Here is a 72,089-nt window from a genome sequence, read left to right on the forward strand (position 1 = left end):
AGCAATAAACTCTATGTTTTATAATTTTATAGGAAAGTTTATGCAGGTTTATATAGATGACATTGTTGTTAAATCATCTGTCGAGAAAGATCATTTAGATCACCTTCAACAATCATTCGAAAGGATGGGAAAATTTGGATTGAAAATGAATCCATTAAAATGTGCATTTGGTGTACGTGTAGGTGATTTTTTAGGTTTTGTTGTTCACAAAAAAGGCATTGAGATCAATCAAAACAAAATAAAAGCGATTTTGGAGACAAAACCGTCATCAACAAAGAAAGAGCTTCAATCTTTGTTGGGAAAAATCAACTTTCTCAGAAGATTTATTTCTAATCTAAATGGCAAAACTGAAGCGTTCTCACCATTACTTCGATTGAGGAAAGAAGATATATTCAAATGGGAACCAAAACATCAAAATGCTTTCGACGAAATTAAGGCTTATTTAATAAACCCACATGTTCTGTTACCTCCTCTTAGGGATAAGGTGATGAAATTGTATATAGCTGCTTCATATTGTACTATAGGAAGTATGCTAGCACAAGAAGATGAAAATGGCGTAGAAAGAGCCGTTTACTATCTTAGTATGGTTTCAAATGATGCTGAAACAAGATATCATCCAAGTGAAAAATTATGTCTTTGTTTGTATTTTTCTTGCATGAAGCTTAAGCAATATATAAAGTCTGTTGATGTTTATGTTTATTCTCATTTTGACATAATCAAACACATGTTGTCGAAACCAATACTACACAGTAGGGTTGGTAAATGGGCCTTGGCACTTACATAATATTCATTGACGTACCAGTCTTTAAAATCTGTAAACGGTCAAATTGTTGCTGATTTTATTGTCGATCACTCCATTGTTGAAGAAACTTTAGCTTTTGTAGATGTTCAGCCATGGAAACTGTATTTTGATGGTTCAAGCCACAAAAATGGTAGCGGAGTGGGATTTTTAATCATTTCACCTGAAAACATTCCCACTAAGTTCAAATTTTGACTAGATAAATTTTGCTCTAATAACGAGGCTGAATATGAAGCCTTAGTCGCAGGACTAGAAACTTTACTTGAACTGGGGGAAAAACATGTCAAAATAAATGGTGATTCATAATTAGTTGTAAAACAGTTGACGAAGGAATATAAATTTGTTAAGGAAAATTTAATCTTTTATTTTGTCACTGCCAATGCGTTATAGAAACGTTTCGAAATTAGTGTTGTACATCAACGTCTAAATTGTTTAAGACGGATCTGCAACAAAATTAGAATAGAGTTTACAAATTATTTAAAATTGCTATGCTATAAATTTATATATATTGTATATATTGCCCCCACTATTCATTTTTTTTTGGCTCCGCAACTGGTTATATTGTTGGTGTAACACCCCGTTTTCCCAACATGAATTTTTTTGGATAATAATCAGAGTATTCAACTTAAACAGTATGTCATACTTCTTTAAAAGATAAATAGAGTAAAATTATTATTTATTTAAAACATCTTTTATCAATAATTTAAATTACATCGCAGCGGAAAAACATTTCATTATTCAACATAATGACACTACAGCCTAAACATAAACAACTTTTTAAAAGTCCCATTTCAGATGGTTCATCAACATAATTCATAATAATACGTAACAAATGGAAAACAATACAAATATCCCCTTCCCGTTACGTATCAGAGCGATCCTAAGACGACGCGTGAGAGAGTCAACTCACTTCAACAACTAATCTTAGTTATCTGCACGTTACCCACGTAGAGGCAACATTCAAACAGAATGGGTGAGATTTCACATTCAATAATAATAAGCATATAATTCTTTAAAAGAATTTAACAACACATAACAACATCATATAACATCATAGTTATCAATAGATACATTCATATAAGAATTCGTCAATCATGAGCAACATCTTATAATATCATATGCATCAACTTATACATTCATATAATAATTCAACTTCATATAACATCATATTCATCAACATAATTTAACAACATAAAACAACATCAATTAATAATATTAATACTTCACATAGCTCTTCATTAACAACTCATTGATAAATGACAACTTAACAACAACGACAATGCGACAAAAACGACATCAACTCAACAATGCAACAACAACAACTTAAACATGCATGTGGTACCAATCAGGGCATCAAGCCCCCGACTTTAAGAGCGAATAAGGCTCACAGTGCATCAAGCCCCAAACTTATAGAGCGAAAAAGGCTCACAGGGCATCAAACCCCCAACTTTAAATGAATGATTATACATTCCAGAGCATAAAGTCCTCAACTTTAATGATTATGCATGGACTCAACAACCAACGACTTTAACAACTTAGACAGCTTCGACAATTTAGACAACTTCAACAACTTATACGACTTCAACCTCTTAGAACAATAACTTATAACTTAGCGACATTGACGATAACAGCGGCAACGACAACAACAATGACTTCACATAATAATATCATAATTCATCAATTATAAACAACATCATGTAACATCATAGTCATCAATATATACATTCATATAATAATACATCAATCATGAAAAACATCATGTAACATCATAACATAGGTTAAATACTCTTAAACACCTTAATTGAATTCATAGTACACAAGCTTTGAAGTTTGGAGACAATCCATAAGTTTTGGGTTGACCTAGAAATAGTTATGCCGAATTTTCATAAAATTTCACTAAGACCTCCTTGGAGTATTTTCATCATAACTCAAAAAACCAAAAATCATTTTCAAGTCAATTCAAAGCCACTGGAAAGCTAACACAATTATCTACAACTTTCATGTTTACACCAAAGGCCAATTCAAAACGGAAACGTGTGAAAAAGACGCAAGAACAAGAAACATGAGATGCTGTCACTGTGCAGCTCTCGGGAAAAACCCATTTTTCAACCCAAAATCCCAATTTTGACTTCCCAATGCCCAAATTTGATTCCAAAACTTGTCTAACCATTTCTATACATGATAAGGTACTCAAAACCATATAAAACTTGACCCAAAACATTATTTTAGAAATTAACCAATTATCAACCTAATTCATCGGATTATCTACTCTTTCTACGATCAATTTTAGTTTCAAACCCTAATTCTACAACATCAAAACCGATTAACATCTACAAGGTTAAACCCTTTTTCAGGATTACATACTTATGATTAAAGAAGGTTAGTCCCACCCTTACCTTAGGTTAGATGATCGCAAGGTTCTACCGCTTTCTCTTCTCTGACTCTTCTCTTATCTTGGTTTATCCCTTTTCTCACAAAAACTGTTTTCACGTATTATGTTTCTCTATTCCTAACCTCTCTTTTTATAAACCTCACATATTCTCCCTTATTCCAAATCTGCCCCTCACATCTCAATATTCTATTTTAATATATATATATATATATATATATATATATATATATATATATATAATATTTCTATAACAAATAACAAATATATCTCTATAACAAATATATTTCTACACCAGATAACTGTTATCACGATTTTTCGGGTGTCAAATCATTAATTAGGCTTGAACCTTTCAATCTTTGATATTCTCTATTTTTTCTTGGGAAGGGCAAAATTGAGAAAAAACCCTTAGAGTCTAAGTTCGGAGGTCGTTTTCGCTACGGGAAGGTGTTAGGCACCCGGAACGATTATGGTATTCCATAAGAACCGTTCTCCTAAGTTTCTTTCTACGCTTTACTTTTATTGCCTACTTATTGAAAAAGAAGTTTTATTTGAGTGAAGAATGGGGGGAGAGAAGATGATTGAGATTTTATTTTACTTGGCATGGAGGAGTTTTGACTCATTGCCTACGTACCCTTTTAAGGGATCAAAACCAAACGTAGTTCATTCTCGAAAATTGTTTTTTCGTTTTTATTGGTTGATTTTAAGTTTGAAAAAGAAAAAGAGGAATTTTGAAGAATGGAGATGAGAGACCTCAAGGGCATGAGATTTAGAAAATGTGAGGTGGAATTAGTTATTTTGCAAAATAAAGTCTAAGTATGATTAAAATTCATTAAGATCTTTACTTAAGAAAATAAAAGGAAAATGAGGAGTTTTGACTCCTATTTTGGAAAAAAGGTTTTCAAGTGAGGTTATTCACATTTTTTGGAAAAAATGATTTTTGTCTAAGTGTTATAAAACCTAAGCATACATCTAAACATACATTCCCTAATCATGCATCTAGAATATCCATGTGGGGTGTGTGCATGTGTCGGTGCTTGTGTCGGTGTACATCACTTATAGTGTCCATAATCCTTTACATCGAGTCCTAAATACATGCTATGGTCTTGCAAGGATTTAAAAGATGAATTTAAACTAGCCTAAAATATTACATAACCATTGGAAATACAAAAAAGGAAAAATTGCAAGAAATAAAACCTAATCTAATAGAAATGAGAACGATGTGGTAAGATGCTATGAGATGAGTGAAACATGAGTCAACAATGTTAGCAAAACAAGATGAAAAAATATAACATGAGTGATAGGAAAAAGCAATCAATTGAATATGAAATGAAATGGTAAAGAAATGATGAGAATAACCAAGACATAATGAGAAGAAAACAGTAGCACAATCATAAAATCAACATCACATTTATCATAAAATTGCACACTAATTGTCCATAACATGTACCAAAATTTATGAAGAAAAAATATGGCAAGAAATTCACAAAATTAGGTCAAAAGAACAAATTAATCAAGAAAATAACACCCATATTTTTATCATTTTTTTTAACCAGTAAAAACGTCACAAAAAATATTAAAATGCATCAAGAAACACGTAGGAATTTTTTAGGAATTTTTAGGAGAAAAATTGAACAAAAAGAGGTTCAAATAGCGAAACAGCAAGGTGCAAGTAGCAAGAAATAAAAAAAAAACGAAAAGATAGGCCCAAACCAAAACCAAGGGATCCGGATCACACAGGAAAGCACAGGGATCGTTGGATTGATCCAGGAGATGGAAACCTAGATCCAACGGTCTAGATTGAGGGGGAAACGAACCAGAATTGGACCGGTCCGGTTCAGTTGGTTATAAAAAGGTTTGGGGACCGGTTCAATTCATTCTTCTTTCTCCTCTCTCTCTCTAACCTAAACCTAGTGAGAGAAGCTCTCACCTCTCTCCTCTCTCCCTCCGCCGGTTTCTGAAAGGAACGGCCGGAGAAGATGAAGACTGGCCGGAACCTTCATAGGTCCGCCGGAAACTTCATCTTCTCCGGCGAGATCTCCAGGTTCCGGTAACCTAAAATCTCACCAGAAATTCAATTTTTTTGCATCGTTCTCCTCGTCTCTAAACCCTAAACACGAATCTAACACTGATTTTCACAATCAAGGCTTGAAACAACGTAGATCTGAATTTTGTGTTACGGTTTTGAAAATTACTTTTTAGATTTTGTAGTTTTTTGAATGTAACCGTTCAAACTCTTATGGATCTGCACTGTTTCGTCCTTGTTGATACTTTTTGAGAAAGAAAAATGAGATTTAGGTTTTACCTGAGTTTTTCGATTCAAAGGTTCTTGATGAAGATTTTTCTGGAAATTTGATTTGGCTTTTGTTGTTGATTTGGCTTGAGAACCGAAAATAAATCGGTTGTTTCATTGGTTTTCTTTCTTCATCTTCTTCGCCGGTTCGAATCTGCTTCTTTTCCTCTTCTTTTCTTCTCACGGATTCTCTGCGATCGTGCTTGGATTTGTCGCCAAACGGTGACGGATTCGCACTTGAATTGTAGAGATTTCAGTTCAATGATGATGATTCTTTGAAGAATCACTGAGAACTGAACAAATTTAGTGGAAATTGTTGATGAATTGTGATTCTGGAATTCTAGGGTTCATGAATGTTCTTGGTGATTTTCTGAGTTTTGATCTAACTGACAAGAGAGAGAAAAACTGATTCTGTTTTTGGTGATGTGGCGTGGAATGAATGGATCTTATTCTGACTTGAACAGTGATTGCACCTTTTATAGGCTGCCAAGTGTGCTTGAGAGCCAATGAAAGAGGGACACCTGTAATTGGACCTTTCTGCAAAAAAAGGATTTAAAGGACTGGGCAGCAAATAATAATAATAAAAAAAAAGGACTAAAAAGTGCAATTTAAAAAAGTTTTGGACCAAAAATGTTTTTTTTTTTTTTTTAAACTAGAAGAGAAGCATGTAGCTTACTCTCCTAAAATATATTAGCCAAAAAAAGATTGGTACAAAAGGAAAGGGGGACTATACCAAAAACCCTTTCAAGAGTGATTAAACCTAAAACTAGGCCACCCAAGCCTATTTTTAACATAATCACTCCTTACTTGCAAAGGTAAAGAGTAATAATATACATATGTATCCAATGTTAAACCTATATTGGCTAAAACATCAGCACATGAGTTCCCTTCTCTGTATATATGTGAAGCAAGGAAATTCATGTTGGAAATAATAATTTGACAGTTGTTCCACCTGTTTCGAAGCTGCCAAGGCACAATTGCAGAATTCTTGAAAGCTTGCACCACTAGCATAGAATCTGTTTCCAGCCAGAAATTGTTCCAACCCTTAGATTGAGCAAACTCTATAGATCTCATGGCACCACAAAGCTCAGCAAAAAGAGAGTTTCCATAAGACAAACCTTCAGCAAAACAACCCAAAAATTGACCAAGCCTATTTCTAAAGATACCACCACAGGCAGCTTTCCCAGAGGCAAAGGCACCATCACAATTCCCTTTAATCCAAGAATGAATTGGAGGACTCCAGAGGACATCTTTGACCAGCATGCTTCTAGGGGGTTGGATTGAAACATTAAAAGCTTTAAGAATGGTAAATTCTGTTATAGAAGAGCTAGCTGACAACTTTGAGTTGTTAGCTGACATGGATACATTAGCGATTATTCCGGAAATGGAACTTTTCCAGTGCACTTTTCTGTCCTTGAACCTAGCCAAATTTCGAGCAGACCATATAGCAGATAAGATATTAATAATTGCGGATGCTATAGATAGCTTACATTGAGGGGACCAACCCCTATCACAAAGGTCCCAAATATCCTACAGAGCTTGAAAATGCAGGGACTGGTTTAGAGAAGCAGCAAGCCAGCACCATAAGTGAACTGCATATGCACAATCAAAGAAAAGATGGAAGGAGGATTCTTCAGCACGTAAGCAAAGGCTGCAGACAGAAGGCAACACACAACCTCTTTGCTTCAGACTCTCATCCACCGGCATTTTATCATTCATTATTCTCCAAGCCAGAAGTGACTTTGAAGGAGGAATATAAGGAGACCAAATACAATTGGCCCAAGGAATAAGTGGAGAGGTAGCATCCATGAAGGCATAAGCATCTTTGAAAGATAAGCTTCCATTAGTAGTAGCCATCCAAATCAGTTCACCCTCTTTCTGATTTAAAGGAATTGTGATTTGATTTACAAGATTCCATATGTCAGGGAACCTTATGAACAAATCAGGAGGCAGATTCCAATGACCATCAAAAATGTAGTCACTAACCAAAATATTGTCATCAACAATCTCATCAACATTGAGACTTTGGTTTAAAGGCTCTCCACACCATTTATCAGACCAAAAATGAATATTGTGACCATCACCAAGAAGCCAGCAAGCATGCTCCATCATGACACTATACTCACTTTTGATGCTAGACCAAATTGATGAAGATATGTGGTGGATGATTGTTCTTTTGTTTCTTCTGATCCTGCTTAATAACAAATCAATCCAATCTTCTTTTTTATGAAACAAATCCCAACAAAGTTTTAAGTTAGCAGCTCTATTGATTTTCTTCAAAGATCTGATGCCAAGCCCTCCTTGTTCAGTAGGTTTACACAGTTTCTTCCAAGCAACAGTAACTAGTTTCCTCTTTTTAGTGTCACCACTCCACACAAAATTCCTCATTGCAGCTTCTAGGTGTTTTAAGAGAGAGACTGGCCAGTCATAAACCGACATTGTGTGAATAAGCATACTTTGAATAATTGACTTGATCAGTTGAACCCTGCCTGCAATGGACAACAATGATGCTTTCCAAGCTGACATTTTAGAAATGACTTTGTCAGCAATTGGTTGAAGATATTTGGCCTTAGGTTTCCCTTTGAAGATAGGGACCCCTAAGTAAGTGAAAGGCAGCTCTCCAACCTTGAAACCAACGAGGTTAACAATATTAGCCAATCTAGCATTAGTTATGGATCCTGAGAAAATTGTTGATTTGCTATTGCTGATAATTTGACCAGAAGCCTGTGCATATCTTGTAAACAGCTTAATCAAGGAATGGATGCAAGATAATTTCCCTTTACAGAAAATCATAATGTCATCAGCATACAAGGTATGAGATGGAACACTACAATGTCTAGTGCCTGTCATCAGCTCTAACTCTCCATTGTCCACCAATTGAGAGATGCCTCTACTTAACACTTCCTCTGCTAGACAAAAAAGAAGAGGGGACAGGGGGACCCCTTGCCTGACACCTCTAGAACATTTAAAATAGCCATGCTAAATTGGACTAAAATTGGTAATTTTGAAAAAACGTAAAGTGAAACCAAAAATAAAATCAATCAAAGGACTAAAACGAACCAATTACTGACATGAGGTATTTTAAAATACCTCCCTGTCGAAATTTTGACAGGAAAAGACCAAAATGCCCCTAGGGACTAAACTGACTCAAACTGACTCAGATGCAATTTTTGAAATGATTTTTAAACAAAGACTCAACAATGATTTGTACAGACAGGTTGAAAAGAATCAGAGGCAAACACAGGGACTAAAATGGGTTCCACTGCAAGAAATGACCAAAATACCCTTTTGTATGATTTTTTGAAATAAAATGCAAGAAAAAGTAATGCGATGTTTCAGAGAGTTCTTAAATGACTTATAATGCAAGAAAAGACACTCTGAATAGTTTTATGCAAGAAAATCGAGCTTGAACGTACTTTGAGACAGAGACAGTAAAATATGCAGATGAAAAGAGAGTAAAGATTCAGAGTAAAACAACAGCGAATTGACAAATATCAGTGTTAAAAAAAGAAATTTGAATGAGTATTTTTAGGTCCAAAATCAGGGTATAACAGCTGCCCCTATTTAAGTTTCTTTGTCCGGAGGGTCAAGAGACGGAGTCTTTGGCTTGACGGGACGAAGATACTTAAATATTAACATTTGCACTGTGTTTGGACGTAAAAATACGCTTGTACATTTTCAAATATCATGAATGCCATGCAACATTTGGATTATGAATGCGAGACAAACGAGAGTTGGAACTAACAAAAGATGTCGTATCCATTGCGGGATTGGTAGACATTGGCAAGATAACAGAATAGGTAGGGGACTAGGAACAAATTGACGGGTGCAAGCTGCTCTTGGATTGAGCTGGGCACTTGGCCGGGGATAAAAACAGAGAAACAGGTGCGAGTTGTTCTTGGATTCGAACTGGTCACTCGACCGGAGACATGGAAAAGGTGGACAGGTACGAGTTGTTCTTGATTCGAACTGGTCACTCGACTGAAAGCAAAGGCAAATAGACAGGTGCGAGCTTGTTCTTGGATGCGAACTGGTTACTCCACCGGAGACAAAGACAAATAGACAGGTGCAAGCTGCTCTTGGATTGAGCTAGCCACTTGACCGAACAGAAACAGATGGACAGGTACAAGCTGTTCTTGGACTTGAACTAGCCACTTGACCAAAATCATAGACACATAGACAGGTGCAAGCCGTTCTTGGATTCGAACTGGTAACTCGACCGATAACATTGAAAAGTAAACGGGTACAAGTTGTTCTTGGATGCGAACTGGTTACTTGACCAAATAGAAACATATTGATAGGTACAAGCTGCTCTTGGATTGAGTTGGGCGCTCGTCCGGGAATAAAGGTAGACAGACAGGTGCGAGTTGTTCTTGGATGCGAACTGGTTACTCCACCGGAAACATAAACAAACAGACAGGTGCAAGCTGCTCTTGGATTGAGCTAGCCACTTGACCAAACGAAAATAGATTCACTAGGGATTGGTTTTTTTGACAAAATATAGATTGAGATTGACTTGACGTCGATTTGATTTGAAAGGTAGAAATTGACCAATATTATTGGCTCACAAGGTTTTGTCAGAGAACCTGACATGAGTATTGAATTGAGACTGATGTTGACATTGGAAATGCAATATGCATGGATGATATAACAGTTTCATTAAATGCATGGGCACGTAATATGCATGATTATGCGTGTATGAATGCTTGTAATGCATGACTGTTGGCAGTTTGTAGACACAGTTCCGCAGAGACAGACAAGACACTGGAGTATTGGGCACATAGTGGCTCGTGCTATATTACACATTCCTGGAAATCCTCTTTGGAGATAACGTCGTTGGGAGACTTATCGGAACCATGACTGAGGGTAGGTAGCTATGCAACTTGCTGGGGATAGAATCTCGGAAGACTCTACTGGGGATAATGCCGTCATTGCCGGGCATTTCAGTGCCGGGTGTACCGTGGATGTCGCATCTGTGGTCAATGCTTTTTGCATGTTATTTTCTCCATTTTTCATTCATTTTTTGCATCTCATTTTTGCCTGGATCGCCCTTTCGGGTTTTCAATCCACCGGGGAAATAAATTCTTTTCATTGCTCCATTTTTGCCTGAACTGCCCTTTCGGGTTGTCAATCCAGCGGGGTGCTCATTTTTGCCTAAGCCGCCCTTCCGGGTTTTCAACTTAGCGAGCCTATTCATTTTCATGCATTTTCATTCTGTTTTTTCATTCTTGCCATTGATCACAGACTATCTTGGAGGAGAACCTGCTTGTAACATATATTGAAATAGACACCAACATACACTCGCTCATGCATGTTTCGTTTGAATGTACCCTGTTGCTCAGGTTTGCTTTCAAAAACTTTTTCAATTTTCAAGATGTTTGTTTCAAGCATTTGTCATTATTAAAAATAGAAGGAAAATGTTTTTGTACATAACTTTGAAAGTAAAAAGAAAATAGAGTTTCAAACAAAAGCACAGGCTCAAATTGATGTATAAGAGTGGTGGTCAGCCGAAGGCGTGACTCCACGGATTTACAAAGCTTGGAAAATGGTAATTTTTATTGGTTGGTGGTAAATTGAACACAGCAATCATTACATTTCCTAGAAACTTTGAATTCGCAAGCATAGGAGCTTTTGATGAAGATGGTCATTAACAGCTGCAGATGCCCCAAGGGAACGGTGGTTGGCCAGATATAGTTACTTGCCTCTTGTTTCAATCTCATTTTTGCATGAACCGCCCTTCCGGGTTTTCGGCTCATCGAGACGCTCATTCTTGCCTGAGTTGCGTACAATCTCAGCGAGCTTTTTCATATTATTATTTTTTTTGTCCCTTATTTTTGCCTGGACCGCCCTTTCGGGTTTTCGATCCACCGGGAAGCGCATTTTTGCCTAGGCCGCCCTTTCGGGTTTTCGACCTACCACGCTGTTCTTTTCATATTTCTAGGCAAAGTATTTCTTGACTATATCAGCATTCACAGGATTTGGAAGTTCTACACCATCCATGTGTGTAAGAATTAAAGCACCACCGGAGAAGGCCTTCTTGACAACATAAGGACCTTCATAGTTAGGCGTCCACTTGCCCCTTGGGTCGGGTTGCTGGCTTATCCTCCTTTTCAATACAAGTTCCCCTATCTTGAATTCTCGAGGATGGACTTTCTTGTCAAAGGCAGTCTTCATTCTTGCTTGATATGACTGTCCACGAGCCATGGCATCCATACGTTTTTCCTCAACCAAATTCAACTGATCATACCGGCTTTGGCACCGTTCAGCCTCGGATAACTTCGCTTCCATGATCACACGGAGAGATGGGATCTCCACTTCCAAAGGAAGAACTGCTTCCATGCCATATACAAGAGAGAAAGGGGTTGCCCCGGTTGAACTGCGCACGGTAGTACGGTAGCCATGCAGAGCATAGGGTAACATCTCATGCTAGTCCTTGTAAGTGGTTACCATTTTCTGGACAATCCTCTTGATATTCTTGTTGGCGGCCTCAACAGCACCATTCATCTGAGGTCTATAGGGAGAAGAGTTATGATGCTCAATTTTGAATTCTTCACAAAGAGCTTGCACCACATTGTTGTTCAGGTTGGTACCATTGTCGGTAATGATCTTGCTGGGAACACCATATCGACAGATGATGTTGTTCTTGATGAACTTAGCTACCACTTGCTTGGTCACATTGGTATAAGATGCTGCTTCAACCCACTTGGTGAAGTAGTCAATTGCCACTAAGATGAAACGATGACCATTTGAAGCCTTCGGTTCAATTCTTCCAATCATGTCGATGCCCCACATTGAGAACGACCATGGGGATGAAATAACATTGAGAGCGTGCGGAGGCACATGAATCTTATCAGCATAGATTTGACATTTGTGGCACTTTCTGGCGTGCTGGTAGCAATCATGCTCCATGGTCATCCAGTAGTAACCTGCTCGTAATAACTTCCTTGACATAGTATGCCCTGTAGCATGGGTCCCTAAGGTACCGTCATGTACATCATGCATTAACTGCTCCGCTTCGTGTTCATCAACACATCTTAACAATATCATGTCATAGTTTCTTTTGTACAGAATATCTCCATCTAACAGGAATCTACTGGCCAATCTTCTCAGGGTCTTCTTGTCTTTGTTGGAAGCACCCGGCGGATACTCACGGCTCAGCAAGAATTGTTTGATGTCGTAGTACCAGGGTTTATTGTCAACCATATTTTCACCAGTCTGATCGATCACATCCCCAATAGCGAACACATGCGAAGGTCTTTCAAGACGTTGCACTTTGATTATTGGCACATCATTCCAATGGTTTACTCGAAACATGGAGGATAGTGTAGCAAGAGCATCAGCCATTTGGTTCTCATCACGAGGGATATGGTGCAGCTCAACCTTTGTAAAATATGTCAGCAAACGCCTCGCGTAATCACGATAAGGAATCAACTTGGCATGGTGGGTCTCCCATTCACCTTTTATTTGGTGATGACGAGTGCAGAATCTCCATAGATGTCGAGGTGTTAGATTCTCATGTCAATTGCTTCCTCGATCCCAAAGATACATGCTTCATATTCAGCCATATTGTTTGTACATTCGAACAGAATTCGGGCGGTAAAAGGAATGTGATACCCCTGCGGGGATACAATGACTGCCCCGATTCCTTTACCATAAGCATTGACAGCACCATCAAAGACTAAACTCCACTTGCTATTGGGATCTGGACCTTCACCAATCAACGGTTCTTCGCAGTCTTTTGATTTCAAATACATGATCTCTTCATCGGGGAAATCGAACTCAATTGGTTGATAATCATCAAGAGGTTGGTAGGCAAGATGATCGGCAAGGATGCTACCTTTGATTGCCTTTTGAGTTCTGAACACAATATCATATTCAGACAAGAGCATCTGCCAGCGTGCAATCTTCCCAGTAACAGCAGCTTTCTCAAAGATATACTTTATCGGATCCATTCTGGATATCAACCAAGTTGTATGATTCACCAAATAATGACGCAGGCGCTTAGCGGCCCAGGCCAGAGCACAACAAGTCTTCTCAAGCATTGTATACCAAGTTTCACAATTGGTGAACTTCTTGCTTAGATAGTAGATAGCATGTTCTTTCTTTCCAGTCTCATCTTGTTGACCAAGTACGCATCCCATGGATTCATCAAATACTGCCAAATACATAATCAAAGGCCTTCCTTCCACGGGTGGGACAAGGATAGGTGGTTCCAGCAGGTAATTCTTGATGCTATCAAAAGCTTCTTGGCATTCATCATTCCATACAATAGGTTGATTCTTCCTGAGTAGCTTGAAGATCGGCCCGCAGGTTGCGGTCATGTGAGATATAAATCGGGAGATGTAATTCAATCGTCCGAGGAAACCTCTGACTTGCTTCTCGGTTTGTGGAGCTGGCATTTCTCGGATGGCCCGGACTTTATCAGGATCGACTTCAATGCCCTTTTGGCTGACAATGAAGCCTAGTAACTTTCCGGATCTGACGCCGAACGTACATTTGTTAGGGTTCAATCGAAGCTTGTACTTTCTCAACCTTTCGAACATCTTCGTCAAGTATTCAACATGTTGCTCCTCATCTGTTGACTTTACAATCATGTCGTCCACATATACTTCGACTTCTTTGTGAATCATGTCATGAAACAGAGTAGTCATCCCTCTTTGGTAGGTAGCACCAGCATTTATTAGGCCGAACGGCATCACTTTGTAGCAGAAAGTACCCCATGGAGTGATAAAAGACGTCTTTTCTCTATCTTCAGGGGACATTTTGATCTGATTGTAACTGGAGAAACCATCCATGAAGGAGAACACCTTGGACTGAGCAGTATTGTCAACAAGCACATCAATATGAGGTAATGGGAAGTTGTCTTTTGGACTGGCTTTGTTCAGGTCTCTGAAGTCAACACACATCCGGACTTTACCATCCTTCTTTGGCACAGGTACAATATTGGCAACCCATTCAGGATACTCAATCGTCATGAGGAAACCCGCATCAATCTGCTTTTGAACCTCACTCTTAATCTTGAGAGCCATATCTGGATGAGTCCTTCTCAATTTCTGCCTGACGGGGGGACATTTAGGCTTTGTGGGGATCCGATGTTCCACAATCTTAGGATCTAGACCTGGCATATCTTCATACGACCATGCAAAAATATCCGGGTATTCTTGGAGGAGCTGGATGATCTTCTTTTTAACCCCTTCCTCTAGAGAAGCATCGATCTTGATTTCTCGCTTGTTCTCCTCGGTACCTATGTTGATGAGCTCAATCTCTTCCTGGTGAGGCTGAATGGCTTTCTTTTCTTGCTCAAGTAGCCGAGTGATCTCATACGGTATGTCAACACCTTCCTCATCTTCGGCTTCGTACACCGGGAATTCAAAATTCGGAGGGAATGTAGGGTTACTGTGCCCAACGGGTTTATTATAGTTCAATCTGCGTAAAATGGTTGGATGATTTTAGAAAGAGGTTTTTTATGCAGATTTTTGAAATTAATAAGAAAATACAGATATTTTGGTTTTTTCTGGCATTACCATTATTTCCAAGGAAAAAAGCACTAAAAAAAAAAAAAATAACAGTCGTGAAAGAAACGACAATTTTTATTAACAACGGCGATGCCGAAACAAACATGCCCTTACAGAAAATATTACTCTCGCTTCGGGCAGAGCGAGAGGATTGTTATTTTGAAAAACAAAACACTTAAGCAACAAGACATATTACTCAGAAACATGCATGATTGAGGGAATGTCGATGACATCCCAATCTCTCGCAATGCCTCCTGGTATAACAAATACAGGCCTAGGGCCAAATCTAGTTGCTTCTTCAGTGATTGCATTGACAAACCCAGCACTGTAGAATGTTCCTGTGGAGACTCCTGAAGTTGGGGAAAAGCCAAGACCTTCCTTATGCTTGTTCTCACGGAGTTGTATTAACCTGCCCCAGCCGGCAGCTTGACCTTCTTGGACGGCTCTCTATGCATCCTTCAAAGAAGCCATAGCAGCTCCATCCCTTTTGGGCTCCGTACCTTCGACAGTTAAACCTTGAAAAGCGGTTCCCTCTGCAGACCCTGCTTCTATGCAAGAGAAAGATGATAGCTGGCTAACCAGGTATGCTTCCTCTCCATGAATTGTAACGAGCTTTCCACTCTTTGCAAACTTTAACTTCTGGTGCAGGGTAGATGTCACCGCCCCAGCGTCATGTATCCACGGTCTTCCCAAGAGACAGCTATAAGAGGCATTGATATCCATGACCTGGAACGTGATTAGAAAGGTTTCAGGACCAATAGTTATTGGCAAGTCTATCTCCCCGAGAACGCTCTTACGGGTTCCATCGAAGGCTTTAACCAGAAAAGTGCTCCTCCTCAAGGGAGTTCCGCGATAGCTCAGCTGATCCAGCGTTGACTTAGGCATCACGTTCAAAGATGAGCCAGTGTCCACTAACACATTTGATAGCATGTCAGACTTGCAATTCACGGAGATATGCAAGGCCAGATTATGATGCTTTCCTGCTTTGGGCAATTCATCTTCACTGAATCACAGATTGCTGCAGGCGGTAATATTCCCCACTATGCTACCAAAGTGATCCACAGTGACCTCGTGATCCACATAGGCTTGCTCCAATACTTTCAAAAGGGTATCTCTGTGAGCAGCGGAACTCAGGAGTAGAGACAAAATGGATATCTTCGACGGAGTTTGCAACAGCTGATCCACAATCTTGTAATCACTTCTTTTGATCAACCTCAAAATCTCGTCCAGATTAGAATCCTCTATAGACTGGCTTGGTTTGCTCGCGTCTCTAGTAACAGGAGAAACATCAGTCGGGGTTTGTCATACCCCAATTTTTGACCTAAGGCCCCACTGACACATGTCACTCGACTCTGATCGATCTCTGATTTTTCAGTAAAAAAATTCGGCAGGGAGGTATTTTAAAATACCTCATTTTTTGATTTCGAGTCGGACCCTCTTTTCTCTTTTTTATTTTCTTTCCATCTTTTATTAATTTTAATTTTAAGATAAGTTAATTTTTTTATATTTAATAATTTTTATTTTCCATCTTTTAATTTTATTTTTCTTTACATAATTTAGTTTAATTTGTTTTTATTTTTATTTTGTATTAGATTTATTTTATTTTTATTTTATTTCTTTTTAATTAATTAGTGTCCAAAAAAAAAAATAAAGTGTCAATAGGTCCAAAAATAAAATGCCCAAGGTCTAAAAAAAAATTTCAAATCAAAGTGTCAACTTTAACATTCCTTTTTCAAAATTCACATAATTGTCCATCATTTCCATTAAACCAATTTTCCTTTTTTCATCAAACTCCTCACCTATAAATAGAGCCCTCATTCCATACAATTTCACACACCAAAAGTTCTCTTGAGTTGTCAAAGAACTTTTCTCTCTTCTCCCTCTTTAGCTTGTGTTGACGAGCTATTCTTTTCTTCTCCCTCTTTTTTCTGTCCCTTCGGAATAAGTCCCTTCGGATAAGTCCCTTCGGAAAAGTCCCTTCGGAATTTTGTCCCTTCGGTTGTCCATTTCTTTTATTTTCTTGCATTTTATTTCTTTTTAGCATTTTAATTATTGTTATTTATTTTCCAGCAATTAGAATGTATTTAGGTCCAATGTAAATATAAATGAGAAAAGTGTATGGGTGTGTGTGTCCTTTTGTTTCTTTACCGCCTTATATATCCAAAAATGCAAAAAAAATTAGATTAGGGATTTTGTGATGATCCAATGTCACTACAAAAATCCACGCGCTTTTATTTTATTGCTCCGTTAGTTTAATTTTCATTTAATATTCCAAAAAAACAAAAAAACATGCAAATAATCAAGAATCACAAAAATATTTTCATAAATAAACCTTGATTCCAAAATCAAGTGATCCTTTTTTATTTTATTTTTCTTAATCAAACTTTCAATCAATTTAATCATACCTTGAGTTCATTTTCTTTTAAATTAAAAAATACAAACCAAATCTTATTTGCCACTTGGCTTTTCTCTTTAAAACTTTTTCAAAACTTATAAAAAAAACACAAAACAAATCAAACGTCAATTTCTACCCCGAACTACGAGGTTTTGATCCCTCACGGGTACGTAGGCAGAGGACCATGTCCTTCCAAATCAATAAAAAATGTAGATAAATTAGGCCTCACTTTCTTTTTTCTTTTAATCACTACTTTTTAATTCCTTCTTTTAAACAAAAAAGCAAGCAAGTTATAGCACGAAAAATAAATAAAATCAAGAGGTTCTCGTAGAGTACTACGAATATTTAGGGTGCTAATACCTTCCCTAAATATAACCAACCCCCGAACCCTAAATCTCTTAATATAGGGTGTTTTGAACTTTTTCCCCTTAAAAAAAAATGTGTTCAGTCGTGAAATAATTAGTGAGTCAAAAGCTAATCAAATAGCCTTGATCTCCAAAAATGACGCGACAGAAATGGCGACTTCACTGGGGACCTCCTAAGAGGGTTGAGCCTAACTTGGCTTTATTTAATTTTTTGTGCTATAACTTGCTTAAAACAAAAACAAAAATAAAGGATGGAAATACTTGTATATATGTTCTTCCTTCTTCTTTCTCCTTTCTAAACGTGAGTGGTGAGATAAGTCCATTACCTAGACTTGAGGGAACATTAAGATAGGACGGTGGTATAATCATAGTGCTACGCCAAGAGTGAATTTTGGTGTTGGCACATGTGATAACCCCACTCAAGTAAGGAATCTTGGAAATATACTATGTTGGCATGAGTTTTCGTGTTTGGCATGTTATTTTCAAGTGACCGCTAAAAGTTGAGAACCTTTAGTAACCCTTAACTCATCTTGGCCTTTTAGGGCGTAGTGCGGTGGCTAGCCTTGAGTAATCTTGGTTTAGTTGATACGCGATACTACACTCAGACGAGACTTTCTTACGAACATCATTGGAACGGAAGTATTTCCGTAACCCAACAGTGTTCGCCAGTGGTTGATGACTCTGGGAACTTGGTAGAACCCGTGATACAGGTACATGTGAAACCATAGTCCCTACCAAATGGCGTTGTTACCCTTAAACTCCAACATTATGGACTTAACCTCACCATGAATTCGATGCATAATCATGCATACATGCATTCATTCATAAAACCTTTTTCTCACTAATATCGAAGGACTTAGATAAGTTCTTGTAAACATCAAAGATATAAGAAGGAACACCAAGAAATACAACTTCAAAAATCTTAACTAGGCTTTAGCTTTTGTTAAGAACTTTTTTTCCTTGGTTTCATTCTTACTTTTGAAAAGGGAACCAATTGCAACATCTTCTCAATTTTCAAATAAAACAATGTTCCTTATCAAGTTTACAATTACTTTGACAAGTCCTTAAAAAAAAATAATAATAATAATAATTTTGCATCATTTTGCATTCATAATTTCAAGTTTGAGTCTCACACCGTGTCTTTTCTACTAAAGGTCAATCCGTTTCAAAAGTGGTTCAACTATCCTCATCCAAAGCCAACTCGCACTTACAACACTCGTGCAAACAAAAAGAAAGAACATATCAGTTTGAACAAAGACATCCATGAGCATTCGTGAAGAGGTAACAACATTATTGACGTTCCTCCCGCTACTTTTTGTTCAAAAATGTTTGTTTGTTGCTTTTCGCTTTTCAAAAGAACATCATTTCGTCCCGCCCGAGATGAAAGTGAACTTTTCTAGGGCTTTTTGCTTTAAGAATTGTCATCATTAATAAAAAGGTCGTTTTGATCCCGACTTTGTTTTCATTTTGTGCTTTTTTTGAAAAATGGTAATACAAAAAACCCAAAAAATAATAATCATTCTCATATATCTGCATAATCATAGCTTGTACTTCCTTGTCAAAATCAATAATCAAATCATGTATTAATAAACCCGTTGAACATAATAACTATGTACTCTCTCCCAACTTTGAGTTCTCTGTGACCGAAAATATGGAAGAGGAGAAGAAAGAGACTCCCAGCAAGATCTCTCGCCCACTGGGGCATCTTAGCGGTCATAGCTGCGAACAAAATATCAAAGAAGATTACCCAGAAGATGGCTTTCATTTACAAAACTTAGCACGAGATGCTACCATTTGCACTTCATCAGTATTGTCCGGTAGTACACATTTCAACAGGGGCAACCCCCTCTTTCATTAACATACATCATGAAGGCCATACTTCCCGTGGAGGTCGAAGTCCCGACAATAGGAGTTTCGCCGAAGTCCAAGCTTGATTGAACTTAAATTGCATGACGACCTTGTACAAACATGTCAAAAGAGGTTGAAATAAACTTCCAACAAGAAGGTTCGTCCTCGCAAAATTCAAGAAAGAGACTTTGGACGCCTAACTATGAAGGTTCATGTGCAATCACTTTTACAACTATGGATGGTGACAAACTTGCACTTCCTATGAATGTCGGTGCAGTCAAGAAATACTCTGTCAAAAAAATAAAAGCTCGTTTAGTCGCAAACCTGAAAAGGCGGCTTAGGCAAAAATGAGCGTCTCGGTGGACTGAAAACCCGAAAGGGCAGTCCAGGCAAAAATTAGAGACATGAACAAAAAGATTATCCTGATAGATTGAACACCTGAAAGGGCGATCTATGCAAAAGTTAAGGATCAAAAGACAAAGTAACTGCATCCGGTCAGACACAGTCCACTTGGGGCATCTAACTATCAAAAGACCTCCGATTCGAAGCATCTGCAGATCAAAGATTCGGAACAGGGGCATTCAAAGTTGTTAGGGAGAATAGCAGTTATTGTTTTCAATGTACCATCCCATACATTTACCATTTTTCAAAGATCCGTGGAGCCATGCCATTGGTAGGTCACCACTCAATTCATCAAATTTGAGCCTATGCCTATTTGTTTGGAACTCTCATTTATTCTATTTGCAAAATTTCTTCTACTTTTTGATGGCAATACTTAAAGCAAAAAATTTCAAAATACAAATTTTTTTTTACATCTTTTGAAAAGTGTGAACAACAAACACACTCTCTTTGAACTCGTGAGTAGGTGAAGTGTACATCAGCATCCGCCTCGAGAGCAGTTACATTCCGAAAGAGGAACATGGCTAAGCAGTATGGAGAGGACCTCTACTTTGAGCAAGATGTTGTCACAGTCGAAAAATACAAAAAAAAGAAATGCAAAAAATCAAAGCTCGCTAAGTTGAAAACCTGAAAAAGGCGGCTTAGGCAATAGAGAGCGTCCCGGTGGACTGAAGACCCGAGAGGGCGGTCCAGGCAAAAATTAGGGGCAGAAAAAAAAGAATATATTCCCGGTGAACTGAAAACCCGAAAGGGCGGTCCAGGCAAAAGTTAGGGATTTTCAAAAAAATAAAACAAAAAAATATGACTGTTGAAGCATACCAATGGAAGAACACTCTGTGCTGGTTTACAAATGGCGACTTCTTCCAAACTTTTTATCAACAATGGGCCTACCCCAAGGTGGCACCAATTGCTGCCTTGTGCCAGGTTCTTACACCGTCAACGGCTCAATTTGTTCACAATAGTATCATCTTCAAGGAAGGTTGCCGAGTGTTTGTACTGCGATGTCAGTCCATCTTACTTGTCTTGTCTCGTTTCATCGAGTCACATGTCATATACAGTCATGCAGTCATGCATTCACACAACCATACATTCTCACATTCATATAATCATGCGTTCATCAATATTTTCACATATTCGTACGTTTATACGTACACATCATATGCACAACATCAATTAACACATAATTGCATCAGTCGTCCAGAATCTCGATTCGGTCGTGTCTCTTCGGTTCAGTCTTAACTTACCATTGTGTCAAGCCACAAGTTTCTACAAATAAGCCTCTTCCATTCACCTTCTTTTGTCAAAGTGTCATCCCCGGCGTGAAGCCGTGCTAGTCATGACACTAATCAAACCTCAATTTCAATCTCAAAAAGTGTCATCCCCAGCGGTAGCTGTACAAGTGGTGTCACCAATCAATTTCAATTCTCAATAGTGTCATCCTTAGTGTGACTGACCAAATTGTCCTTTCATTCTTACCTTTGTTAAGCTATCTCATCGATAGTTAGGTAAAAGTATCATTTGTCTTTGTTAAGCTATCATTTCAACGGTAGTTAGACGATGGTTTTTCTCTTATTCTTACCTTTGTTAAGCTATCTCATCGATAGTTAGGTAAAAGTATCATTTGTCTTTGTTAAGCTATCATTTCAACGGTAGTTAGACGATGGTTTTTCTCTCATTCTTACCTTTGTTAAGCTATCTCATCGATAGTTAGGTAAAAGTATCATTTGTCTTTGTTAAGCTATCATTTCAACGGTAGTTAGACGATGGTTTTTCTCTCATTCTTGCCTTTGTTAAGCTATCTCATCGATAGTTAGGTAAAAATTTCATTTGTCTTTGTTAAGCTATCATTTCAACGGTAGTTAGACGATGGTTTTTCTCTCATTCTTGCCTTTGTTAAGCTATCTCATCGATAGTTTGGTAAAAGTATCATTTGTCTTTGTTAAGCTATCATTTCAACGATAGTTAGACGATGGTTTTTCTTTCATTCTTACCTTTGTTAAGCTATCTCATCGATAGTTAGGTAAAAATATCAATCGTCTCTGTTAAACTATCAATACGATAGTAGACAATCATTTTCCCCGGTGAAACTACATTCCCCTAGCGGAGTCGGACCCCTTTTTCTTCAACGAATTAGGGTATCCCGTTATTGTTTCTCATTCCAGTCAAATCACATTTGTCGTCCTGCATTCATACTTGCATCACATGCATTCATAGCATCTTAGGTCAAAAATGGTGTACTTTGTATTTAAGTCTCTTCGACTCGTCAAATCAAAGATTTCATCTTCAAATCTCCGGACGAAGAAACTTAAATAGGGGCATCTGTCATACCCCAATTTTTGACCTAAGGCCCCACTGACACATGTCACTCGACTCTGATCGATCTCTGATTTTTCAGTAAAAAAATTCGGCAGGGAGGTATTTTAAAATACCTCATTTTTTGATTTCGAGTCGGACCCTCTTTTCTCTTTTTTATTTTCTTTCCATCTTTTATTAATTTTAATTTTAAGATAAGTTAATTTTTTTATATTTAATAATTTTTATTTTCCATCTTTTAATTTTATTTTTCTTTACATAATTTAGTTTAATTTGTTTTTATTTTTATTTTGTATTAGATTTATTTTATTTTTATTTTATTTCTTTTTAATTAATTAGTGTCCAAAAAAAAAAAACAAAGTGTCAGTAGGTCCAAAAATAAAATGCCCAAGGTCTAAAAAAAAATTTCAAATCAAAGTGTCAACTTTAACATTCCTTTTTCAAAATTCACATAATTGTCCATCATTTCCATTAAACCAATTTTCCTTTTTTCATCAAACTCCTCACCTATAAATAGAGCCCTCATTCCATACAATTTCACACACCAAAAGTTCTCTTGAGTTGTCAAAGAACTTTTCTCTCTTCTCCCTCTTTAGCTTGTGTTGACGAGCTATTCTTTTCTTCTCCCTCTTTTTTCTGTCCCTTCGGAATAAGTCCCTTCGGATAAGTCCCTTCGGAAAAGTCCCTTCGGAATTTTGTCCCTTCGGTAATTTTTGTCCCTTCGGTTGTCCATTTCTTTTATTTTCTTGCATTTTATTCTTTTTAGCATTTTAATTATTGTTATTTATTTTCCAGCAATTAGAATGTATTTAGGTCCAATGTAAATATAAATGAGAAAAGTGTATGGGTGTGTGTGTCCTTTTGTTTCTTTACCGCCTTATATATCCAAAAATGCAAAAAAAATTAGATTAGGGATTTTGTGATGATCCAATGTCACTACAAAAATCCACGCGCTTTTATTTTATTGCTCCGTTAGTTTAATTTTCATTTAATATTCCAAAAAAACAAAAAAACATGCAAATAATCAAGAATCACAAAAATATTTTCATAAATAAACCTTGATTCCAAAATCAAGTGATCCTTTTTTATTTTATTTTTCTTAATCAAACTTTCAATCAATTTAATCATACCTTGAGTTCATTTTCTTTTAAATTAAAAAATACAAACCAAATCTTATTTGCCACTTGGCTTTTCTCTTTAAAACTTTTTCAAAACTTATAAAAAAAACACAAAACAAATCAAACGTCAATTTCTACCCCGAACTACGAGGTTTTGATCCCTCACGGGTACGTAGGCAGAGGACCATGTCCTTCCAAATCAATAAAAAATGTAGATAAATTAGGCCTCACTTTCTTTTTTCTTTTAATCACTACTTTTTAATTCCTTCTTTTAAACAAAAAAGCAAGCAAGTTATAGCACGAAAAATAAATAAAATCAAGAGGTTCTCGTAGAGTACTACGAATATTTAGGGTGCTAATACCTTCCCTAAATATAACCAACCCCCGAACCCTAAATCTCTTAATATAGGGTGTTTTGAACTTTTTCCCCTTAAAAAAAAATGTGTTCAGTCGTGAAATAATTAGTGAGTCAAAAGCTAATCAAATAGCCTTGATCTCCAAAAATGACGCGACAGGGTTGCTTTGTCAATGGGTGGTATGGTAGGCGTAGCCGCTTTCTTTTGAAACAACGGTGGACGGACCCTTCCGCTCCTCAGGGCTGCTGAAGTTCCTTCGGCGATGTTGCTCATCATGGCCAAGGACACTAGAGGCACTTCTACTCCGTTTTCAATCATGGTAGCATTGTACTTGTAAGGGATAGCCTTATCTGAAGTATAAGGTACCGGTCCGGGCAACCTTATCACTAGAGGCTCAGCATTCTCCTTCAAAGGCATACTCTTGACAGGCGGATCATGAAAAACTGGCACAATCACACAGACATCACTGACAGTCAAAAAATTATCATTCATCAAGCTCTGGATGTCATTTTGAACAGTATAGCAACCCAAAGGATTACGAAGGCATCCTAGGCAATTGGCATGATCATGGTTAAACAGAGAAGCTTTGCATAGCTTGATGTGTAGAGGTACCAGAGGAGTTGCAACATTACGGACATCAAGTCTGGGAGCTTCCTCATATACTGCAATCATGTTCACAGCGGCATGATTCGGAAGAGGATTGTCGAGGACATGAGGGACATTGTTCTCAAAAGTTAACTTTCCTTGATCAATGAGCTTCTTCACGATGTACTTCAAAGCATAGCATCCTTCGACATCATGACCCAGAGCACCTTGATGGAAATCACATTTGAGGTCGGATCGGAACCTGGGAGGCAACGGATCAGGTGGGGGCTTGCCCTGTCTGGTTGTGCAGTGCCCTCTGAGGAGTAGAGTCGGAAGCAACTCGGCATACAACATTGGTATCGGAGGAAAGGTAGGTCTAGCTTGTTGATGTTGTTGTTGTTGTTGAACCGGCAACTGTTGTTGCATCTGTTGAGCAATTGCATTAACGGGTACCTGAGGTTGACCCGGTGGCAAAGGATACTGATGATAGAATGGTGGAAAGAAAGGATGCTGAGAGTACGGCGCATATGGGTACGACGGAGGCATTTGGGCAGCATTAATAGGAGCAACAGTAGCCATGGATTGACCGGCTCCGGCAAATACCATCCCTACTTCCGTTTCTTTCTTCTAATGATGTCCGTTACCATACCTCTTTGACGCATTCACGGAGGATTCAACTTTCTCGAATACAATGATTCCTTCTCTGACAGCTTCTTCCAGACGAGTCCCCATGGTGACCATCTCCGAGAAGTTATTTGGAGCAGCAATGATCATTCTTTCAACATAATCCTTTTTCAAAGTCTTTAGGAATGTCTGAGTCATCTCTTCTTCATCAAGAGCGGGAGTAATGCGGGCAGCTGCCCCCTCCATCTCTGTGCATATTCGCGGAAGCTTTCATCATTCTTTTGGGAGAGAGATCTGAGAAATTCCCTGTTTGGCTTCAATCTGGTGTTAAACCCATAGTGGCTTTTGAAAGCAGCGGCTAATTCATCAAAGGTATGAACGTCATTTTTTCTCAAGCTAGTATACCATTCTGCAGCATCTTCCATTAAGCTATCTTGGAAGCAGTGAATCATTGTCTTTGTAGTTACCCATCTTTCGGACATATTTGATAATGTAGTTCTGGGGACAAGTCAGCCCATTGTATCGGTCGAAATCCGAGATCTTGAACTTCTTAGGGACATCCACCTTTGGTACCAAGCAGAGATCATGAGTCTTAAAAGAGTCCCCGTTCCCTCGGTTAGCTTTGATTTCATGACGGAGTTCTTTAGCAAGTTCCTCCATCCTTTCTTCCATGGTTTTGATCACGGGGATGTTTCCGTGATGTGTGTTGATGTTAACACCTTGAGATATGGCATGCACAAGAGGCTCAGTGACAGTTGTCGTTGTCTGAGGTAAAGTAGTATTGATGGAGACATCGTTTGTTGCAGGAATCAGACCATTGTTAGCGGTACCAGAAGTGCCTGCTGCAGTACTAGGAGTGAAAAACGGTGGAAGTCCATACGGAAACCCAGTTGGCATAACGAAGCGAGCGTCAGTAGATGCAGTTGGGATCACACTTGTAGTTATAGGGATAGCTTCGGCTATAGGAATAGCTGTGGCTGATTGTTCCTGGGCGGCTAGCAGAGCAGTCACGGTATCATTGGCCTTAGCCAATTCTTCCCTCAGAGAAGCTAACTCGGTACGGAGCTGAGCATTTTCCTCTTCCATAGCTACCAAATTCTTCTTTCTGTATAGTCTAGTCCGATGTATTCTGTCAGGTTCGTAGACTTTCCGAGCACGAGCCACCTTTCAATCTGTGGCAGAAGAACAAGGAGGCAGTGAGCACTTGGAAACCTTTTGTGACTTGATGAATAATGCACATGATGCATGATATGTACAAATGCAAATGCAAAAAAAAGTTTCTTTTTCGGTCATCGAAGGATTTTTAGACAAACTAGGAGCTTTGTAAACAATATCTAAACAAGCAAAGCAAAACGAAGTGTTTACGAGGTGAATCCCTTTGAAGTACTAAGCCAAGGGAAGACTTTGAAATATAAACAAATAAAACTCTCAAGCATAGGAAGTGGTGGGATGATCCTCAGACTCAGACTCTGAATCCGAACCGCAGTATCTAGTATAGAAGTTGCGTCGTCCTCTAGCTCTCTTGGAGTCCCGCATAAGCAACTCATCTTTTTCTTCAAGTTCCCTTCGGACCTTAACCAATTCCTTCTTCAACATCAGGTTCTCATGAGTCTTCTGCTCATCCTTGCCATCCAAAGTCATGATTAGATTCTCAGCTTCATTGTATCGGGCTTTCCACATCTGTTTCTCACGACTTTCCATGGCTAGATGCTCCTGATACATTCCCTGAGTTGTGGGAGGTAGAGGTAAAGGTATAGATGGAGCAGATGCAGACACATATCTCATAGCAGGGTAAGGCATACCAATCTCTTCAGCTCGATTTATTACCCACTGAGTATAGGCCTCATGAGCAATACCGGATCTCACACCCAAATGCTTCACACTCTTCCTACGGACCTTAGACCAAGCCTCTATGAAAGCCTCCCTTTGTCCGGTGGGGGCGTTCGAATAGTAGAAGAACTCTGGAGATGTAGCAAGATTGATGGGCTTTACCTTCATTGGGAACCCAAACTGTCTCATAGCAAGCTCAGGATTGTAGTTGATTCCCCCACGGGTACCAAGAAGAGGTACATTGAGAAAATCTCCACAACCAGTAATAATTTCCTTAACCTGAGCGGCGGGAGTGATCCAGACCACCTTGTTAGGAGTGAGAGCCATAATCCGCTGTGAGTAGGACCAATTCTCCGAGTTGTCATGGAAAGAGCTCGGAAGGTGAGAAATAAACCACCTATATAGGAGAGGTACGCAGCAAAAGATGTACCCACGACCTTTGAGGGTTCGATCATGGATAGCATGGTATATGTCAGCTAACAAGGTAGGAACCGGATTCTTGGAATGGAAGATCTCAATAGCATTCATATCCACAAAGTTGTCGAGATTCGGAAAGAGAATGAGCCCACAGATAAGCAATGCAAGAATAGCCTCGAGCGTGTCCTGACAAGTGGTTTTGAGATTAGCTTGCTCAAGTAGATACTTTGAAGTGAACCCTCGGATGTGAGACTTGGTAGTAAGATGATTGGAGACATCGGAAGTCTTGAGATGGAGATCCTTAGCAATAACCAAATGAGTAAGAGAAGTCCCGGGACCGGTGAAAGGTGTCTTCTCAGCTATAGGTGAATCTAGCAAGTAGGAATAAGCCTCAAGAGTAGGGACAAACTGGAAATCCGGGAAAGTGAAGCAACGGAAACTCGGGTCATAGAATTGCACTAGAGTGTGCACTAGCTTCCCTTCAACATTAGTCCGGAGAATAGTAAGCAAACCACCATATCGGAGTCGGAAACCTGTTTAATTCTTAACCTTGAGTGCCAATTCTCTCAAACTAACCAGATCAACTTCCTTGAACTTGTAGGATTTAGTCTTCTTCATACCTGTAATGTTTACAAAGTTTTTAATTTGTCCAATCCTTCGATGAATGCATGAGAAAAAATTTATGCATGAATGCATGTATGCATGATTGTTTTTTTTTTTCAATTACAGAGAAAACATGGAGGGTTGAGATTAAAGTCGAGGAGCCACGGGCGGACACGGTGCCCGGTAAACTAAGGCTTTGGATAATAGTAACCAAGGTTCTAATGAAGTTCCCAAACTGCAACCTCTCTTACGTATATCATGGTAGCACGGGACAACGTCCGTTCCATGTTTATTCGTAAGAAGGTCTAGTTTGAGTGTAGTATCGCGTGACGACTAAAACTCGAGACAACACTCGGTTTAGCCACCGCACTACAGCCTAAAAAGGCCAGGGATGGGTTTGGTAACTACGGTCCATAGCATCGTCGAACAATTGAAAGCAAAGTGCCTAAGCATGACAACACACGCCGACAATATTACTTCCAAAATGCCTCAGCTATGTGAGATTGATCGCATAACCCAATACACGAGGCAACCCTCGGATTGAATTGTCGATTATATCTCTACCTATTCATAAGTTCACTCAGCCCGGGTATAGGACTTTTGATATTCTCACCCCACACGCCAAATGAAAATAAACAAGTATTCACATATGTAAGCAATAAAACAAAGCGTAAATATAAACTAAGGAAAACTAGGCATGACCCGCTTAAAAAAAGTCCCCAGTGAAGTCGCCATTTATGTTATCACGATTTTCGGATGTCAAGTCATTAATTAGGCTTGAACCTTTCAATCTTTGATATTCTCTATTTTTTCTTGGGAAGGGCAAAATTGAGAAAAAACCCTTAGAGTCTAAGTTCGGAGGTCGTTTTCGCTACGGGAAGGTGTTAGGCACCCGGAACGATTATGGTATTCCATAAGAACCGTTCTCCTAAGTTTCTTTCTACGCTTTACTTTTATTGCCTACTTATTGAAAAAGAAGTTTTATTTGAGTGAAGAATGGGGGGAGAGAAGATGATTGAGATTTTATTTTACTTGGCTTGGAGGAGTTTTGACTCATTGCCTACGTACCCTTTTAAGGGATCAAAACCAAACGTAGTTCATTCTCGAAAATTGTTTTTTCGTTTTTATTGGTTGATTTTAAGTTTGAAAAAGAAAAAGAGGAATTTTGAAGAATGGAGATGAGAGGCCTCAAGGGCATGAGATTTAGAAAATGTGAGGTGGAATTAGTTATTTTGCAAAATAAAGTCTAAGTATGATTAAAATTCATTAAGATCTTTACTTAAGAAAATAAAAGGAAAATGAGGAGTTTTGACTCCTATTTTGGAAAAAAGGTTTTCAAGTGAGGTTATTCACATTTTTTGGAAAAAATGATTTTTGTCTAAGTGTTATAAAACCTAAGCATACATCTAAACATACATTCTCTAATCATGCATCTAGAATATCCATGTGGGGTGTGTGCATGTGTCGGTGCTTGTGTCGGTGTACATCACTTATAGTGTCCATAGTCCTTTACATCGAGTCCTAAATACATGCTATGGTCTTGCAAGGATTTAAAAGATGAATTTCAACTAGCCTAAAATATTACATAACCATTGGAAATACAAAAAAGGAAAAATTGCAAGAAATAAAACCTAATCTAATAGAAATGAGAACGATGTGGTAAGATGCTATGAGATGAGTGAAACATGAGTCAACAATGTTAGCAAAACAAGATGAAAAAATATAACATGGGTGATAGGAAAAAGCAATCAATTGAATATGAAATGAAATGGTAAAGAAATGATGAGAATAACCAAGACATAATGAGAAGAAAAGTTGCTTGAAATGCAAGAAACACACAAATCATACCAAAACAGTAGCACAATCATAAAATCAACATCACATTTATCATAAAATTGCACACTAATTGTCCATAACATGTACCAAAATTTATGAAGAAAAAATATGGCAAGAAATTCACAAAATTAGGTCAAAAGAACAAATTAATCAAGAAAATAACACCCATATTTTTATCATTTTTTTTAACCAGTAAAAACGTCACAAAAAATATTAAAATGCATCAAGAAACACGTAGGAATTTTTTAGGAATTTTTAGGAGAAAAATTGAACAAAAAGAGGTTCAAATAGCGAAACAGCAAGGTGCAAGTAGCAAGAAATAAAAAAAAAAACGAAAAGATAGGCCCAAACCAAAACCAAGGGATCCGGATCACACAGGAAAGCACAGGGATCGTTGGATTGATCCAGGAGATGGAAACCTAGATCCAACGGTCTAGATTGAGGGGGAAACGAACCAGAATTGGACCGGTCCGGTTCAGTTGGTTATAAAAAGGTTTGGGGACCGGTTCAATTCATTCTTCTTTCTCCTCTCTCTCTCTAACCTAAACCTAGTGAGAGAAGCTCTCACCTCTCTCCTCTCTCCCTCCGCCGGTTTCTAAAAGGAACGGCCGGAGAAGATGAAGACTGGCCGGAACCTTCATAGGTCCGCCGGAAACTTCATCTTCTCCGGCGAGATCTCCAGGTTCCGGTAACCTAAAATCTCACCAGAAATTCAATTTTTTTGCATCGTTCTTCTCGTCTCTAAACCCTAAACACGAATCTAACACTGATTTTCACAATCAAGGCTTGAAACAACGTAGATCTGAATTTTGTGTTACGGTTTTGAAAATTACTTTTTAGATTTTGTAGTTTTTTGAATGTAACCGTTCAAACTCTTATGGATCTGCACTGTTTCGTCCTTGTTGATACTTTTTGAGAAAGAAAAATGAGATTTAGGTTTTACCTGAGTTTTTCGATTCAAAGGTTCTTGATGAAGATTTTTCTGGAAATTTGATCTGGCTTTTGTTGTTGATTTGGCTTGAGAACCGAAAATAAATCGGTTGTTTCACTGGTTTTCTTTCTTCATCTTCTTCGCCGGTTCGAATCTGCTTCTTTTCCTCTTCTTTTCTTCTCACGGATTCTCTGCGATTGTGCTTGGATTTGTCGCCAAACGGTGACGGATTCGCACTTGAATTGTAGAGATTTCAGTTCAATGATGATGATTCTTTGAAGAATCACTGAGAACTGAACAAATTTAGTGGAAATTGTTGATGAATTGTGATTCTGGAATTCTAGGGTTCATGAATGTTCTTGGTGATTTTCTGAGTTTTGATCTAACTGACAAGAGAGAGAAAAACTAATTCTGTTTTTGGTGATGTGGCGTGGAATGAATGGATCTGATTTTGACTTGTACAGTGATTGCACCTTTTATAGGCTGCCAAGTGTGCTTGAGACCCAATGAAAGAGGGACACCTGTAATTGGACCTTTCTGCAAAAAAAGGATTTAAAGGACTGGGCAGCAAATAATAATAATAAAAAAAAGGACTAAAAAGTGCAATTTAAAAAAGTTTTGGACCAAAAATGTAATTAAAATAAAATTGGACTAAAATTGGTAATTTTGAAAAAACGTAAAGTGAAACCAAAAATAAAATCAATCAAATGACTAAAACGAACCAATTACTGACATGAGGTATTTTAAAATACCTCCCTGTCGAAATTTTGACAGGAAAAGACCAAAATGCCCCTAGGGACTAAACTGACTCAAACTGACTCAGATGCAATTTTTGAAATGATTTTTAAACAAAGACTCAACAATGATTTGTACAGACAGGTTGAAAAGACTCAGAGGCAAACACAGGGACTAAAATGGGTTCCACTGCAGGAAATGACCAAAATACCCTTTTGTATGATTTTTTGAAATAAAATGCAAGAAAAAGTAATGCGATGTTTCAAAGAGTTCTTAAATGACTTATAATGCAAGAAAAGACACTCTGAATAGTTTTATGCAAGAAAATCGAGCTTGAACGTACTTTGAGACAAAGACAGTAAAATATGCAGATGAAAAGAGAGTAAAGATTCAGAGTAAAACAACAGCGAATTGACAAATATCAGTGTTAAAAAAAGAAATTTGAATGAGTATTTTTAGGTCCAAAATCAGGGTATAACAATAACATATATATTTCTACACCAAATAACAAATATATTTCTACACTAGATAACATATATATTTCTACACCAATTAATATATATATATATATATATATATTTCTACACCAAATAACAAATATATTATACTAATAAATACCAACATATAACATAACAAAATATCACTCATCAAAATAAATCGACTAAATTACCAAAAAACATCTAAACTCAATAAAATAAATAATAATAAAATAGGGCGTTACAGTTGGTGCTATTGAAATAGATAAACATGTCCTTGTGAACATAATACTTCCTTATTTCTTAAAATAAATAGTGGAGCTAGCTCATAATACAAATTCTCTTGTTAGACCATAAGCTACCTCATTTGGTTGTCGCAAGTTGAACTCCACCAAAAACATTGTTAAGTGAGAAGTGAAAGTCACACTCTGAAACTAATTTGACTGAATTCAGAGACATAAGACATGTTGGAGTAAAAAACATCATTAGTTGCTTCAGAATCTACTTCCTAATCGACTTTATCCATCTTCATGTCATTCAACCTTTCTAAAGTATAAATCAAACTCAATGCTTCAACTAGAGAGATGAGACATAAAGGAAAAACGCTCATAGTTTTTGCCATAACAAAAGCTCCATCATCGTAATGAATACACATGTCAATACATTTACGATTCTAAGCATATGAAAAGGAAGCATTTATGTTGCATTTAAATCTACATTGTTGCAGGCTAGGGTTGGGAATAGGCCAGGCCAGGCCAGACTTTGATAGGCCTGGGTCTGGCCTATGGCCATTCATAGGCCTATTTTTTTGGCCTGGCCTAGCCTGAAAGCCTATGTACAGGCCTACTTATTATTAAAGTCACTAATCATTCCATTTTATCTACTTTTAAATAGGCTTAATAGGTCTCAAAGCCTATTTCAGTGTAAGACTTGTCTATCACTACTATAAGGCCTTAAAAGCCTATTTCACTATAAAGCTTTAAAGCCTATTTAAAAAGTCCACTATGAAGCCTAACATGCATAAACAGGCCGGCCTATTAGGCTTCATTGGCTTTTTTGATAGCCTAAGTCTGGCCTATTTACTTAAATAGGCTTTTTAAAAAGCCTAAGCCTAGCCTTTTTAATAAACAGGCCAGGCCAGGCCATAGGCCCCTGTAGGCCGGCCTGGCCTATTCCCAACCCTATTGCAGGCACTACCTACGCACATCAGAAGCCACACCTGAGTTGGAACTTAACGACATTGCATTCCTTGTGCGCAAAACTAGAGGAGCTTGATGGTGGTTGTTTGTAGTTTGAGAAGTATTAGCAGACTGCCCGTCTTCTGTATGCTAGCGTAATCTATCGACAACATTTGCAATTAACTCATTTTCATTCTTCCAATGTTTAAGGTTATGATGCTTCTAGAGACTCCAAAAAATAATTGTCGTACATTGAACATGTTCCTATGATGAATTTTGCAACAAGAAAAATATAGCATATATAGACGAGTTTGTGATAAGAACCATGTGATTTACCCCATTCCAAAGCCGAGCCATTTTCCAAACTTGAACCGCAAAAAGACAATCAAAAGCAATATGTGAAAGGTCTTCATGGATAGAATTACAACTAACGCATTTTGTTGGACATTGACCACTTTATCTTGTAGACATATTCGAGTCGGTAAACAACCCCCATATTGATCCGCCTAGCAAGTGAGAAGTGTCAGTTCACCTATGGAGGAACTTTCATCCTCCCTCCAAATACCCGACTAAATCCCCGGATGACGCAAATGAGAAGTGTCAACTAACTCGTCAGCAGACAACTTGTACACACTACGAACATAATACATATCGTTTTTCTCTGATTTCCACATCAAATAAGATATGAGATCGATTTCTTACAAAAATAAAATTAAGAAGGAAATTTGCAACAACTTTTGGCTCCAAAAGTTAACTAAAAAACTTAACAACTTTTATAAATAAGATATTTTGAAGATCATTTTTCTAAAAAAGAAAAAAAAGGGCAAAAAAATAGGAAGTTCCTAACAATTATTTTGGCTTAAAAAATTTGTTTAAAAACTTAATAAGTTTTATATATAAGATTAACATCGACTTTTGCATTTTATATTAGATTAGGTTGCTTGGGCTAATCATATGGTATTTAGTAAAATGCCAATTTTCTGTATCTAGTAAAGTTATAAATTGCTTGCAGTTAAGGTATTTGATCAAGAAATGTCATTTTCATTGCCTTCTTATCTCTTTTGCTGATGGATATGTCATTCAAATGTGGCTCATCCCTCATCTTCAGTTTCGATACCTGAAATTAGTGAAAGAGAATCCTAACAAACTTTCCTTGAAGCTTGATAGGATCCCATATTACCCTTACTCAAAAAAGAGTTCAACACCCAACATTATTACTAGTATTTTAATTTTAACACATTTTCTTACAAATGACCCATGTCAAATGAGGCTGATAAATGTGTAACCGAGAGAGTACTAATTACTCACTTACAAGGGGGCAAAGGAGAACCACACAAACACTTATTATGCGAAAACGACGATGGATCAAACCCTTGCAACTTCCCTCCGACTGTCGGTATAGGACCACAAAGTTGGTTGTTGCTCACATTGAAGTCATACAACAATGACGCTTGGCCTAACCAAGCTGGCAACTTTCCATATATAAGGTTATTTTCCAACCGCAAGACCAGCAAATTCGAGTCCAGTTGTCCCACTGGCATTACCACCTTACCGAGGTCAAACGACAGCTTGTTTCGCGACAAGTCCAGGTGAGCCAACTCAGTCTTATCTTTCCCGAACAAGAACGATGCATCACCGGTCAACCGGTTCCCAGCAGCCTCGAAAATACTGAAATTAACTGTGCCCAACGATCTTGGGATTGGTCCGGATAACATGTTGTTGGACAAAGTGACCTGAGAACCGGCCTTGAATGATCCGAAGCTGTCCGGTATTGGACCGGTTAAATGGTTGTCGTACAAGGATAGTCCTTGAAGTTTAGGAAGGCGGCCGAGGTAAGCGGGAATTGGACCGGTTAAATGGTTGTTATTAAGCCCTAAGGTGGCTAAATTGGGGAGTTTGCTAAAGTAATCAGGGATAGGACCAGTTAGGCTGTTCCAATTAAGGAGGACAAATTTAAGGTGAGGCAGTCTAGCAATGGCTTGAGGAATAGGACCAGTGAGGTTAGGAAGGAGGCGGAAAATGAGGGTCTCGAGGTAAGGTAGATCGGCGATGAGGGGCGGAATTGTACCGACAAGATCATCAGCACCATCTATCTCAAGGAAGTTGACACGATGGATGGTTGTTTTTGGGATTTTCTTGCATGAGACTATACGCCATTTGCAACAGTCTGTGTGTGGGATCCAGGTTGAGAAGAGGCTTGTATTGTGGAAGTAATCTTTGATCTTGAGGAGGACTTTTTCGTCGTCTGGGTGGCAGAGGCGTGGGCGTGGTGGTGGAGAAAGAGAGAAGGTTAAGGAAGGGAGGAAGAGGAGGAGGAGGAAAATGGACTTTATCTCCATTTTTGTGTAGTAACTTTGGTGGTTGTTGATGTAGGAGTTAGAAATATGTAGAGGGTATTTATAGGCTCCAAAACTCCTTTATACAAAGTACCTTGCATGAATCATGTAGTTAACTGTAATTGAATGTCAGTGTTTAAATCTTGATGCAAATTCAAATGTAGAGGAAAAGATAAGGAGGCAAGAGTTTCTTCTTTTTCAAATGTCAGAAAGAAGAAGAAGAAAAACCCACGAGGTAATATAAATATCATTTTCATTGAATGCGTGAGAAACGTGGGAACTAATCGACCTCCGTAGACTGGTGCATATAACAAAAATATGACCATCTTCTTGTAGAATAGCACTAGAGTCTAGAAAATGACCACAAGGTGCATATTGCCGTTGACACATATGCATTGGCAAAGAAATACGAGTAATTTATCCAAATGTTCTTCGGTAGTTAACTGCCGAATTATGGAATCGGCTGCAGTTAACTATCGAGGAAAACTTCGGCAGTAAACAAACTACTGAGGAAAACTTCGGCAGTAAACTACTGAGGAAAACTGAAAACTTCGGCAGTTAATTGCCGAGGAAACCTCAAACCTGTTTATTTTTTTTTTATTTTTTTTTCTTCACAAAAACCATAAATTGTCATTAATAATATTTATTGATTTAGAATGTTTCAATCATTATTTTGTACGTTTGAAACAATTGCACTAGTTTTTATGTGGGAGTGTTTTAGCAAAGCTACACCTTAAGGTGTGTTTAACCACTTTTTAGTTATTCACTTGCTAAAATACTCATTCTAAAAAATAAGTGGGTGTATTCTAGCAAATGCCTATAGGATTTGCTAGAACACACCCACTTATTTTTTTAGAAGGTGTGTTATAGCAACATACACCTTAAGGTGTATTTATTAACTTTTTAGTTATAACTTGCTAAAACACTCCCACATAAAAACTAGTGGGTGTGTTCTAGCAAATCCATATATATATACACACACACACACACACATATGAATATCATTTAAATCTTGACCAAAAAAATAAAGAGCATTTAAGTACTCAAAAAACATTTCAATAAGTGTAAAAATTAAGCATTTGAATATTGTTTTGCAAATTACTTAAATAAATAAAAAATCTTTGTGCACAATTATTTTAATGTAGAAAATACAACAACACATTATTCCTTAAAAATAAAAATAAAAACAGGTTTGAGGTTTCTTTGGCAGTTAACTGCCGAAGTTTTCAGTTTTCCTCAGTGGTTAACTGCAGTCGGTTCCATAATTCGGCAATTAACTGCCGAAGGGCATTTGGATAAATTACTCGTGTTTCTCAGCCAATACATATGTGTCAACAACAATTCTCATAAAAAATATATTAAAATGATGGTTCCCAATAGTGTGTTTGATCTCCTAACAAATAAAGGATAAGACAACTTCAGTTGTACAATTGGTTTAAAGTAACATGATAAGATTGGAGGTAAGAGACACGACAAAAACTAAAATTATCATCTCTCAATAAATCATAACACAATTTTTTGTTTCAACTACGGGTTGTCGGAAATACAAAAATAGTCTGTTATCCATAAAAACTGTATAAGATCACATATTGTTCAATATCATATAAGTTTATCATGTATTATTCTGCCTTATCTTTTGTGTTGTTTGATATTGATCTCCAATTTTACTCTTCAAATGGGTTCAATAATTGTTAGGGCCCAGTGTATAGAGGAATGTCTAGCCAAAGACAATTGATACAGCCAATTGCCAAAGTTTCAACTATGCATTAAATGCATGATGTAAAATCTTCTTCTACAGCGAGGCTATGCTGTAGCTTGCGGGTTGATATCTTTGAAAAGCAAATGTGATGCAGATTTCACATTTGCCTTGCAAGATCATTTGACAAAGGAGAATTGAATTCAGATTACCACATTTCATATATAAATAGAAGCCTTGGCATGTGAAGAAAATTATCCAAAGCTCAAAGAAAATACAAAGCTTTAGTATTGAAGCATAAGTGAAGATACAAAGTTTTTTGTGTAGAAGTGTGTGATCAGAAAATTAGAGTGTTGGGTAAATCCAGAAAAAGGGGAAAAATATATCGGGTAGGTATTATCTCTATAACTTCTAGGCGCTATAAAATAATAACATTTGAATAGGAGCGAGTCTCATTAGAAACACTATATTGTATCTCTTTTCCGTGTAAGAGAGTGGAGAAAATATTGTAATATTCTTAATATAGTGGAATATTTTTTGGAGTTTTTCCTATCGTTTTTTCACGTTAAATATTGTAATATTCTCAACTGAAATTCCAATATTACCCCTGCGTGAGTTAACTTACGCTAGTGTTAATTTTTGCGTGACTTAAGTCACACTGCGTGAGTTAACTCACGTTGCGTGATGTTTGAAAGGCAGGCATAACCTCATTTCCTCACTTCCCATCTAAAATCCTAAAATCTCTCTTAAATCACCAAAATCCGAAATTCCATCAACTTTAAATCAAACAACACTCCAATAACAAGTAAGTTTTCATAATCCAACACCATTAACCTTTTTATGTTGATATATTAGATTTTTTCTCTTATATTTGATTTGTTTAGTTTTAAGGTTTTGTTTAAATTTTGATTTATTTTGCAAGAAATGATACAATGTTACATGTAAATTACTTATATTGCTTAATTGTTTAGATGTTTGCATGTTTATGTTGTAGTTATGAGTTTTATGGTTTATGTATAATTTGCACTCCAAGTGTTTGATGAAATGTTTGAATGAGTTTTTCATTGATTGTTTAATTTTTTATGGTGTAGGTTTGAAACAATGATTGATTCGTTCAGTGTTTGCATACGCTTCAATGGTGGAAATCCTCAAATGTTCAAGGTTCGGTACATTAATGTCACGTTAAAATGTCTTAAGGATCAGCTGGATGAAATCAACCAACGACTCAACCCCGGAGACACAAGGAGGGTGGAATACATTTGGTATGAACGTTCAACGTTGGACGACGGGAGGATAACGTTCAATCGGCTAGAATTAAAGAACGACGATGATGTGAGGAGCATGTTCTCGATTTTTTAGCAGCACAACATGTTCCCATGGATGGATATGTTTGTCACATTGCTGAGATCGCCTGAAGATATTCTCAACAGTTTGGTTCCGCCTGAAGATTATGATTAGGTAGCATCATTATTATGTAGTGTCTTTATTTTGTTCGAATTTAAGTTTAATTCTTGTTTGTTTTCTGAAGATGTTGGTATTGAAGTGTCGTATACTTAGGGTAAATGTTTTCAAGTCTGTTTGAAAACCCAAAAGAATGAAGAGAACACAACATGTGTTTTGCAAAATCAGTTATATAGGTTTTCACATCGAATTTCTTCGTATAAGATGAGTGTCACGGATGGAAATGCACCTCTAAGGGGTTCTTTTTAATTGGATCGTGCTCCTCTGTCAATTGAAACTAGTCAGTTGGCAGGGCAGTAAGATTCATTTCAAAACAACCTCTTGGAATGCTTTCCTTTATATGACGACGGGAATACACTTCTAAGATGTTCTTTGAATAAGATCGTGCTCTTGTGTCAATTGAAACTTGTCAGTTGACAGGGTAGTAAGATTCAACTCAAAGCAACCTCTTGGAATGCATTCCTTTCTGTGATGACTCATCTTATATGAGGGAATTCGATGTGAAAACGTATATAGATGATTTTGAAGAATACATGTGTTGTTCTCTTCATTCTTTTGAGTTTTCAAACAGACTTGCAAATTTTTACACAAAGTATACGACACTTCAATTCCGACATTTTCGGCAAACTTTCAAGAATTAAATTTAAATCCAACATCATGATAATACCACATATATTTAAGGAGAATGTAATGTAATGTAATCGATTTTGTGTAAATGTGTCACTTTAATCAAATTTATTTATTTAATTCCTAATTTTTATTCGAATTCACGCTAGGTTTAATTATTTTTTATTCGAATTTATTTATTTAATACACAGCTTTTATTCAGATTCACTTTATTCGAATTTATTTATTCAATACGCAATCATAAAATAAATGCAAATATAAACAAAAATAATAGACATAAAATCTCATTTTAATAATATAATAGATACATATACAATGAGGTAAAACTAAATCAGGGGTAAAAATAAAACCAAAAGAAAACCAATCTCCGTGGAGTAAAACTAAATCCCCAAGAAGGTTGTCCCAGTTGTCCAACCTTCTTGGGGTAAAACTAATTCTGCTTCTTTTTACCCCAAGAAGACTTGTCACTAATCAACTCAAGTTCAAAGCAACCTCTTGAAATCTTCAAAGATGCCTCTTTCTATGAAAGGCCAAAGATGGAAAAACAACATTGTTGTTGTAGAAGGAAGAGGAGGAGAGTGAGGAGGGGAGAATCTGAGAAATGGTGAATGTTGGAAGGGTAATTATAGGTGGTTTAGGGTAACATAGGTTTTAACTACACTAAATGCAGTCAAAAAACGTGTAAAAATGTGTAAAAAAACGTGTAAAATCAATTAAGAAAAGTCAAGAACCGTCCAAAAAACGTGTTCTTGGTGCATGAATCACCGGCCAAGTTGCGTGAGTTAACTCACGCCACCGGCCAAAGGTGCATGACTTAACTCACGCATGGGCATTTTAGGAATTTCAATTGGGAATGAACAAAAACAGTTGGATAAAGAGCAGAATTCTTCATTTTTATCGCTACCGTTGCGCTACAAGATCCAATGTCTATTGGATTTTGAAATTTTAATTTACCCTCGTGTTAAGCTCGTTGAGCCCAACATAACTAACCATAAATAGTATATTGTCGTATATTTGAAATATTTAAAAAGTAATTTGTTTATTATTTTATTCTGATTGGTTTATTTAGTTTTATTTGAAAATTAAATTTATTGACTTATGTATTATGCATTAGAAGCTCAATTAGACCGAGAGTAAAAATGTGTTTGAGGAAATAAATATAGTTTAAATATATTAGAATTTGTGTAATCAAAGTCTTAAAATATATAAAGAAAAAATATTAACGTAAAATATTTTTTAATTATACTCTGGAATACTCCATCCGGTCCTATTTACAAGAGAAAATTGACTGTTTAGATACATTGAATAATGTATGTATTAAATCAAGAACCTAAATCAAATACATAAATTATTTAATGTATCTAAAAAATAAACTGTCTCTTGTAAAAAGGACAGAAACCGAAGAGAGTATTATTTAACATGACCCTAATACAAAATATGAAAATCAAATGATAAGATAAAGAGACAAATTCAATAGCCTTCACGTGGCCAAAGAGTGAAAATCAAAACAAATCATTGGCACATTGAAAGCGTGCCAAGCAAACAATAACTAGGAGGATCCACATCATCCAAAAAGGAGGGGATCAATTTTTTTTTGTTGACTTTATAATTAGGAGGATGATAAAGTTGATTTTAGGCTTAAATACTTTTTGGTCCCTTAAGTATTTAATTGATAAAGTTTTTTTTTTAGTCTTGTTTTGGTCTCTTTTGTTAGGTTTTCGTTAGGGTTTAAAAAAAAAGTTAACTCCTGGACACGTGTCACCTTGTCATTGGCTCTGAGGTTTTTTTTTTTCAAAAAAAAATCCCAGAGCCAATGACAAAGTGACACGTGTCCCAGAGTTAACATGTGTCACCTTGTCATTGGTTCTGGAAATTTTTTACAAAAAAAATAAAATATATATATTAAAAAAATATTTTTTTTTAAATTTTAAATTTATATTTTTTTTTTGTAAAAAAAACTCAGAGCCAATGACAAGGTGACACGTGTCCAGGAGTTAACTTTTTTTTAAACCCTAACGAAAATCTAACAGAAAGGATCAAAACGAGACTAAAAAAAAACTTAAAGTACTCAAACAATCTTTTTTTTAGTTAAGGGAACAAAACAATACCACTTAAATACTTAAGGCACCAAAAGAGCATTTAAGTCTTGATTTTAAAAAGGGTTTTTCTATCATGTGCAAATTTGCACATAATAAGAAGTTTAAATAAGTAATTTTGACTTGAAACTTGTGTTTTTTATATTAAATATTTAACTTTTAATAAATAATTGTTGATTTTCAACGAAAAGTTACTACTTTTAGTTGCCTTAACATGTGCAATATTACACATGTTAGACAAACCTTTTTAAAAATAGGATTATCAAAAGTTAACAATTAAAAAATAGGAGGATGAAAATTGCATTTAAACCAAAAAATTAATATGTTCAATGTAAAATATCTTTTTCTTAACTATACTCAAAGTATTAGTTAACATGACCTTGATAAAAAAATCGAATATCAAATGAAGATGATCAAGGCAAAGGGACTAATTCACTAGCCTTCACGTGGCTAAAGAGTGAAAATCGAAAGAACCACATTGAAAACGTGCTAAGCAAACAATAACACAGTTACGTACCACAGTATACACTGTAAAAGGAGGCAAAAACATCCACCATAAAAGATGCCTACTTAAAAGCTATTGACAGGTCACACCAGACCAGAACGGTTATAAGTGTTGTTCATCAATTCCGTCCAACAAGTTCCATATCAAGGGTCTCTTGATTATTTTTACATATTTAAATGTTAACTTTTAACATATTAAAAAAAAAAATCATGTTAGTGTTTTTAGAGTATTTGTTAAGGGTCCTCGTGAGCTTAACTCAGTTGTTATGGATAATGCATAAATTATATAAGGTTCAGGCTTTGAGCTCGGTCACCACAAAAAAATAGAGTATTTGTTAAGGATTCAAAAAAAGAAATAATGGATAAATTTATGTAAAAAAATTAGTTTTTATTGTTTTAATCTCTTAAGCTCAAATACGTATCATGCACCGAGACTTGCTTGAAGAGATACCGATATCCAATAAATATCCTGCAACGATACCTGCCTGATGACGTACTGATATCTAATACGTATATTGTATCGATACTTGCCTGATACGCTTCGATATGTATCAGGAGAGTATCCAGAGATTAAATTTTTATTTAAAAAAAAAAAAGAATTGTTTGATACTTTTCAAATAAAGTGAGGATACGCGAGGGATAGACAGTGGAAAACTGATATGTGTAATTGAATAAGTAATATTGTTCTCTTTTCATGATATATTTATATTGTTATCTTACATCCGTTTGTGTTTTTTGTTTGTTTGTTTGAGAACGCTGCTATTGTTGATTGTTGTGTGAAGACAATTTCATTGTTGTGCCTTATCGTTTTTCTATGTCGGTTTGGTCTAAGTTTTGCGCCATTTTTTTTTTGCTTTTGAGTTATAGTCCATAGTTTGCGTTTGAGTTTTAACATGTAGGTTAAATTTAATTTTTTTATTAAAGTATCTCCGTATCGGTGTCGTACCGTATTAGGTATCAGGGTTTCAATGGCTTTAATGCGTTCTTAAGAGCACTTGTTAGCATTTTTCAAAAATAAAAATTATGTATTGAAATTAATCTTTGTCAATAAATACTTATTATTTAAGAAATCTTTAAAAATAAGCTATTTTGAACAAGTTGTTTTTTGATAAGAGGTTGAAATAAGCTGTTTTGTATACATAAGCTGTTTTGGATAAGTTGTTTTTGAAAAAGATATCGTATTAAGCAGTTTTGAATAAGCTGTTTTTTTGAAAAGAGGTCATAATAAGTTGTTTTGTATAAATAAGTTGTTTTGAATAAGTTGTTTTTTAAAAAAAGATCGTAATAATTTGTTTTTCATAAGATAAGTTGTTTTTTAAAAAGAGGCCGTAATAAGTAGTTTTGTATAAATAAGTTGTTTTTAAAAAGTGATTGTAATAATTTTTTTTTTTTTTTTTTATAAATAAGTTGTTTTTTAAAAATAGATCGTAATAATTTATTTTTCATGAGATAAGTTGTTTTGAATAAATTAGAAGTTAAATTACGAAGTATAACAATGTATTGATTTTAAGAGGAAAAAGGGTAAAATAGTAAAATTATAACATAAGCTCTCCATCTCCTTACCTTATTGGCTTTTTAACTCCCAAACAAGGGGAAGGTTTTTCCTCCTTTCTCCCTTCCCTCTCTTTCCTTCCCTTCCCCTCCTTAACCTTTCATTTCCTTTCCCTCAAAACTCGCAAACAAAGCCTTATAGAATACAGTTGTTGTAATTGTTCAGGTGAACAAGGTTGTAAGGTGCAGGATTTGAGAAGTTATCTCAAGCATCATAGTGGAAAATCTCACAAGATTGTGAGGAGTGGACTAACCCACATTGGGTGAACCGCTATAAATTTTTGTGTGTTCTTCTTATCTTCTCTTTACTCTTTACTCTTTACTTTCAGTAAACACAACACAACATACACATTTAATTATTTAAAGTGTTTTTGCACTAACACTTCATAACGTTCTGAAGTCTGTCTGTCAACTTACCATTCCAAGTTTACAACTTGAGAATAACTTTTAAGCTACATGTTTAATTTTTTAAGGGTCACAATTCAAACTCCCCTTCCTTGTGACTATTTTATCTACTTCAATTTATACATAAGGAAAATAACTGGCAAAAGACTAATCTCACGATCAACACTTCCTCCATCTTGGACAACTGCTTGTCCCACGTTCCCATTAAGGGAACCTCCTTGAAATCATGTCTTTCCCGCCTGGAATGCTTTACTTCGACGAGATTGTACTTGAACCTTGTTCCATCGAACTCTTGATCATAGGCACTAAGCTTGCTATCTTGTCGAAATCCTCAATTTAAAATGAGCAAGTCTTCGATTTCTGCAAAGTTAAAAGTCAACTAAATGTTGACCACATTAAATGTATATACTCCTATCTCATAAGGTTTACCCACCAAAAGTGTCAACAAATTTCTCCGAGGAAATACTATCTGATATGTAATACACCCTCCAGTCAATATTATAAGCAAAAATCAATATTTTAGATTAATTTATTAAATGATGTGTATGGTCTATGATAAAGACTATATACAACATTAATTGAATGAATCTTAAATGCAAAATTTTACTTATAATAGTGACCGGATAATGTATTAAGTTTTGAGGGTTTTTAATGATTATCTCAGTTATAGAACCAGAGATTCATATTATGCGTTGAAGTTTCTAGCACCAATCTTAGAAAAATGATACAAGTATGTTCTCTTTATTCATTAACTTAGAACATTTTATTTATAGGCATCTACTACTATAATATATTAAAGCTTATGTCCACCAAAATGTCTAAAGTATCCTCAATTAAACTCTTAATATCTCTAATTTAATGGACTTCATCTTCAATTTGTTATTTAATCATAAGAAAAAACAATTTATTATAGCATAAATATAACAAAACGGTTTATTCTCGCCTCTTATAGGAAAACTGTACTTCCTCCTCTCTTATGTCATAGAAATATGAAAACAATTTATTCTCATCTCTTTTAATCTCTTATAAATTTTTCAAATAGAAACACTACAGTTTTCAAAATTTTAACATGTCGGTAACATAAAAATTTACTCCCGTAGATATAAACGGTTAAATGACTTCCGCCCTATTTCTTTGGTGGGAAACATGTATAAAATTTTGGCAAAGGTTATTGCTAACAGTCTCCGCTTGGTGATTGGTTCTGTCATTTCGGACTCTCAGTCTGTTTTCACCAAAGGTCGTCAGATTCTTGGTGGCATTATGGTGGCTAATGAGGTTGTTGACAAAGCTCGTAAACGCAAGAAAGAATTGTTACTTTTTAAGGTAGATTTTGAGAAAGCTTATGACTCTATAGATTGGGGTTATTTAGATGTGGTGATGTTAAAAATGGGGTTCCCAACTCTTTGGCGGAAATGGATTAAATAATGCATTGGGACAACCTCAACTTCAGTTTTGGTTAATGGGTCTACTACGGAGTGCTATTTGGAGAGGGGATTGATGTAAGATTTTTACATGTCATAAAACTATTTACACGTAAGTATAATAGGATCGTTTCCGCAGGGAGTTGCGCATTTCATAAGCATTTTCACAATATTTGTCACATTAAGTGTTTGGGTATAAATTGTTTGTTTGTGTGAAACTATTTTCCTATTCGACATAAAAGTAAAACGAGAAGAGATAGGGCTATTTCGCTTGCGGTCAGAGACATCAACCAAGCGTAACAGCTGCAATCTCTCGATCGATTAGCGAATTCTAGCTTTTTAAACGATATTATCACAATCACTCGACAAATATCATTCATGTCCAAATGATATCGTTATTTCTAAGAGGTTGTTTAAACATCGATTTCCCAAACATTTAAAGGATCACAAAGTCGATTGGATAGTTTAATCGACGATTTCCCAACCGATTAAATTACCCAAAAGCATTAAGTTCTAGATTAAAAGTGATTATCAAATATTAACATCCATGTCTAGAGTGATAACTTAAGATAGATTGTTATTCTAGTTCTAGATTCAAAAGTATGTGTCCATATCATTTTGAATCTCAATAAAACAATAAAAGCAATAATAACAACAAATATTGAATAAATAGCTAGAACCATATATTAAATGATCAAAATATTACATATTAGCTTGTTTGAATACCTCAAAACCACAAGATTAGATGTAGCTACATATGTCTATGATAGCTTTGCAAAGGATGAAGAAAAGATGAAGATTCCATGACAAGATCCATGATGTCTCAACAAATCTTGGCTTGAATTTACTCCTAACTACCTTGCTTTGTGTTTCTCTCTCTAGAAAAGCCTTAGTATCTCTTTAAAAACCAGAAAAATGTAAAAGACAATAAAGGAATGGAATGTTTGAAAAGAGAAGAGAAAACCATTTATATGAGCCACTTCTGCGAAATTTCGCTAATAGCTAAATATTTCGCTATTAGCGAAATGTGTGAAATATGCCTCTGCACGAATGGAGTTTGTCCACGTGGCCCTTATCCACTTGATCCTCCTGTGTTTCACCTCCAACTACGCTGATAGCGAAACTCCCTGTGAGCTTTTCGCCAATAGCGACATTTTCGCTAATGGCGAATTTCTTGAAATCCTGCTTCTGACTTCGCCCCCAGCTTCGCTGATGGCGAAACTTCCTGTGAGATTTTCGCTATCAGAGAAATATTCGCTTTTAGCGACTTTCTTGTGATCTTTTGGCAATTCTTGCTCCTTGCTTGTATTTTCTTGCACAAAAGGGTAAAGTAGGGCATGCAAAGCATAAATGACATTAAGGCACATAATTGAAGCTTTTCCATCAATAATTTGTAAAACAACTCATCAAACATGCCTAAACTAACATATGAATTAGATCATTTTGAGCACTTATCAGGGATTGAGGCAAGGCGACCCTCTTTCTCTTTTCTTATTTCTTTTGACCGTAGAGGGTTTTCATGTTTTGATGGAATCTTTGTCACTTAATCATTTTTTTACTGGTTATAAGATGAGTGGTAGTGATCCGGTGGTGGTTTCTCATCTTCAATTTGCAGATGATACTTTAATCTTAGGAGAAAAATCTTGGGCCAACATCTAAGTTATGAGGGTTGTTCTTGTTTTGTTTGAAGCTTTGTTTGGGTTGAAGGTAAATTTTTCTAAAAGCTAGTTGGTGGGGGTGAATGTCTTTGGTTCTTGGTTAGCGGAAGCCGCTTTGGTGTTGAACTGTAAAGTTGGCTCTCTACCCTTTGTGTATCTCGGCTTGCCTAGAGGTGGTAATGTGCAACATTTGGTTTTTTCGGAACCGTTGCTTAATCGTATTAAATCTAGATTGTCTGTGTGGAACTCCAAATATTTATCGTTGGGTGGACGTCTGGTTCTGTTAAAGTATGTCATCTGTTCCTGTTTATGCTCTATCTTTTTTCAAGGCTCCATCAGAAATCATCTCCTCTATTGAATCTATTTTTTTTTTTTTTTTTGGGGGGGGGGGGGGGGTGGGTGGGTGAGGACCACATGAAAATAGCTTGGGTTGATTGGAACTCTGTTGGATGGTGGTAGAGATGTCTCTAATTGGTGGCATAATATAGCTGCCTTGCGTAGAGAAGGTTGGTTTGGTGATAATGTTAGTCGTTTGATTAGAAACAAAATTGGGACCTTTTTCTGGTTGGATGTCTGGGTTGGTGGTGAGTCGCTTAGGAACAGGTTTAGCAGATTATTTGATTTATCGGTGTTTAAGGGGGTGACTGTGTTTGAGATTTGGGTGGAGGGTTGAGGGTGGTGCTTGGAGTTGGAGGAGACGACTGTTGGCGTGGGAGGAGGAGTTGGTGGGTAAACTTACATTATTACTTCAAAATTTAAATTTGCAGGTTGACAAAGAGGATAAGTGGCTTTGGAATTTGGATACTTCTCATATTTTTTCTGTTCGCAGTGCATATAATTTTTTGACGGCTCAAACTTACGTTAATTCACCGGTGGCATCGACATCGCTTTGGCATAAGGATACTCCTCGGAAGGTCGTGCTTTTTGCTTGGCGCTTGTTTCAAGATTGGTTGCCTACAAAGGATAACTTATTTCGTCGTGGCATTATTGATAATACTTCTCGGATGTGTGTTGCTGAGTGTGGTTCCTTGGAAACTTCATCTCATTTGTTATTGCATTGTAGCAGCTTTGGTTCTGTTATGCATTTTAGTTATAGGTGGTTAGGTATTTCTACGGTTACTGCTTGTTATGTAGCAGATCATTTAATTAATTCAGCTATGCTGGTGGTGGTGCTAAGGCACGACGATCAATTATGCAGGTGCTTTGGTTTTCTACCGTGTGGAAAATTTGGAAGGAAGGAAATAACAGAATATTCAATGCTAAAGAATGCTCGATCTTACAGGTGGTAGATAAGATTAAGTCACTTTCCTTCATGTGGTTGAAGGCGAAATTTTCCTCTCTTCCCTTAAACTATCATGGATAGTGGCTTAGTCCATTTACTATGTTGGGCATTAGCTAGTAGTTTGTACTTTCTTTTCTCTGGTCCTTTTTTTGGATTTTCCATGTAAATATTGTTATGACTCTTTTGTTCTTCCTTGGTACACCTTGTGCTAGGAAGAACATTTTGATTTGGTAATATATTCCATTTTAGCCTATTAAAAAATGTGTAAAATTCGCAACGGACGGGTGTAAATATTTAATAGTGTTTTACTACTTAGAATGATTTGGTTTTGACACGGTGTAAAATAGTGATTTCGTAAATATTTAATAAAATTCACAACGGATGCGGTGTAAATATTCCATTTTAATTTGATTCGGTAATATATTCCATGATGTAGGTTGGAATTTGACCCTTCTTAGAGTGAACAACTTTTTTTTACTACCAATTATTATCAGTTACTATAGCTTGCTTGCCCTTGAGTTTTCTACAGTTTCCCACTAAATGACCAATACAACAATGATGACTTTAAAATTAGGAAATCACTTATATTCAATCAATGTCAACAAAGAAAGCAAAACCATCTCTTTCAACAAGAGTACATCCATGGCATTGTTCATATAAATCCACATTAACAAAAATACGTGCAAACTGACACATGATATGATTGTTAGTTGCAATATCCATAGACAAATATATGGGACCAAACTTTAATAAGTTTTTTACATAGATCATGAAAACTCAAAGGAGTATTGCCCTTTGCCATGATCAAAAGTCCATGAAATTTATTTTTACATTGACTCAAGCCATCTTTGTATGATTCTTTTGGGATCTTGAGGGACGATGGTGGACGGTTCATAGTCGATAAAAATCGGTTGTCGTCATATTCATGCAAGACAACACAAACACAAAAAACAAAAAAATGCATAAACATTAGCAATCTGAATGAGAACCCTTGAAACGTACAAAAAGACTCCACCAACCTTTGCATGTACTAGTGATAATGCTTGATCACTGTATTATAGCCTCTGCAAGTTGTATGCTGCACCGAATTGAACGTAATTACACCAATCCAAAATTGTGGTTCTCAATTGTGAAGGATCAATGATATTGATCGATTCGAGGTTGTAAGTGCCCTAACAACAAAAATTACAATAATCGTTTTTTAGCTTCGCGAGGGATAAGTGATATCGGTCAGTTGATCAAAGTGAAATGTGATCGATAGACTTGATGGCCAATGCCCAATTCACATTCAAATCGCTAAAAAATAACTCCAACTAATCCAACTACATTCTACAAAACTCTCTTTCTTTATTGCTACCCTAACAGAATGTCTTTGCTGGAAACTTCAACGGCACCGGTGGCGGTAGATAGGATCAGCAATTTACCAGACGATATCCTGATTCACATTCTGTCTTCTTTTCCCACCAAACAAGCCTTTGTCACTTCAATTCTTTCAAAGAGATGGAAGCATCTATGGTGTTACGTTCCAGATGTGGAATTGGAATTCGTCGATGACAAAGCGGAAGAAGCCAAAAACTCCTTATTCGACAAATTCGTTTACTCAGTTTTGGTCTCGCGAAGTTGCGGGTAAACAACAAAAGAAGGCAAATACACGTTTTTCCCAATTATGTATCCACAGTTTCATCCTGCATGTTGAACACAGGATGCATTATTGGGAAAGAATGATCCCTCATCTGCCTTATTCTATCCTTACTTGTGCAACCCTCGTTGTTCTTAAGCTCGGTTTTCTCAATGGAAACAGTTTCAAATGCGGAGTTTGTACGGATAAAACTACACAAGGTATGTGTGATTAATATTATATGCATTCATGCCATTGAAAATCAATAATGTGGGTTATTTATTTTTAATACTCTCTTTTTTAAATAATGTAGTGTTATCGAGGTTGCGAACTTCCTACGTTCCATAATTTGACTCATTTGGTGATCTGCTGTAAGTGCATGTTTAGATCAGCGGTGAGTTCGGTAGAATTACTGGTGTTGCCGTCTAACTTTATCTCTTTTATGTACAGCATTTGAATAAGAGGACCGAAGAAAACCAAGAAGTGAGAAGCATAACCAGAAAATCAAAGGAAAAGTGCATAATCATGTAGTGTGTGCTATAATAGTGTTCAATGCTAACCAGCCTCATTTTTTTTTGTTGGTTTCGACTTTATTTTATAAGTATAAACTTATTTCTTGCGAACTTTATATTATACCTATTTGTTGGTTTGTGTTTTGGACCTTTGGTTTTTAATATTCATCAATTGTGCAATATATACTTGTCTTGTCCGTTTATTCCGCACTACTAATCGCATTCTAATACAATTAACTGTATACAAGTATATCTACACCAATGTTTACCCGGGATTCTTTACCATATGTTTACTGATCCTGCCTTTCTCTACTCTTTTTCGACGTTATAAAATTTATTGAATATACTTTCTGTTATTGAATGAGTATAACAGAAAGTGGTGTATTTTGTTGTATTATGCAGCTGATAATTTGTTGCAATTAAGGTATTTTTGAGCAAGAAATGTTATTTTCATTGCCATCAGAACATGTGTTATTTCTTTTGCTGATGGATATGTCATTCATATTTTGCTCATCGCTACATCAAATTGGTGAAAGAGAATCCTAACAAACTCTCGTTGAAGCTAGATAGAATCTCTCGTTGAAGCTAGATAGAATCTCATACCACCCTTACTCTAAAAAAGAGTTCCACACCCCCAACATTATTACTATTATTTTAACACATTTTCTTATAAATGCCCCATGTTATATGAGGCCGATAAATGTGTAACCGATTGAGTACTAATTTCACTTACAAGGAGGCCCTTTCTTGAGCAAGTGCGAAGAGCTCTATGGAGCCGGGACGGCCCTGCTTACAAGGAGGCAAAGGAGAACCACACAAGCCCTTATTATGCGAAAACGACGATGGATCAAACTCTTGCAACTTCCCTCCAACTGTCGGTATAGGACCGAAAAGCTGGTTGTAGCTCACATTGAAGTCGTACAACAATGACGCTTGGCCTAACCAAGCTGGCAACTTTCCGTATATCATGTTATTTTCCAACCGTAAGACAAGCAAATTCGATTCCAGTTGTCCCACTGGCATTACCACCTTAGAGAGGTCGAATGACAACTTGTTTCGCGACAAGTCCAGATGAGCCAACTCAGTCTTACTTTCCCCGAACAAGAAAGACGCATCACCGGTCAACTGGTTCCCAGCAGCCTCGAAAATACTGAAATTAACTTTGCCCAACGATCTTGGGATTGGTCCGGATAACATGTTGTTGGACAAAGTGACCTGAGAACCGGCCTTGAATGATCCGAAGCTGTCCGGTATTGGACCGGTTAAATGGTTGTCGTACAAGTCTAGTCCTTGGAGTTTAGGAAGGCGGCCGAGGTAAGCAGGAATTGGACCGGTTAATTGGTTGTTATTAAGCCCTAAGGTGGCTAAATTGGTAAGTTTGCTAAAGTAATCAGGGATAGGACCAGTTAGGTTGTTCCAATTAAGGAGGACAAATTTAAGGTGAGGCAGTCTTGCAATGGCTTGAGGAATAGGACCTGTTAGGTTAGGGAGGAGGCGAAAAATGAGGGTCTCGAGGTAAGGTAGATCGGCGATGAGTGGCGGGATTGTACCGACAAGATCATCAGCGCCATCTATCTCAAGGAAGTTGACACGATGGATGGTTGTTTTTGGGATTTTCTTGCATGAGACTATACGCCATTTGCAACAGTCTGTGTGTGGGATCCAGGTTGAGAAGAGGCTTGTATTGTGGAAGTAATCTTTGATCTTGAGGAGGACTTTTTCGTCGTCTGGGTGGCAGAGGTTTGGGCGTGGTGGTGAAGAAATTAGAGAGAAAGTTAAGGAAGGGAGGAAGAGGAGGAGGAGGAAAATGGACTTTCTCTCCATTTTTGTGTAGTAACTTTGGTGGTTGTTTGATGTAGGAGTTAGAAATATATAAAGGGTATTTATAGAATCCAAATATATATAGTTATAAATATCAATTGGAAAACGAGTTACACAAGTACATTGCATAAATCATGTTGTTAAATGTGATTGAATGTCGGTGTTTATAACGGGATACAAATCAAAAGTAAAGGAAAAGATAAGGAGGAAAGTGTTTTTTCTTTTACAAATGAACACAAGGTGCATTTGTACAATATTTGATTCGTAAAATTGTTTTACACTAACATGATATATTGGAGGCAAGAGAGTAGAGCACCACAAAAACTGAAATTATTATTGCTGTGAATTCGGACTCAAAATCACACCATATAAACTATGATGCTTGGAATAAAGGAAAGTAGTAACCAATATCAAAGTGAACACAATCAACAACAATAACAACAACACCTAGATCTAGGCCCCGTTTGGATAAACAGCTTATATAGATGCTTATGGCATTAGGGCTTATAACATTAGAGCTTACATCATAAGCTCTTATACTTGATAAGCTATTTATGTTTGGATATGTACACTAAAAAGTACTTACATAAATTGAAGTGTTTGGATCTGACATTACATAAGTAATTATCGAAATTTTAAATATTTTTAATTTAACAAAAAATCAAAGAATCGAACCACAAAAATGAAAGATAATAGTGTACAGTTTGTTACCAAAAAAAGACAAGTTTAGTTTGTTTTATTTATTCAGTTTCATTTTATTATGTAACAAAAAAATAATAAAAAAATTTCTTCAAAAAAAAAAAAATCTTAGTTATGTGTGTTATTTTGGTAAGATAAGTATATAACAATTTTGTTACTCATGCACCATCAAAGATAACTAACATTATAATTAAAATATATGTTTGTTTCTAAAAACAAAAAATTAAAATATATGTTTTGAAAAAGTGGATCCAGAGAGAATCGAAGGAGGTTACATAAATTCATAAGCTCCTTGTTAAGCCGGAGGGTAAGCTGAAAATTTAGGCTTATTAAAATATGACATAAGTAGCTTATGAAACTATGATAAACTATTTTTATTTATTTACCCAAACACCTTTAAAAAGGCTTATGAGAGTAGATAAGCTCATATAAGCTCAACTTAAGCCAATCCAAATGGGGCCCTAATCTAGTAATCAAAGTGAAAAGCTCAAAACCACAAGCAAAAGATAAAGAGAGAAGAGAAACAAACACACCAAAGATTGTTGACCTAGTTCGGTCCAACTTGACCTAATCTGGGGGAGAGATTCATCTCTCCAATCCACTACAAAGAGTTAGAGATACAAATGGGTTACAAGAAATTAACTTCAACAAGCTCACAATGAACAACCCTAATTTCTACCCATTTTCCCAATCTAACCAATGAACAAGACACTCAATGATTTTCACTCACCCAAGATGTTTACAATGTTTCCCAACCCAAGAGAACCTCTCAAGAAAACCCTAATCAAAGACCCTCAACCCTAAAGTTACCTCCTTTGATTTCCCAAGTTTTTCTCTCTTGAAGCTCTTCCCAAAAAATGAAGAATGAAGCCTTAAATAGTGTTCAGAAATACGCAGCATCGCGCCACGTTTCATGCCCATCGTGCCACGATTTTTCCAGTGGCAATCCAAAAACTGAACCATTCAATCGTGTCACGTTGCCCTGCAAACGTGCCACGATTTTTCCAAACTTCAACATCAATTTTGAGACACATTTCAACAATTATCCCTCGTTAAATCACAACATAACTTTTTGTCTCAACTACGAGTTGTCTAAAATACAAAAACAACATTTTGCCCTCCAAAATTCTTATAAGATCAAAGATTATTCAATATCATAAAAGTTTATTATGTGATGTTATGTCTTATGTTATGATGTTGTGTTTTGTGTTGTTCGGTATTTACTTTAAGTAGATAAAATAATTTGATCAAATGCACCTTAACGTCATTTTTTAAGGAAAGCCTCTAAGATTATTGGAGTGAATACATACCCTTAGCATCCTATATTGATCTCCAATTATACTCTTCAAATGGGTTCAATAATTTGTAGGACCCACTGTAAGGTGAAATGTCTAGCCAAAGACAATTACAAGCAATTGCCAAAGTTTCAGCTATGCATGATGTAAAATCTTCTACAGTGAGGCTATGTTGTAGCATGTGGTGTTGATATTTTTGAAAAGTAAATGTGATGCATATTTCACATTTGGCTTGCAGTATCATTTGATAAAAGAGAATTGAATTCACATTACCATTACCATAAGCAAATGTGAAGAAAATAATCCGAAGCTCAAAGAAAATACAAAGCTCGGGTATTGAAGTAGAAGTGAAACTACAAAGTTTTTGTGTGTAGAAGTATGTGAAAGGAAAAATAGAGTGTTGAGTAAATTCAGAGTCTCGAAAATAGATTGAGTGAGTATCATCTCTATAACTTTTAGGTGTTATAAAATAATATCATTTGAATAGGAGTGAGTCTCACTAGAAACACAATATTGTGTCTCTTGTGCGTGTAAGAGAGTGGAGAGAATATTGTAATATTCTTTAATATAGTTGAAATTTTTTCGGAGTTTGTCCCTTGGTTTTTCCTTCGTCATTAGAGGGTTTTTCACGTAAAATATTGCTTTTCATTTTTATCGCTATCGGTGAGCTGCAAGATCATATCTCTTTTGGATTTTGGAATTTTAATTTACACTCGCGTTAAACTCGTCGAGCCCAACATAATTAACCATAAATAATATATTGTCCTATATTTGAAATATTTAAAAAGTAATTTGTTTATTATTTTATTCCGATTGGTTTATTTAGTTTTATTTGGAAATTAAATTTATTAACTTATGCATTATACATCAGAAACTCAATTAGACCGAGAGTAAAAATGTGTTTGAGGAAATAAATATGGTTCAAATATCTTAGAATTTGTATAATCAAAGTCTTAAAATATTAAAAGTTATATTTTTAATGTAAAAATATTTTTTTAACTATACTTGGGAATACTATTTAACATGACCTTAATACAAAAACTGAAAATCAAATGATAAAGACAAAGAGACAAATTCAATAGCCTTCACGTGGCCAAAGTATGAAAATCAAAAGAAATCATTAGCACATAGAAAGTGTGCCAAGAAAACAATAACTAGGAGGATCCACATCATCCAAAAAAGGACGGGGACTAATTTTTTTTTTTTTTGTTGATTTTCTAACTAGGAGGAGGAGAAAGTTGGTTTTAAAAATAAGGATATCAAAAATTAACAATTTTAAAAATAGGAGGATCAATATTGTATTTAAGTTTTAAAAAATAATATGTTTAATGTAAAATGTTTTTTTTAACTACATTCAAAGTATTAGTTAGCATAACCTTAATACAAAAATCGAATATCAAACAAAGATGATCAAGGCAAAGGGACTAATTCACTAGCCTTCATCACCTGGCTAAAGAGTGAAAATCAAAAATCAAAAGAAATATTAGCACATTAAAAACGTGCCAAGCAAACAAATATATAATTTGTGTGATCACATTTTTCACTTACGCGCCAATTAAATAATAACTAGGAGGATCCACAGTATACACAATAAAAGGAGGCAAAAACATCCACCATAAAAGATGCCTACTTGTACCACCAATTAAAAGCTATTCACAGGTCACACCAGACCAGAATGGTGTGTCATGGCCCTTGTCTAGCTACGTTAAAGATTTAAAGATTTAAGAGATGCTCATTTGTCAATAAACATCATTCCGTCCAACAAGTTCCCTATCAAGGATCTCTTGATTATTTTTACATATTTAAATGCTAACTTTTAACATATAAAAAAATTATGATAGTGTTTTTAGAGTATTTGGCTCCGTTTGGATAAACAGCTTATATAGATGCTTATAGAATTAGTACTTATAACATTAGAGCTTATATCATAAGTTCTTATACTTGATAAGCTATTTATGTTTGGATATGTACACTAAAAAGTACTTACATAAATTGAAGTGTTTGGATGTGACATTACATAAGCAATTATCGAAATTTTAAATATTTTTAATTTAACAAAAAAATCAAAGAATTGAACCACAATTATCAAGATTTTTTTAATAAAATTAATCAAGGCGTAAAAAAACAATATTATAACATATTAATTATATATATATATATATATATATATATATATATATATAGTATAATCAATATTTGTCCTTAAAAAAAATATCAATATTCATATAAGACAAAACTAACATTAGAGGTGTAAATAAACATATCATATATATTGATATTAGTATGCAGTTTGTTACCCAAAAAAGACAAGTTAAATTTGTTTTTTTATTCAGTTTCATTTTGTTACGTAACAAAAAAAATAATAATAAAAATCTTCTTATAAAAAAAATAAAAAATCTTAGTTACGTTTGTTACTTTAGTAAGATAAGTATATAGCAATTTTGTTACTGATGCACCGCCAAAGATAACTAACATTATAATTAAAATATTCCTTTAAAAAAAATTATAATTAAAATATATGTTTTGAAAAAGTGGATCCAGAGAGAATCGAAGGAGGTTACATAAATTCATAAGCTCCTTGTTAAGCCATAGGGTAAGCTGAAAATTTAGGCTTATTAAAATATGGCATAAGCAGCTTATGAAACTATGATAAGCTATTTTTATTTATTTACCCAAACACCTTTAAAAAGGCTTATGGGAGTAGATAAACCCACATAAGCTCAAAATAAGCCAATCCAAATGGGGCCTTTGTTAAGGATTAAAAAAAGAAAATATTGGATAAATTTTATGTAAAAAAAGTTATTTTTTATTGTTTTAATCTCTGAAGGTCAAATAATTCAAAATGAAAGACGTATCGGTATCCAATACGTATAATGTACCGATATTTCCCTGATACGCTTCGATACATATTAGAAGAATATCTAGAAATTAAATTTTATTTATTTCATTTAGAAAAAACAAAAGAATTGTATGTGCGAATTGTATTATTTTGCGGGATATATGTAATTGACTAAGTAACATTGTTCTCTTTTTATGATATATATGCAATTGACTAATTGTCTTATATTTATATTTATGTTGTTGTCCTACATCCATTTGTGTCTTTTTGTTTGTTTGAAAACGCTGCTATTGTTGATTGTTGTGTGAAGACAATTTCATTGTTGTGCCTTATCGTTTTTTCTATGTCTGTTTGGTCTAGGTTTTGCGCTAAATTTTTTGCTTTTGAGTTATATTCCATGGTTTGCGTTTGAGTTTTAATATGTAGTTTAAATTTAATTTTTTATTAAACTATCCCCGTATCGGTGCCATATTGTATTAGGTATCAAAGTTTCATTGGTTTTAATGTACCCTTAAGAGCATTTGTTAGCATCTTTCAAAAATAAAAACTATGTACATAATTTAATTTTTATCAATTAATACTTATTATTTATGAAATCTTTAAAAATAAATGTTAACTAATTGAGTTCAATGAAAACAAAATGAATAAAGTATTTGGAATGTTCAATAAGGATAGAGTTCTATTTTATCCATGCCTGTATTAATATTGTGGTAGTCCTTTCGTCTCATTTTAGTAGTTGTTTGTGGTTTCTAAGAAAATGATTAGTTGAATTGATTTGAATACTAAAATCATAATTAATTATAGTTAGTCAAGTAGCTAAATGAAGTGCAATTCAATAAAAAAAGAAATTCTAAAATGACAATAATTTTGAGACAAAAAAAATACTAAAATAACAAGTAAAATGAGACGGAAGAAGAATTTACATTTAAAAATGGAATTTGAGAAAAAGTTTAATTACATATTTACTTTTCATGAATCATTGAATTACTTTTTTACGGCCGAGATCTACTGCTGCATGAAACCATTATGCAGGAGATCCAGGTCATACTATTTCCCTCTCATTGGTCAGTGATATACTAAACAAATTTAATTTGACTCTCATATGTGTATATATATATATATATATATATATATATAGATATTGAACAACCATTTCAGACAACTTTTGTGACAACTTATTTTTTCTCTCTTTTCATTGGTTAAAAACAATGGAGAGAGAAAAAGGAAGAGAGAGAATAAGAAGATAATATGAGTATGAGAGAGAAAGTTATCAAAAAAATTGTCACAAATGATTGAACAAATATCATTTCTCTATATATATTCCTATCTCAAAAGTGACAAATTTTTCCGAGGAAATACTATCGGATATGTAATATTAAGAACTAGAGATTCATAATATGCGTTGGAAGTTTCTAGTACCAATCTTAGAAAAATGATATGAGTATGTTCTCTTTATTCATTAACTTAAAACATTTTTTGATAGGCGTCTACTACTATATACTGCTTTTTTTTTTTGTTTACAAAGGATAAGGAGATAACAGAAAAAAGAAAAGAAAAGCAGGAACTGAAAAAGAAAAAAGGTAATAGAACCTAGCTAATACCTAAGAAAGAAGGTGTTGAAGCAAAAATCTTTTTGATGAATGTTTCAATGATAACAAACCTTGTGGAATAAATGATAAGTTTTATGAATGTTGATCTACTGATATTTGAACTTGAGTTTTTGTTAAAAGAAGGTATACCACCATAGGTGGCAATACACCTTATACCACCCTTGTGTGGCAATACAATTAATAATAAAAAAAATCAATCAATTCCATGTCACAAAAAAAATCAAAGATGACAAAAAAAATAAAATTTTAGCCGTACCCTCTCTCATTTCAATTCATTCAGTGAAAATTTTCTCTTTCACCCTAGTTCCATTCATTCCCCCTTCATTCCGCCACCACCATTCATTCCGCCACACCCTTCATTCCGTTGTACATTTAATTATATAATTTTTTTTATTAACATATCTCAGCCGTATCGTATCTTGATTTTTGAAATTTTTCCGTATCAGCGTATCGGTGCAGTATCGTATCCGTATCGTATCTCGTATCTGGGCTTCACAGTTGTGATAATGCTTGATCACTGTATTCTGTATAGCCTCTGCAAGTTGTATGCTGCACCGAATTGAACGTAATTACACCAATCCAAAATTGTGGTTCTCAATTGTGAATAAGTGATATCGGTGGATCAAAGTGAAATCTGATCGATAGACTTGATGACCAATGCCCAATTCACATTCAAATCGTTAAAATATAACTCCATCTAATCCAACTACATTCTACAAAACTCCCTTTCTTTATTGCTAGCGGAAAGACGAACACTCGTTTATCCGATTTTTTTACGGCTCTTAATTGTATATAAAAACATACATCAATTTTGTCATATACCATGATCAAATTTTTTGGTAACTAAGGTTAAGATAAGTTCTTTTTATAGTGTTCAATATTGTAGTAAGATAGTTCCTAGAATTTTATTATTATTTTTAATTAATTATTTAAATAAATATTACAAAAAAGATAAATGCTTACTACAATATTACTCGAGCTCTGTCTTGGAGGCCAAGTATTTAAAATAAATACTACAAAAAAGATAAATAGTTCCTAGTTCTTTTTACTCGAACTCGGCTTGGAGGCCAAGTTTCCAATAAGCAAGACTTTTTTTTTTTTTTTTTTTTGACGTATTTTCTCCATATCTTTGACGTATCAATAAGCAAGACTTTAAAAGCAAGCAATAAGGTCAAATTTCTCCCTATATATAAAGGGAACTTCTATACTAGCGGCAAAACCCTAAACGTTTTCTTGCTCTATGTGGTAAAAAAAAAAAAAACGAGAAAAGAATCCTTGATCAAGAATACCGCACCATCTTAACAGAATGCCTTCCCGGAAACTTCAATGGCAACGGTGGCGGTAGATATGATCAGCAATTTATCAGACGATATCCTGATTCACATTCTCTCTTTTCTTCCCACCAAACAAGCCTTTCTCACTTCAATTCTTTCAAAGAGATGGAAGCATCTAATGGAGTTACGTTCCAGATGTGGAATTGGAATTCGTTGATGCCAAAGCGGAAGAAGCCAAACACTCCTTATTTGACGAATTCGTTTACTCGGTTTTGGTCTCGCTAGAAGCTGCGGGTAAAGAAGAAAACAAGGCAAATACACGTTGTTCCCAATTATGCATCCACAGTTTCATCCTGCATGTTGAACACAGGATGCATTATTGGCAAAGAATGATCCCTCATCTTCCTTATTCTATCCTTACTTGTGAAACCCTAGTTGTTCTTAAGCTTAGTTTTCTCAATATGGGTAAGGAGTTTAATATTACTCTCGTAACATTACCCTCACTCAAAACCCTACATTTGAAATACATTCGCTTTCAACAAGGCGATGATCTTATTTTCCTTACAGATAATTGTCCAAATCTTGAAGATCTTCTACTATTTGATATAACCTATAACACTTATTGTTCCATACAATGGGCTCAAACCTTAACAAAGTTGAAAAGAGCAGATATTATGGATTGTGATTTCTATATTCCGATGGAAACAGTTTCGAACGCGGAGTTTCTACGGATAAAACTACACGAGGTATTTGTGATTATTATATGCATTCACGCCATTGAAAATCAATAATGTCTGTTGTTTATTTTTTAATACTCTTTTTTAAATAATGTAGTGGTCTTATCGAGGTTGCAAACTTCCTACATTCCATAATTTGACTCATTTGGTGCTCTGCTATAATTGGGATATAGTTCCAAGAATGCTGCACCTTTGTCCTAAGCTTCAAAATCTTGACCTTTTTCAGGTTTGTTTCTTAAATTTAACAATCATATTTGATTTAATTTTTTTTTTTCTTCCTTTCTTTTTTTAACATACAAGTATGTATCAATTTATTTCTTTTGTATTATTAACAGCACATAAAAGGAAGTTTTTGGGAGGATGGATACTTTGGAGAATATGAGAATGAAAAGTGGTCCCATCCAAAATCTGTTCCAGGTTGCCTTTCATCAAACCTTAGAACTTGTACGATCCGTGACTTTGCAATTGGAGGCCTACAGAGTTATCACATTATGTTAGCAAAATTTATTCTGAAGAATTCAACAGTTTTAGAAAATATGTCAATCTGGTGCTTCGGGAAACAGTCTGAAATAGAAAGACGATTAACCTCGTGTTCAAGAGCTTCTGCAACATGTCAACTTTCAATTTATAATAACTTTAAATATCGTTATGTAAGTAGTAGTAGTTTCTCTATTCTGTCATTTGTTCATTAGTTGCTACCATGAGATTGTTGGATTTGCTGATTTTATGAACTTTGTGCTCAAATTAAGAAAAATTTATCCTTAATTGATTTAGCTTTTTACTTGCATGATCTTTTTGAAGATTTGGTTTATTGACATTAGTTATTTGCTGCATAAGGAATGAATAACCGGTTAATTTTAAAACGGTAGTGTAGCAGGCATTGGCAGACAAGATTTAGGTTTGTTGGTCAATTTTGAAATGTCGATGAAGGACCCTTAAATTAGTATTATTAATTAAGAGATAAACAGAAAACATGTTGAAGAAGGTAGACACTAAGTGCATGTTTAGATCAGCGGTGAGTTTGGTAGAATTTCTGTGTTACTGGTGTTGCCGTCTAACTTTATCTGTTTTATGTACATCATTTGAATAATGGTGTTGTCGTCTAACTTTATCTCTTTTATGTAGAGCGCCGAAGAAAACAAAGAAGTGAGCAGCATACCCAGAAATTCAAAGGAAAATTGCATAATCATGTAGTGTGTGCTATAATTATGTTCAATGCTAACTAGCCTTTTTTTTTGTTGGTTTCAAATTTGTTTTATAAGTATAAACTTATTTCTTGCTAACTTTATATTATACCTATTTGTTGGTTTGTGTTTTGGACCTTTGGTTTTTAATATTCACCAAATTTGCAGTATACTTGTCTTGTCCGTTTATTCCGCACTACTAATTGCATTCTAATACAATTAACTGTATACAAGAATATCTATTCCGATATTTAACGGGATTCTTCACCATATGAGATTCACTCAGGCATTGCATTTATTATCTTGATTAAGCCAGTTGAGATCTGATGTAGATGAGAACTCTTGGTTACATCTATTCATAATTCAGGATGCATGAAGTCTATATCTGCTAGAAGGGTTGGTTCTCTACTCTTTTACGATGTGATTTCTCACTGGTTCCTTTCGGTAACTAAAACCTTAGTACCTGCCTTGTTTCTGGTTCCTGTCGTATAATGCAACGAAGTATTATGTTATGATCCTTCCGAACCTGGATTCGGTACAGTATGTCAGCCTTATAAATTTGATCCTTCCTGTCGTATAATGCAACGAAGGTCATTGATTTTTGGCTTTTACATGCCCTGCTGATCTTCATTGTTTAGGTTATGCTTTTGTTAACAAATTTGCTGCAAATGATTCTGCATGTTTCAGATTTTTATTTTTGGGTTCTTACTATTCCTGCTGCTGGATTCTGATCACTCTTTATTAAGTTTGTCTTTGAAACCAATGCCACTACTTTAAGTCAGTTTTGATCATCAAATTCTTTTGAAGTAGATTTGTAGTCTATCTATGCCTTGTTCTGTTCTCAGTTCCTTGAGTATCAATTTTTATTCCTAAAATTAAGCTAGTATTTTTTTTTTCCCTTTAGTTTGCTTATTACATGTCTTGTTTAGTTTCTTTATAAACACGTATAATTACTTTTAATCACCTTTTCTTTATAAAAGTACAGTAATTTGTTTTTATTCTTCTAACAAGTGTTATATACTGCACATAATACCATTTAGATTAGAGTATAATCAACAAGTTTGTAAAATGACCCTCAAAGGCTTCAAATGCTCGACGTTATAAAAATAAGGAGTGTAACTGTGGAAGAAACATAGTTCATAAAATGCAACTGTTCATGTTTATAATATGATCCATTCAAACATCATTGTGTTTTTATCCAGTAGAAAACAAAGAAGTAAACATCATTGTGTGTAATAAGATACACTTGATATGAAGAAGCAATTTTTATACCAAAGCTTAAAATAAAAGCCAGGAAAAGCGACATATATAGTTTGACTGATTTCGATAAAAGATGATCTATCAAATTAATATAGGAAGGAGACAAAGAGTAATGGTTTTACAACACATATTCATACCCCTGCAACACAAAATCTAGAACAAATGTGTGTGCAGTTCTTTGCATGTTTGGAAATTTGGCAAAGTACACTTTCCAATGCTTCCAAATTCAGTTTTAAGATGCAATCCCTCGATTATTTGTCGTTGAAAAGAGTGCTGCCGCAATTCCAACTGCAATCCAAACACGAACCCTTAACCTTTACAGAATGCTGGTGAGATTATTGCCGATCAAGCCATTAGAGAGCAGCAGAAACAAGAAATGTCTGAATTCTTTGCAACAGCTCAGCTTTTACAGAATCAGGAACTGAGGCTGCAGAGAAATTCTCTAGCTAGTTAGTTGGAAGTTTTGGTGCAAAGAAAATTAAAGCCAGGATACAGTTGTACAGTTTCTAATGTTGAAAGACATAATATTCAACTATATAACAGCTTTTAAAATATTTTTCAATAGATTCATGAACAAATAAAATGCAGAATTCCACTTCAACCAAGTTACCATACCATAAGGCATCGATATGCAGAACAGAAGTATTTCCAAAAAGAAATTAATAATACCTCGACCCTTTGGAGTAATTACGTGTATAAGTTCATCTACGGTAACATTATTCCTCCCTTTCTTCTTTACAAAGGCTCTGTAGAAAGAAAAATAGTATTATAAATTCCAAATTGGAGAAGTTACACAAAAAAAGAGGAGTCCGAGTTTGAAGAGGAAAAGGTGGAATCAAACAGAGAAACACAACAATAGGGGAAGATAAAACAGTAAGAAGAATGAATGTACAGCAGTTGAGATTATCTGATAGAAAGAAGGAAAAAAAAAGTATGTTGCTTGATAACATTTCTCGGATACGATATCACCAGAAACTCATTTTGAGTATTCATGGTCTTATTGTGGTACAGCTAAGTGGCAACTAAAGCTCATGCAACTGAACCTAACACTAAATCCAAAAAGCAGACACCAAGCTTATATTAGTAATTCACTAATCAGTAATCCCTTCTGTCAAACAACACATCTTTGTTAGGAAAAACATGACATTATATTATATGGCGGTAAGGCCGCTACACAAAGTCTAGGGGAGAAGAACAGATCTGGCCTTGCAAAGAACAGGAGAGAGAAGGTCGCTCTTGAGTCAGCACCAGCCGCGTCAGAATCGCACGGCAGCAAAGGTCGCATAGAGCAGAGGAAAGGTCGTGAAAGAGAAGAGGAAAGATCACAGAAGTCAAAACCCTTAACGATTCAAAAGGTTGAAAACAATAATCATAAACAGCCAAAAAAAGAAGGGCATTTTTGTCTTTCCAAGATAAAAATAAAAGGGCATATATGGCTTTTCCGATCATCTTCTCTTTTGGGCACGTCTTCTATGTGATTCCTCCGCAACTCTGCTGCCAAGCACAGTGCTATGGCTGAATACATATCCTCTCCACCACAGCATTTAATGCAGTGTTGGACCTCCACTGCCGTGATTGCGGTTGCCATCACTGCTATTGACTATAGAGATATGGCTATACACGTTGGACTGAAATGCATCTTGACTAAGACAGTACAACACAAAAATGACTTGAACATGATATTGCAGTGGTACAGTTATAGTTTCATTTGCGAATGGAAAAAGATAAGTTCAGTTATTTGATATGACAAACCATTACTTAGTTTCTTAACGCAAAATGCGTCCTAATGCCCTACTTAGAGTGCCCACAATTGGTGAAACTTTTATATCTTTGTCTAAACATACTATATGAAAAATAAACCTAAAGCATATAATATAATCGCACAAGAGAATGTGCTTTGCTCATGGATCACCTATAAGTAAAAGTCTCTACATGAAAATAAAAGAAGTGACCTTCGAGCTAATGCTTGCAGAGCTCAAAAGGGGGGGAAACTGAAATATAAAATTAAAATGGGAATGGATGGTTGAAATTTACCAAAAACCTAGTGCAGAAGCATACATCTAGCAAAGAAAATGAAAATCAGGGGAGAGTTGAATTTGGGATTTTAAGGATATACATTGTAATTATGAAAATCCAAAATTTTGCCACATCGTTGCCAAATAGCGGTGCCATAGCAAAGCAGAATTTAAAGAAGCACTATTAATCCACAATAAGCAATTTAGTGCAACAATAGGAGGCTATAGTGGTGCTATACAACTATGGCATACCAAAATTTTAACAAAACACTATTTTCCTCCATCGGCGATTGACATATTGTATTGTTTTAAAAAAAAATATTAATAGCATATTGTTTTAAAAAAAAATATTAATAGCATATTGTTTTAAAATTGATGTATGATATGAAAAGGTGGAGGTCACCCCTTCAATGCAAGTGTAAGACTGATTTACACCGATAGTGTATGTCCATTAAACTCTTGAATCTATAACATAACAAATAAACTTGAAACCATAAATTATATTCTTCCAAATGCCTTGATACAATAGAAAAACAGAATACAATTAACAATAAAATAAAAGAAAAACCTGCAGATGGCTTTCATTTCATCCTTCCAACCACAATCCACGAGTCTTTCCCTCAAAAGTTCCATCAATCGCTCTTTCTCTCCAGTCTCAATAAACTATCAAACAGTCCAATAACAAAACAAAAAACAGATTTAGGCCCTGTTTCGATAAACAGCTTAATTTGCAACTTATAGCATAAGCACTTATGAATAACCTATTTCTATTACACAAGATAAAATAAAGTCAAATTGTTTTGGTATAAGCTATAAGCTGTTTTCATAAGCTATCTTGAAGAACTTATGAAAATAATCTAAAAACAGTTTGTGAACATGTCATAAGTTGTTTTCATAAGCAATATCTCCCAAACAGTCTCAGAAGTGGTTGTGTCAGTAGTAGATAAACTCAAATAAGCCAATTCAAACATACCCATAGTTAAGAATAAGCTATTTTTATTACACAAGATAAAATAAAGTCAATTTATTTCAGCATAAGCCAAAAGCCGTTTCCATAAGCTCCATAAGCTATCTTAGAGAACTTATAGAAATAAACTGGAATCAGCTTATGAGCATGGCATAAGATGTTTTCACCAGTTATCCCAAAGAGTCTCACAAACTCTATAGCACCGACACTTCTAATAGAATGGGTGTGCCAGATGTCCAACACGTGTTCATTTGTGTCGGTATGTCAAGTGTCCGTGTTTGAGTTTCATAACTCACTATGTCGGTAAATAAGCTCAAATAAGTCAATTGAAACAAACCTTAATATTGATGAGTTCCTGAAAAGTAGGTTCTCTTTCGACAACATCAGGTGTTGGGGGTCGATTCACCGATGATTTTGGCTTCCTTAAAAAAAAGATTAAACAAATAATAAAAATCAAACAAAATCTGAAAAAGAATGAAACAGATTCGAGATGGTGAGTGAGAGCTCACATGTTTAGAAGGTTTGTGGTTTCGTCTTTCTTTCTTTCTTTCTTTCAAAACGATCGATGCAACTAGAGTGAAAGTATTCCTTTCTCTTCTTTTATTTTATTTTACCGTTTTTTTCCTTCATAAAATCGTTTTTTTTTTTTTAATTTTATGAAAAGCATGTTTTTAATTAAACGGTGATTACTGAGATTAATCAAAAGACGAAGAAAATTGTTGTTGACACATTTGTGTCACACGAGAAACCGACTGCCGAACAAAACAATTATGCAGATAGGTGGGTTATGCATAATTCTAAAGCATTTTCAAGTTATTTTTCAGTCAGTTTTTACTTGTAATTAAACCAGAGCATTTTCAAAGGCAATATAAATCATACAATATAAATCATACAACATTGAAACTCGGTCATAAACAAGAAAAATACAATATCTTTTATAATTGTCCATAATTAAATCAAACCGACATTTGGTTCAAATTACACCAAAGTTTAAAATTCATCAAAACGTTATAAATTGTCCATAATTAAACAATACATTACAACTCATTACATATCATTAAATTAAATCCCTACTTACATTCATCACAATTGCATATGGAACGAACATACATATATAATATTATTTTCCACCATATTCCGAAATATAAATCCGACGTCGCTATCATCTTTAATAAACCAAGGCATATAGCTTGTCGTTTTCCATGTGTATTCATTTCTATCTTCTCCTAGGTCTATGCATGGCATTTAATCAAACAAGTGACGTGTATATTGATTTTCACCAAGATGCTCAAAATAAGTGTTAAGTTGTGCCTTCAAATTATCAAGAGAGTCTGTTGGCGTTATCATAACCTTAATTGTCTTTTTAAAAGCGGAGTACCTAACACGGCCTTCAATTTTTGCAACCTCGAACATGTTTCACTTGACAAAAGCTTTAAGAAAAGAATCATAGATTAGAACAAAATAAAATGAAATGTAATAACAAATAAATCAAATGCGTAAACATTAATAACGAATAAATAAGTATTGCACTAGTTTAACCACATAAAAGTCATATTATCATATATATCAATATAAATTACATAATGTTAATTATATATTGGCCAAAAAAAATTGGCGTTACAATTTCGACCCCAAAATATACGTCGGTGTAATTTCTACCAAAAAAAAAGGACTAACACCGACAAAAAAATCACTCATTAAAGACCAAATGATTGAGGAAGATCAAGTGAATTAGAATCTTCCTCATCTTCCGCAATAACTTCAAATTGTTGCTTTGGTTTTTCGGGAGTGTCCAACAAAATAGGTGCCGCTTTGTTTGACTCCTTTTGTGCCACTCCGTAGATGATGGAGGTAGTGGACAACCATTTTTCAAATAAATAAGCACGAAATGAATCGAAATTGCCCCAAGGCGCATGATGAGAGTATTTTGCTTACCCGGCGGTGGTGGCCCTCTTAGTCAGAAAAAAGATTCCGAGTTTCCAACTTCAAGATTTGTCAACACGATCACACACCTTTTGTAATAATTAGCAACAATGTGTCCCATGTCCGGAAAAGTCAACCACTTATCAACAAGATGTGCAAAACTTTTTGTATTTGCGGAAGGATGTAAGCCATTTAAAATGTAGTTATAACGATCCTCACCCGCAAATACTTCAACATAATCATCTCTATGATCTTTCACCTCTTGAATAAGAAGTGTACGAATCATGATATGATTTTGTTCGGTCAAGCCCATGAACTCGGCTATAGCCCGGAATCCACAATGTCCATCGCCAATAACATCCACCACTTTTTCAATAAATGGAAGCATGAAGCGTGGCATATAATCAATAGGCCTCATAACCGGGATAGCCTTAGGCTTTGGATACCGAGAAGGTGGTTGAAGTGGGTTAAGTGATATTTTACCAAGACGAGCACCTTTTTTTCTTTTATATGTTGATGTTGTTGGTGATGGTGACGGTTGACTATCCGGATTTTGGGAATCAACAACCTCCCACGAAGAAGGGATCCGACTAGTCGATATAATTTTTCATTTAGACCTCGCAATGTCCACTTTTTTTTTGGCTCCCTTGGTTGGTACTTTTCGTGGTGGTGGAGACATCATGGTGGTTTCAGGAAATGCCAATTGCCGCAAACCCTCTTTGACTTCAAGCTTCATTTCGAAAGGGAGTTTCTTGAGATGTTCTACAATAGCCTTCAACTCAACATCGATAGAAAAACCAACTTCATTACTTTCTTCGCCCATACGTAACCTATGTCAATGGTGGTGTATCTCATCCAATAAAATTGGCTTCTCTTCAAGGAGTTTAGTAGTAATTTCGCATGCACATGGTAGCCCGTAAGATGTCCTTTGAACACAACCACGAATTTCCTTGTCCATGCACAATGTTTCCCTACAACGTGTCTCTTCCAAAGCAATGTTGTCCAAAGCATATCTAGACACATAACCACCTAGGCCGGAGTACAAAGTGACATATTTGAATCTATGTTCCAACATGGTAACGCTCTGACCAAAGGTTGTTTGTATCACAGTGAACTGAAGCACCAACATGTCATGTATTTTCTCCCAACAAGTACCCAAATCACCCATGTAACGCTCCTATTTCTATTAAAGCAATTAAACATGCGAATAATACATTTATTCAAGAAATAGAGATTACGTCATATTCAAAATTCAAAAACCAATAGACATGTATATAAACCTCAACAGTCACAACGGAATATAAATCAGAGTGATCAAATATATACATGCCATGAGCAAATAAATCATATCCCAAAGATAAATCTCAAAACCCAAACATACGGGTAGTCATCAACAAAATAATAATCCAAAGAAAAATATAAACAACCTAATCTAGACCGACACGACAAGCCTAGATCAGAGTCGACATGACACCGATATCGGAGGAAGCTCCCGATATCCCAAGCAAAGACTCACCGAGACTACTCCTGCACAACGTCTACTCACCCATACAGGCAAGTAGGCGGTTAAAACCACTAAGGGTAAGCATTACATTATCATAATCCAGATAACAATTAAATCAAATAATATCATGCACTTGAATAATAATAGTCATGCATAAATACTTATATCACAACTTGATAGCTCCTATCAACATATATCAATCACATGAGTAATTATCCAATCATAAACATTCATTCGCAAACATCAATCATTGAGCAATCATTATCAACATTCATTCATCTCAATTCATCACCAATCACCCATTTCACATAGGACTCATGCTATGATATGCACTTATTGACACATAATGCATGTGGTACCGAATCTCCAAAAAGGTCGTCACCCAAATCCAGATCTCAAAAGATCTCTGCCAGGCCGAAGCCCTATAACGAATAAAACATCGTATCCAGATCTCAAAAGATCTCTGCCAGGCCGAAGCCCTAAAACTAGATCCCAAAAGATCTCTGCTAGGCCGGAGCCCAATAATGAATAAAACATCATTTCATCTCGACTATGATGCATGGACATGTATAAGGACTCGATAATGCGACAACAATTCACAATCTCAACTCAATATATAGGACGACACCCAATTATATTGATTATCTCCACAACATTGCATTATCAAGAAAACATACCCATGCACAAATAAATCATAGTATTCACCATCACCCATCAACATGATTATTAATAATCAACAATGTCATTCAACATCAACTATATCATATAGTTTCACCAATTCAAGCATTCTCATATTCCAAGTAAGATAGCAAAATATATCTCATGATCATTATCACATCCCAATTACATATTTACATACTCAATTATTCACTCTAAATACTTCATTAAGCCCAATATCAAGTTTGGAAAAGTTTCACGACTCATAGAAAAAGTTATGATAAGTTTTCACAAAAATCCACATGACCCATGTGTAGTAATTTAATCATATCTCAAGTTTTTAAAATCATTTGGACGTCAAACCAAAGCCATTAGAAAGCTAACATAATTATCTAAAACTTTTATGTTTACACCAAAGGCCAAATCAAAACAGAAATAGGTGAAAAAGACGCAAGAACGCGAAACAGGGGATGCTGGAACTGGCAATTTCGCTTCTAGAGAAGCTTCTGGCTTGCTTCTGAAGTCTGCTTCTGAAGTGTGCTTCTGAAGTCTGCTTCTGGCCTGTTCGCTTACAGTTTTTCCAAAAAGTGCGTTTTTCACCATTTCGCACGTAAAATGCAAACCGTTAATCGGATTTTGATGCCGTTTTCACCTACACGATCCTGACACTTGACTCTAACATAATCTATAAAAATTTCATGTTTCAACCATCCCAAAATTCATTTTCCAAAACCTCACATAATCACTTATTGGCGAAAACGCTTAAACATCGACATTTCACACGAAAAACCCGTTTTCTCTCAAACGACTCAACTAACATAACCACAACATGAAAACAAAATTTCTCATAGGTTCAATTCATCCAACAATAACAAAATTTCAGTCAACAACCATATATATATCAAAAAGTTCATTTTGGTCCCTCACATGAACACTTAACTCAACTTCACTAATTTCACAAAACCACCAACAACAATTTATTTCTCATCATCAATCCACAATTAAATATACCCAAATCATAATTCACTTACAATAGCATCAGTTGACAATAACCACATCAATGGAATATGAATCACATCTCATTTCAATCAAAACATATCAAATTTCATCAATTAAGCATAATTTCATAACTTAACATTTATACATACTTTGAAACATGTAATTTCACCCATAAACATACCATAATCATCAATTCATGCACAAGAAAATAGCATCACAGCAAGAGCACGAATTTAACAACAATTGTTCATCAACCCATTTTCATACAACATGAGAAAATGCAAAGATTGTACATGATTATGATAATAACTAACCCCCTTACCTTAGAAGAAGATTAACCCAAACTCTTGCTTCAATTCAGCTCCTAAGTCACCCACTTGATTCCTAAAGCTCTTCTCTCCAAAACCCTTTTGCTCTTCTCTTCACCTCTTTCTCTCTCTACCTCTCTCTAGAAATATTTTTGTGAAATGAATGAATTGATTCTTCTAACACAACCCTAGTGTTATCTCCACTAATGGGCTTAACTTAGTTTCTAGTGGGCTTAACCCATTTCTATTCAAACCAAAAATATTACTACACTCCAAACGATATTTTAATTAATAACGGTAAAATGTCACTAACGGTAAAATCTCGACTTTCTCTAGTAACTTAATGAAATAACCATTCTCACTAATTACTAAAAGCAATTCCCACTAAAAATTATAATTTTACCCATCCTCACAAAATTACTAAAATACCCTTCTAATACAAAAACCGATGAAAATGCACCCAATGATGATTAATCACACAAACATATAAAACACATAATAAAAATAATTAAAATAAATCTAGCTAAAAATCGGGCTGTTACAACCCACACTATTGTCCAAATATTTCTTCAATAAAGCATGAGCCGATTCTACCCTGTTAGTGGTCCTGCAACCAAGATGCAGCACATGGTCTGTCCATGCCCTCACTATTTTCTCCTTCACTTCATTCAAGGTGGTCATGGCATAATGTTTGAAAAGTGGGAAATCACCACATGAATCTTGGAACTCCACTAATGCATTTGCAAATAACTCTTGAGTGGGCGATTCAACCATAGCTTTCTATGCCCTCATTATCTTCTTCACAACATCGCGACGTTTCGCCTC

General features: G+C 35.6%; 4 protein-coding genes across 4 annotated transcripts; 1 reads left to right on the forward strand and 3 right to left on the reverse strand.

The window, feature by feature from the left end:
• Positions 1-34,025: 34,025 nt before the first annotated feature.
• Positions 34,026-35,491, reverse strand: LOC25497917 (polygalacturonase inhibitor). Its single transcript, XM_013592646.3, has one exon. It carries the CDS (start codon positions 35,342-35,344, stop codon positions 34,310-34,312), a length of 1,035 nt encoding a protein of 344 aa, XP_013448100.2. The 5' UTR covers positions 35,345-35,491; the 3' UTR covers positions 34,026-34,309.
• Positions 35,492-50,616: 15,125 nt separating this feature from the next.
• LOC25497919 (polygalacturonase inhibitor 1) lies at positions 50,617-52,033 on the reverse strand. The gene has a single exon (XM_013592648.3). It carries the CDS (start codon positions 51,994-51,996, stop codon positions 50,902-50,904), a length of 1,095 nt encoding a protein of 364 aa, XP_013448102.1. The 5' UTR covers positions 51,997-52,033; the 3' UTR covers positions 50,617-50,901.
• Positions 52,034-60,564: 8,531 nt separating this feature from the next.
• On the forward strand, positions 60,565-61,765 carry LOC112416274 (F-box/FBD/LRR-repeat protein At3g26920). Its single transcript, XM_024769537.2, has 3 exons — positions 60,565-60,673; positions 60,783-61,097; positions 61,573-61,765. The coding sequence occupies exons 1-3, from the start codon at positions 60,629-60,631 to the stop codon at positions 61,639-61,641; spliced, it is 429 nt and encodes a 142-aa protein (XP_024625305.2). The 5' UTR covers positions 60,565-60,628; the 3' UTR covers positions 61,642-61,765.
• A 1,118-nt stretch (positions 61,766-62,883) lies between these two features.
• LOC25497920 (transcription and mRNA export factor ENY2) lies at positions 62,884-66,505 on the reverse strand. The gene is made up of 5 exons (XM_013592650.3): positions 66,383-66,505; positions 66,211-66,295; positions 65,475-65,569; positions 63,561-63,637; positions 62,884-63,318 (listed from the first exon to the last, which is right to left on the reverse strand). Coding segments are annotated over exons 1-5 (333 nt in total). The 5' UTR covers positions 66,385-66,505; the 3' UTR covers positions 62,884-63,244.
• Between the last annotated feature and the right edge of the window lie 5,584 nt (positions 66,506-72,089).

The sequence above is a fragment of the Medicago truncatula genome, chromosome 7, assembly GCF_003473485.1.
Source record: "Medicago truncatula cultivar Jemalong A17 chromosome 7, MtrunA17r5.0-ANR, whole genome shotgun sequence".
In the NCBI taxonomy this organism is placed as follows: domain Eukaryota; kingdom Viridiplantae; phylum Streptophyta; class Magnoliopsida; order Fabales; family Fabaceae; genus Medicago; species Medicago truncatula.

Excerpts from the sequence above, each read along its gene's own strand:
- LOC25497917 (XM_013592646.3), bottom strand. The coding sequence starts at position 35,344 with ATGGAGATAAAGTCCATTTTCCTCCTCCTCCTCTTCCTCCCTTCCTTA.
- LOC25497919 (XM_013592648.3), bottom strand. The coding sequence starts at position 51,996 with ATGGAGAGAAAGTCCATTTTCCTCCTCCTCCTCTTCCTCCCTTCCTTA.
- LOC112416274 (XM_024769537.2), top strand. The coding sequence starts at position 60,629 with ATGCTGCACCTTTGTCCTAAGCTTCAAAATCTTGACCTTTTTCAG. Across the intron at positions 60,674-60,782 it reads AAAATCTTGACCTTTTTCAG|CACATAAAAGGAAGTTTTTG; the intron begins GTTTGTTTCTTA and ends TATTATTAACAG. Across the intron at positions 61,098-61,572 it reads ATAACTTTAAATATCGTTAT|AGCGCCGAAGAAAACAAAGA; the intron begins GTAAGTAGTAGT and ends TCTTTTATGTAG.
- LOC25497920 (XM_013592650.3), bottom strand. Across the intron at positions 65,570-66,210 it reads AGGAACTCATCAATATTAAG|TTTATTGAGACTGGAGAGAA; the intron begins GTTTGTTTCAAT and ends ACTGTTTGATAG. Across the intron at positions 63,319-63,560 it reads AATTACTCCAAAGGGTCGAG|CCTCAGTTCCTGATTCTGTA; the intron begins GTATTATTAATT and ends ATTTCTCTGCAG.